This window comes from Equus przewalskii, chromosome 21, assembly GCF_037783145.1.
Source record: "Equus przewalskii isolate Varuska chromosome 21, EquPr2, whole genome shotgun sequence".
NCBI lineage: Eukaryota > Metazoa > Chordata > Mammalia > Perissodactyla > Equidae > Equus > Equus przewalskii.
This window is the reverse complement of record NC_091851.1, coordinates 43865416-43934034: the sequence shown is the minus strand read 5'-3', so window position 1 is coordinate 43934034 and position 68619 is coordinate 43865416. Positions and strand designations below refer to the sequence as shown.

General features: G+C 60.8%; 1 protein-coding gene and 3 long non-coding RNA genes across 7 annotated transcripts; 1 reads left to right on the top strand and 3 right to left on the bottom strand.

The window, feature by feature from the left end:
* Window positions 1–16384: 16384 nt before the first annotated feature.
* Window positions 16385–29934, bottom strand: LOC139078299 (uncharacterized). Of its 3 annotated transcripts, XR_011531226.1 has the most exons (6): window positions 28695–29039; window positions 28258–28496; window positions 27435–27616; window positions 20869–20956; window positions 18365–18548; window positions 16385–17106 (listed from the first exon to the last, which is right to left on the bottom strand). It is a non-coding gene; the product is annotated as an uncharacterized lncRNA (long non-coding RNA). The 3 variants fall into 3 exon arrangements; XR_011531225.1 differs by lacking the exon at window positions 18365–18548 and having other exon boundaries at window positions 28695–29934; XR_011531227.1 differs by lacking the exons at window positions 18365–18548; window positions 20869–20956.
* Window positions 29935–32468: 2534 nt separating this feature from the next.
* Window positions 32469–37424, bottom strand: LOC139078300 (uncharacterized). Of its 2 annotated transcripts, none has more exons than XR_011531228.1 (4): window positions 37265–37424; window positions 34616–34783; window positions 34129–34257; window positions 32469–33768 (listed from the first exon to the last, which is right to left on the bottom strand). It is a non-coding gene; the product is annotated as an uncharacterized lncRNA (long non-coding RNA). The 2 variants fall into 2 exon arrangements; XR_011531230.1 differs by having other exon boundaries at window positions 37031–37412.
* LOC139078301 (uncharacterized) lies at window positions 36946–44557 on the top strand. The gene is made up of 2 exons (XR_011531231.1): window positions 36946–37008; window positions 40835–44557. It is a non-coding gene; the product is annotated as an uncharacterized lncRNA (long non-coding RNA).
* Window positions 44558–50818: 6261 nt separating this feature from the next.
* On the bottom strand, window positions 50819–66898 carry RBM38 (RNA binding motif protein 38). Its single transcript, XM_070589622.1, has 4 exons — window positions 66479–66898; window positions 65555–65678; window positions 65069–65123; window positions 50819–52415 (listed from the first exon to the last, which is right to left on the bottom strand). The coding sequence occupies exons 1-4, from the start codon at window positions 66713–66715 to the stop codon at window positions 52112–52114; spliced, it is 720 nt and encodes a 239-aa protein (XP_070445723.1). The 5' UTR covers window positions 66716–66898; the 3' UTR covers window positions 50819–52111.
* Window positions 66899–68619: the final 1721 nt, after the last annotated feature.

Here is a 68619-nt window from a genome sequence, read left to right as displayed (position 1 = left end):
GGAGGGAGGGAGGGGAAGGAAGGAAGGAAGGAAGGAAAGGAGGTCGTGGCTGCAGGATTGCATTGCTCTTCGGGAGAGCAAAATAATAATAAAACAACCCAAACGGTGTGCAGGAGGGCTGCCAAGCCGAGGGTGCAGCCGGGACATCAGCTCCTTTAACCCAGCTCTGCGCTCAACCCGCCCCGGGGAAAACCTGCTGGAATCCACACAGCCACTGTGAGCTGGGTCACCACCCCCATTTTACAGATGGGGAAACTGAGGCTCACTAGAACGAAGAAGGCGAACCCAGGAGGTGGATACCAGCGCCTCTGCACGCCCGGCCAGCAAAGCAGAGAACCCCTTGGAAAACTGCTGCTGCCAGCTCGTGCCTCGCAAGGCAGGGGCGGCAGCCGGATGACGTCTGCGTTGACAGACTGGTTGTTCCTCCTGATTCTTCCAGGCCACACGACAGCTGCATATTAAACTCAGGTGAGGCAGGAAGGGCCATGCAAAACGGAGCACAGCTGAGCGGTTGTGGCCTGGTTACAGCACTCCGTTTACAAAAACGCCCTTGAATTTGCTTCTCACATTATATTTTAATGGAGAAAAAGAGAGACTTTGAGAGACTAAGATAATTGGAGGGGAAAGACCCTCCTCCAGCAACTAGGCTCCCAGAAGGGATCAAGTCCTCCCAGGGCCACAAGATCAAGTGCCTTCTGGGCCAGGCAGGCAACGAAAATGGGCAAGTTTCTCAGAGGGTGGGCAAGAGGGAGAGGTGGGGACACATTTTCAAGTGAACATTCCCCATTATTCTTCTGTATTGGCTGCTAATTTGCAATTTTTAGAAACATTTCCATTTCCCGGAAAATGCCGTCTGCAGCTGGATTTGCCTCCATCTCCCCTCTCAGCTGCTCTGGGTTCCCTCTTGCCCTCCCTCAGGATGGTCCCGGTGGCTTTCCAGGACCCAAAATAGCTGGAAGCAGGCTATCTTTACAGGACTGTGATGGCAGAGGTCTGAGGAGCCAGCCAGGTTGGGACCCCTTATCCTCCTTAATCATCTGGCATGGAGCCCTTGGACTCGGGGTGGCTGGAGGCATTCAGGCAGCCCAGGAGCATTCCCACTGGGACTGTCTGGGGAGAGCCAGTGGCCCTTGGTGACTACAAGTAAAACATCTCCTGCAGGTGGGACCCCAGCCAGCAGGCGGCTGCAGGGGGAGAGCAGGCCTCTGCTCCAGGCACACCCCTCCTCCTCGCCTCTCCCAGAGCCTGAGGGGCCCATTTCCCTGACATTTGCATGGCTGTTCCATGGTCCTCAGTCAAAATGTATGCAAATCCCCGTTCTGTGCCCCAGAGTTCACCCTGGATGGGCGGGGCTCCCGGGAGAGCCCTGCACCAGGATGCCGAGGGAGAGAGGGGGCTGGGGTGCTTTGAACCCCAAAGGCATCCTAAGCACCTACGGTGTGCAGCAGTGTGCTAGGGGCTGGGGTACCAGGGAGAACAGGACAGCCTGGGCCCCGTGGGGCTTCCGGGCTCATGGGGGAGATGGCAATCAGAGCGGTTAGCTGCTGACGTGATCACCGCCAATGTAAGGGCCAGGGCGAAAGTTAAAGCAGGGGCAAGAATGTTCTTAGCAGCTTGGTTTGTAACAGCTCCAGACTAGAAACAACCTAATGCCCATCAACAGGGGATGGGGAAACAAATGGTGGCATATCCAATGGCGGAATATTCCAGATCTCTGAGAACAGATGAGGCACCAGCCACACGGATGCATCTCCATACACAGTGTCGAGAGAAAGAAGCCAGACCACAAGAACACACTGTGTACTTCCGTGCACAGACGGCTCAAAAGCAGGAACGCCAATGTGCGGAGAAGGAGATAAGGACAGTGGCCCCCCTTGGGTGGGGGAGTCGGGGCCGGAGGGGCACGAGGGAGCTTCCAGGGTCACATTCTCTTTCTCGATCTGGATGCGGGTTACCCGGTGTGTTCACACTGAACATGCAAGCATCTGATCACTCATTTGTGCCCTTTTCTGTACGTATATTTTACACCCTAATAGAAAGTTTGCATAAATAATAAAGTAGAGAGAGGGGAGAGGAGGGGAAGTGGTCCAGGAAGTAGGGTTGCAGATAAAAAGCAGGACACCAGGTTCAATTTGAATTTCAGATAAACATGAATCTCTTCTTAGCATAAGTGTGTCCTGAATATTGCCAACCCACCAGGTGTGTCACTGGGAGCCGAAGTCACAGGGACTGGGCTCCATCCATCCCATCTCATGGCCCGCAGGTAGAGGTTCGCAAGCAGCTGCTCCCCAGAGGGGCCATATTGGGGTGCTGCCCAAGCCGTGAGCCCCAGGGATCTGGAGACCCCCTGGGGCAGCCCAGCTCTGCACCAAGACCTGGAACTTGGAGTCAGGGAGCAAGAGAACACCAGCAAATTGCCCACGGGACTTCCCTGGGTCCAGACGAAAACACAAAATGGGAACGACACGGGAGCTGGCATGACGTCGCTGGAGCCTCACGGATAACCGCCGCCACAGGTTTCCTGAGTGCCCAGCAAATATCATGTGCTTCCCTATGATCAGCAGCAGCACTTGTTAAATGTCGACTGCGTGCGAGCACCTGTGTATGTGATTCCAGCACGAAGCCCAGAGGAGATGCTTTGTAAACAATTAGCTGACGGAATGAGCTATTCCGTTGATGCAGTCACCCTGCCCAGGGGCTGGAGCGGACCCACCACACACCCCTTGGGAGTTGGCTTTGGGAGCCTCCCCCATTAAGGCTCAGTTTCCTTTGATGCAAAATGGAGCTGATGGTGGTGACTGGCTCCCCGGGCAGGGTTCTCAGACTCAGCGCTGCTGCCCTTGCGGCTGGATAATTCTTTGCTGTGGGACTGTCCTACATTTAGGGCGTTTAGCCGCATCCCTGGTCTCTACCTGCACCCCCTCCCAGTTGTGACAATCAAAACATCTCCAGACATTGCCCAGTGACCCCCTAGGGGACAAATTGCTGGTTGAGACCTCTGGGTTGTTAGGAAGAGCAATGGGACTATGTCTGCGAAGGACTTAGCAGAACCCCCAGCACTTCATAATCACCATCAAAATGAACAGCCGAAAAGTGCCGGGACGAGGATCTGAACTCATGACCATCTGGCCGCAAAGCCTGGGTCACGCCAGCACTTCTAAGCCTAACCGTGCCCACGGACACCCAGGGGTCCTGCTGAAGGGCAGATCTGATGTAACAGGGCGGGGGTGGGCCTGGGGTGTGGCCCTCCTACAGAGTGTGTGTCCCCTTGCACTCAGCGGTCACCTGGGCTGCCCGGCCCTCCAGCTGCTTGTGGTCCAGAGCAAGAGATAAAAAGGATACACCACAGGTTTTATTGGCTACATCCTTTCACCTTTTCTGCATGCTGAGATGTTTACATAATAAAAATTAGGGGCCAAGAGGGAAGCAGCACACACATGAAGCTGTGGGTTTGAAAATTCAAGCCGTGTGCTTTTGGGAAGAACTTTTGTCACCCCGGGTGGATTCAGGGCCGGAGAGCAAGGCCGCGGTCACTCTGTGTTGACATTTTCAAATTTTGTACAGCGTGGATTGTTTTGCTCTAATTTTGATTTTTAAAAAATATAGCACTAAAACAGCATGTATCTTGCTGACGGCATTTTCTGTGCCTGTGGGAGATCCTCACTTGCCTCTGCCCAGCCCCACCCTGCCGGAAGCGCACCAGGAAGGGCTCCGTGTGGCCAAGTGGAACAGAGGCCGGCTCAGAAATGACACTGCCCTGCATCCACACTCCACTCTGTCCACTCCTGGCTGTGCAGCTTTGGGAGGCGGCTCTGGGGGCCCTAGTGTCCCCCCGTGAATGAGGCCAGGAACACTCACACCTGGCCGGGGAGCTGTGTGTCTGCAGTCAGCTTCAGAGGTCCGTTCTCGCTGTGTCCCAGCCTGGTGTGGACAGCGGCGGAGAGCTGTCACCAGGCCAGAAGCAACCTTCCTGTGTGCCAGGCCCTCAGCAAGCAGGGAGGGACTTGTGCGCACAATCTCCTTTGCAACTGACCCCGCGCAGGACCAGGGAGGCCTGGAGGCAGGAAACCAAATTGCGGATGTAAAGCAGAGGATTTGGCGTTGGGTGCTGGGGAGACAAGGGCCAGTGGCGGCCCACCTTGGAAACTTCAGCTTCTGATGTGCTAAGTTTCAAGAACCACGGGGACCCCATCGGGCTCTGGCGGTCAGCAGGATGGAGACGGGCTCCGCCAAGTGGTTCTCGGGACTGGAAAGCAGCAGGGCCCTCCAGGAGAGGCAGAGACTGGTCTGGGTGATTGTCCCCCAAACTCCCCCAAAGGCGGTCCCAGGAGGCACCCCTAGCAGGTCACAGAGTAGGCGCGTCCTAGGATGCACTAACTTGGGGTGCCTTCGCTTCATGCCCAGAGCGATGGGGTGTGCCACCCTGGGGGCACCAACACACAGAGTGCCGTGGAACGCCAGCTTTGTCTCCTTGACCTGTGTTGTCAGGACATTACCACCCCCTCTTGCGGATGAGCAAGAGCGAGGCTCGGAGAGGTGATGTAACTTGCACAGTGGTCAACAGCTAGTGCACGGTGGGGGGGGGGGGGGGTGGTTCATGCCCTGCTCTGTCCCGTTCTAGAAGAAATGCTTTCTTCCTCACTGGCGTCTCCCTTAAGGACTCACTTTTAGCCAAATTCCCCTCAAAAGACACTAAATATTCTCCTGTACCCTCCAATTTCTCTGTCTATGGGAACTGGAGGCTATCCCTAGGGAAGTCCTCAGGACTGAGAGTTTCTTGGAATCTGAAGAAACTGCTTCCCCCAGGACAAGGCACCCAAGTGTTCTGCCCGTGTGTCCACCTGCACCTGTCGTCTTTCCAAAGGGTCTGTGGGGGAGGTGCAGCCTCCGGGAAGTCAGGACAGCCATGACAAAGTCTGGCCCTTGCTGATTGCAGCAAGGAAATTGGCCAAGTCAGATTGCAGTATGTCAGAGAAGGTTCCTCAAAAATCAGGCAGTGAGGGAGGGAGAAAAGAGGGCATCACACCCTCCAGGGGTGTGGCACCCTGAAGGCCTCAGGGAGAAGATGACCATAAATGCAAGAAGTTGCTCTCTGTCGTGCATCTACAGCCACGCGGAATCTGCACACAACCTAAGTGGGCTGCCCTCAGTCCACATGGGGATGTGAATTTTGGTTGGGCGACAGGTGGAGTAATAATGATCATCACGGCTGTTTGTGACGTCTGCACAAGTTTCCCGTGTCTGCTGGAAGAGTGTCCCTGTGCCCTGGGCCGCTTAAAACAACACAAATTTCTTCTCTCCGTTCTGGAGGCTGGAAGTCCACAGCAGGATCCGTTTCTTGCCTCTTCCATCTTCTGGTGGCCCCAAGTGTCCTGGGCTTGTGGCCACATCACTCCAGTCTCCGCCTCTGTCTTCACGTGGCCTCCTCCTGTGTGCGTCCTCTCCCTTCCCTTCTCTTCTCAGGACACTTGTCAGCGGATTTGGGGCCCAGGCTAATCCAGGATGGTTTCATTTCAAGACCCTTAATTACACCCACAAAGACCCTTTTCCCAAGTAAGTTTACGTTCACAGTTCCCAGGTGGACATACCTTTTTCGGGGCCACCATTCAACCCACTACTGTGCCCTTCGCGTGTGCCAGGCATGAGCGAGCAAGGGAGGGCTGTGGGAGCGCCATCTCGTCGGCCTGGCTATTTTGGAGGTGAGAACACCAGCTTCCGACGGGCCAGGAACGCTGAGTTGGCTGCGAAGTTGCACTTCCCTCGGCCAGTCACTTCCCGGGTTTCCTCTCACAAGTAAGAAGGGGCAGTCTGCAAAGCGCACATCCAGCTCCTCTCAAGACGTTTTGCAGGGAGAGGGGTGCATGAGTACCGCACGTACATACGGACGTGCACCTACATACACAAAAGTTTGAAAGCCAACCATCTGGCTCATTTTACAGATGGGGAAACTGAGGCTCAGAGGGATGGAAGCAGGATGATTTGCTCAGGGTCCCAGGGTCAAGCAGCCTGTCAGTGGCAGACAAAGGATCAGAATGAGGGCCTCCGACTCCGAGTGCAGTTTCCACCTGGCTGACCCCAGGGGAGGTCAGCTGACCCCAGGAGGTGGTTCAACCTGCCTTGAGCCTGGTCCCGAAAGCGTGTCTTCAGACACTTCTCAGAACTCAGGATGTGAGGTTTCTGGGAGGAAGCCCGGGGCTCACATGCCGGGGCGGCACCTGCACAAAGTCGCGTCAGAGCAGATCCAGACCCGCTGCTCACAGCAGAGCCGAGGCGGGTGCTGTTTGTGCTCTCCTGGGACATGCTTATCCTACAGAGAGCAAATCCGCTCTCAGCCCTGAGCCAAAGTCTGCAGAAAGATATTTCTTACTGCCTCGCTGGCCTTCCAGAGCCCCGTGGGAGACAGAGGCCTTTACAGTTTCTTCTGATGGGCCCATACCCTCCAGACTGAACAGCCACATCATACGAAACAGGGTGCACCAGAGGCGGCACGGAGAAAAACCATTTTATTCCAGTGGAAAGTTTGGCATCTCCACTTCCAGGTTAAAATTCTGCTCCTGTTTCAGACTGAGGAGCAAAGGCGATTTTCATTCATTAGCTCATTTGTTCATTCATCCAACAGATATTTATTGAGCACCTGCTTAGGGTCTGCTGCTTTCTTAGTGCTGGGCCCTCATCAGCTCCCCATCGAGAGGAAGGTGGACATTAATCTGATAATCCCTCAAATGACCACATAATCACAGCATAGGAGCTTCGAAGGACAGGCACAGGGGGCTGCAGGAGCTTGCACAGGCAGACCTGGCGGATCTCACTGGGCAGGACATGCTTCTCAGAGGAAATGGCACTTGAAATGGAACTTTAAGGATAAGTAGGACTTGGGGGAAGTGGACCTGGGGAGGAGGGGAGCCATCCCAGCAGAGGAAGAGCACGTGCAAAGGCCCTCAGGTGGGAGGACACAGGGTTAGGAGGTAAGCAGGCCAGGGTGAGTGGGTGGGGATCACAGGTGAGTGCTGGGGTGGGCCGGGCCAGAGCGTGGAGGGGCTTGGGGGCTGCAGTAGGAGTGTGGATTTGATTCTGTGCACAAGCAGAAGCCTTTGGAGCACTTATTTTAAATTAATTTTTTTATTTTGAGATAATTGTAGACTTGCATGGAGTTGTAAGAAATAAAGCAGAGACCCCACGCACCTTTACCTGGTCCCCTCAGTGGTGACAGTTTGCAAAACTGTAGAGCAGTATCAGCCAGGATATTGCCATGGATACAACCCACTCACTTCATTCAGATTTCCCCAGTTGGCTTGCACTTGTGTGTGTTTATGTGTGTGTGTGCGTGTGCACGTGTGTGTGCGCATGTGCACGTGTGTGTTTAGAGCGATGTGGTTTATCCCGTGTGCAGGCTCGTGTATCCAGCCCAGAGTCCCGTGGAGCATTTGCAGCAGGAAAGAGCCACGGGGCCTGATTGATCATCGGGGAGGTGCGGAGACAGTGTGAGAGGCCCCAGAGCACGCGAAGATGGGTGAGGAGGCAGAAGTGCTCCTCCAGGAAGGAGACGGAGGTGGACCGGGGGTTGCGACATCCATGGGAGAACCGGGCTTGAGAAGTTTTGGGCGAGAATCCAAGAGCAGACGCATAGACTTGAGGAGGGAGAGGGGCTTCAAGGACCCACCCAGGTTTCTGGTTTTTCCTGGGAGGCCCCGAGTCATGCTGGGATGGAAGAAGATGCTTACAAATGAGGCTGCAACCAGCTTGAGTGGTGGCCACATGATGTGGTCAGTCTGACAAGGGCCCACGAGCTGAAAGGGGCCCCTCACCTCCTGTCCACAGAGGTCCAGGGTGAGTCTGTCCCCAAAGTGCAACCAAGGAGACAGGAAGCCCCCCTCGACCCACTCCCACCCCAGCCCACTGGACAACGGCCTTGTGCTTGAAATGGGAGCAGAGTCAGTCCACACCCGAAACCCCGAATGCCGTGGGGTCGCGCCATCCAGACGCTGGGGCCTCTTCTGTGTCTGTGCGTGTGTCCTGGAGCCGGTATGCAGCTGGTCGCATTTTCAACTACTAGTTAAAAGAGAAAGCAAATAGTTCCTAAAAATGAAAGTGTGAGAGATAGGGCTCAAGTTCCTGCTGACCGCCCCGTTACTGGTCCCCGTCGCCCGCCCCACAGGTAACCTCGGAGATGCCTTTGGTGTGGGGACTCCGCGGCTCCGAGAGACAGAGACACCTCCACACTCAGGGCTGAGACTCACCCATCCCATAGGAAACGTGCCGTCGTGTTATTCTTCTGGAATGGCTTCAAAGTAACGACAGTGCCGTGTGGGTATCACAGAGCCCCTGACAGCATGTGACAGGCAGGGCACTTCATCTCCGGTCCTCCTTCTGAAAACCCAAACCCTGGTCTGATCATGAGAAAAACATCAGGCAGACCCAGATCGGAGGGCGTTTCACAAAACCCCTGAGCTGTATCCCCAGATGGTCCAGATCACCAAAAATAAGAAATGGTGGAGAAACTGTCAGAAACCAGAGGACCAAGGAAGCGTGAGGACTGAATGCAAGGAGGGCATCCTGGAGGGCATCCTGGAGGGGGGAACTGGGGAGCTCTAATAAGTCTAGAATCTACTGAATAAGAATGCACCAGTGTGCGTTTCTCAGTTTGGACAAGCGTCCCCTGGTCATGCAGAATGATAGCATTATGGGAAATTCAAACTGGGCGAGGGATGTGCCGGCGCTCTCCGTGCTGTCTTTGCAGCTCACCTTCAGAGTTCAGGGGTGCCCCTTGAAGTGCCCAAGGAGCCCCGGGGAGCGATACACACGGACGTAGCCAAAGGAAAACATTCAAATTTCCTTTCCAGCTCTTCTGCCCCAAACCCGCTCCTCAGTAGCTAGAATGTGATGCGATTTTTCCTCATCTTTGGGAGTTCTTTTAAAAGAATATTGAAATGCCTTATGACTCATCCTTGTGGAGGGGTCCTAAACGAGGAGTCTCTGGAAAGATCGACACTTGGTCATATTTCAAATAACATAAACCCACACGGTCTGAGCTTCTGCCAGGTGCCAGGCCCTCAGCCTCCTCACGCCACCCCGGGGAGCAGGAACTGTCAATAGCCCCACTTTCAAGAGGAGGAAAATGAGGCCCTGAGTCACAGCCTGCAGGGGTGGAGCTGGCGTTCGTGCCTAGGACCCTGGTGGCTAAGCCCACGCCAGTCACCACCACGTAGTGACAGCCCTGGGCTTCTCTTCCACTGGGGTACCTGAGTACATGCCCTTCTCTCTCTCTCCCTCTCTCCCTCTCTCTCCCTCTCTCTCTCTCTCTCTCTGTGGACCAGCAGCATCAGCATCACCTGGGAGCTGGCTGGAAAGGCAGGACCACAGGCCCGGACCTGCCAGGCCAGAATGTGCATTGCAAGGAGCACCGGTGGCAGCTGGTGGCTCACAGCCTGAGAAATCTGCTTAGACATTCTCCCCTCATAAGGGACTCCAGTGAGGGGTCCCCAGGGCCATTTGACTCCAGAAGACGGGCTGGGCTGGGACAGAGACTCGAAGAGCCTCCGTGATGGGGCTCAAGATATTTGGGTCTCCCTCCTTCCAGCCCAGGAAGTGGCTTTGCAAAGCTTCCTCAGAACCCAGCCCTGGGAACTCTGGCATGGCCAGTCCCTCACATCCCTGGGGAGGCCACTCTGCCAAGCCAGGCGAGGCCGGGGGAGAACGTATGTAGTCGTCCACACTGGCTCCTGGTACTAACCACATGTGGTCCCCACCGAGGAGTCCCATGGGTGGCCAACCCCCATCCCAGAGATGCAGCCACAGACCCAAACACTTGGAGATTTAACCTATCTCCAGCACGAAGCAAGCGCTGGGCCAGGGGTCCTGCAAAGTGGAGGGTGTGCACGCAGGCCCTCAGTGGGAACCTCTGCCCTGTGTGGGTGGGGAAGCTTCTGGTGAGGATGTGGCCCCCACAGCCTGCATTCAGGTCCTTTTCCGTCACTTACCCCGCTGTGGCCTTGGTACCCTGCCACACCAGTCTCCCAGCCCCCACTTCCCCATCTGTAAAATAGAACGCACTGCGATCATTTCCATCTCACGGGGAGTGGTGAGGACGAAATGAGATGCTGCCTGGGGAGAGATCATCCTAGCTCCCCGCTCAGACTCCATGAACGTTAGCCGGAGAAAGGTCGAAAGTGGAAGGACAAGCTGGAGAAGCAAAACTGGGGCGTGGCGGAGCGCAGCGAGGGGCTCGAAGGCGGCTCTGAGGGGCCCTCAACGGGAAGGAGGGGGCCTCCCCCAGCGGTGCCATGCCAAGGGGACACCACCCAGGAGGAAGCAGACACTCCCAATGTTTGTGGAAAACAAGCTCTCGGCCCATGGGTGGCAAGGCAACCTCAGGGCCGGGACCAGCCCCATAATCCCAAGGCAGACAATCGACAATCCCAGTGAGAAATGAAAATCAGGGCCCTTGTTCAAAAGTTGAGAATTTCAAGACCAGGACACAGAGCTTTAAATCAAGGGTGGGGTCCTTTGGCCCACCCAGGTGACATGCCCATGAAGCCAGCCTTGCTCAGGGACCTGTCTGCCTTCAGAGAGTGAAACCGGAAACCACTGTTAACAGATGCCTTTATCCAAACAGCCTGGCCCCTCCATCCTCCCCCCCGTGGCTCCCTGTGGGTCAAAGTGCAAATCGATCTAGAGGTCAGAGTGGCCCACACCATTATCAAGAGGGGCAGTGGGAGGAGGGGAGTAGGCTCTGGGAAAAGTCAAATTGTCACCAGGCAGCTACAGGAGATAAGCCAATCAGTGGCCGACAGCCAGCATGCTAGCAGACATTTGCCATAATGCCAGAAATGGTGCTTCTCTGCTTCCTGTCGTACTGGAAGAAAACCAGCGCACGCACAGGGGACGTCCGTGCTGTTCCTGGCAGCGGGCAGGCACTCTGAGCCTTCCACACTCACCCTAGGCACACTGCAGGATGGAGCCCAGCATGGGGTAGGACACCATGTGGCACCAGGGCACCTTCCCGGGATGTCCCTGGGATGCCTCTGGCCAATAACCGCCAGGAGGACAGGCTCTGAGCCTGCAGACTCAGGACACACACTGGGGACGGTTCCATGGAGGCGCACAGAGGGCAGAGGGACAGAGGCGGACCCCTCAGAACAAAGCGAAGGGACCCTGGCGTGGCTGACAGCAAGGAGGCAGCCAGGGGCCCGTGGGTGGGGAGGCCGGGTGGGAGAAGGACCGTGCGAGCACAGGGCAGGATTAACTCCTCATCTGACAGCCAAGGCAGCGCCAGCAGAGGTGGCTGCAGACAGAGACCAGACCCCATCCGCAGGGTGTCCAGACTCCAGGGCGAGCACAGATGGACAGCGCCCCCTGCCAAGTCCCCCCAACGCTGTGCAAAAGTTCTCCTAACACACGTGGTGACCAGCCACAGACCCCAGCCCCGGGCCCACGCCCGATGCTGCTCCCCGGGGGCTCTACGAACCTGTGATGTGACACTATCAATGCCTACATCCTTCAGAGGAGGAGTCTGAGGGTCAGAGAGGAACCATCTCCCTAGGTCACACAGCCGATCAATGGTAAAAGCAATATTTAACCCAGATTCGGGTCACATCCAGGTTCTTCCAGCTTTGAAATGAGGCTTTGGGCCCAGCACGTCCGTCCGTCTCCTCGCACAGGGGAGCAGACTCTGTGTCTTTCTTCTTCCTGCTGCCCAGAGAGGGCAGGGGTCCAGGGAGATCCCTGGGTGACAGGGACACAGTTGGGGGGGGGGACAGGAGTGATCACCGGACTCAGTTCTTCTAAGTCAACTGAAATTTGACTTCTAGAGGGAAATGCTGGGCTCTCTCTGCCACCGCAGGGTGGGGTCACAGGGGCCGGAGCTCAGAAGGGTTGCGCTCGGTTTAGCGCTCCGCCATCGCTGCCCTGAAACTCTGCATGGCTTCTGGACAGAGGCCTGCATCTTCGCTTTGCACCATTGCGATCTGCTGCCCGCCACCCCCCGCCCCCCCACTGACCATGAAAAGCCAGAAGCCCGCCCCCGGGGAGCTTTCCAGGGCCGCAGGTCTGTCCACACTGCTCCGTTGATGCGCTCGTTGTCAGAGCCCGCATGGCCCTAAAGGGGGCCCATTGCAGCCCCTGGAGAACTCGGCTCCCTCTGGAGCCCCCAAGACCGGGGTGGGGCCTTGCCAGGTACCCCAAGGAGACAGTCCCCCTGAGGGTCTGCCGTCTACCTGGCACTTCCAGGAATCTGCCGGGCCCCCTCCCACTCCCCATCTCGGGACGTCTCCCTCTCCAGGGCGTGGTGCTCCCCCTTTGCCCCCAAGGTCTTCCCTCTGTCCGCCTACATGGGGGAGGCCCTGACCCCCCACCCCACACACACACCCCCTACCTGGGGGAGGCCCTGACCCCCACCCCACACACACACCCCCTACCTGGGGGAGGCCCTGACCGCCCCACCCCACACACACACCCCCTACGTGGGGGAGACCCTGACCCCCCACCCCACACACACACTGGCTTTAGGATTTCCCTCCGTCGGCTTCTCACCCAAGGGTAGCATGGGATGGGGAGGTGTTCACACCACTCCGCTGGGGTCACCAAATGCGGAGACAACTGCCATCTTTGCCACCACTCTCTGCACCCCTCCCATCTCCCCGAGAGCGTTCCCACATCTTCTGGAAACAGCACTTAGAATTATCTTGCAGGATCCCCCACCCTACTTGAATCCCTGTGGTCTGGGCAGGGAAACCCCACTCCTAGCATCCAATGGTGGGCACGTGACTGAGGCCTGGCCGGTCAGCTTATTCCGTCCTCCAGGCCTCAGCGACTGGTTCAGGGAAGAGAACACGACCCACATCGGTACCATCTGAGTTAATTCCGTGAAACTGTTGAGAAGAAAGAATCTGACTTTCTGCTGGAAGGGGAGGAGGGAGGATGGAAACCTGGAGCTGCCAGGGGCTGACTGGAGAGGAAGACAGGGCCAGAGATGGAGAGAAATCAGGTCCTGATGACAACATTTGAGCCCCTGGATCCAGCTGTCCCTGAACCCAGACCCAGAGCATTTCCGTTACATAAAAATTGTTTTCTTAAATCAGTTGAGTCAAGTTCTGTGTCACTCGTGACAGAAAGAGCCACAAGCACTATGTTGTCTCCTGCTGAGAAAGACAGAGCTGCACGGGAGCAGAAGCCACACTTTGCTCCCAAACACGGTGCCCAGGACTTGGAGAAATTCTCAAAGCTGGCCAAAGCGAGGATTTGGAAAAGAGCCTGTGCTTCTCACTGACGTTTCTTTCTAAGGCAGTTTGGCCAGGAGTCCTCCCAGAGTGCTCTTACCATCCCCCAGAGCACAGAGGCCCCCTGCATAATTCCCTTATCTTGAATGTGGGCAGGACTGTGGATACGGCGGAATATCATTCCCACGGGTAAGTTCCAAATTAGCTGACTTGGAGTTCACCAAAAGGGAGATTGCCCTGGGTGGGCCTGACCAAATCAGGTGAGCTTTTAAAAGGTACCAGGCCCTCCTGAAATCAGTGACTGCAAGTGTGAGAGGCCTAAGGAGGGGCTCACGTGGTGAGGACCCGCGAGAGGCCTCTAGAAGCTGAGAGCAGTTCCTGGCCACCAGTTATCGGGACAACGGGGTCTCAGCTCAGAATTTCCCAGCAACTGGAGGGAGCTTGGAGGCAGTTCTTTCCTCGGTTGAGCCTGGGGAGGAGAACGCAGCCCAGCCAACACCTTGCCTGCAGCCTGCTCAGACCCAGAGCAGGGAAGTCAGCTAAAACATGCCAACTCTTGACCTGGGGTCACCCGCCATAATAAGAGGGCATTGCTTAAGCCACTAAGATTGTGGTAACGTGTTACGCAATATTGAAACGAATACACTCCCTCTGCCTGGCTGGCTCGTCTCCACTCAGGTCTCTGCTCCAATGTTGCCTCCCCAGAGGCCTTCCGTGTCCACCCTGACTGGGGAGGCTCCCATCCCACCAGCCTGCGGCTCCCACCTGCTCTGATGGTCTCTAGCCCCTCTGCCTGCCCCGCGGTATACACCACATCCCAGCGGGTCTATCACCAACCTCCCCTTCTGTCCTGTCTACACCGTGCGCTGGGGTGGACCCTGGAGCATGAGGAGACACCGGCTGAACAAATGAGCAAATGAGCGAGTGAGTGACGAATGAACGAATGAATCAACAAGCAGGTGAGGAAGCAGCACCCGCTTTAATTGCCCTGAGGGCTGCCAGCTGCAGCTCTTGCGGGGGGCAGATAGGAGTGTGGTTTCCGAAGTTCCGGTTCCTCCCGAGAGAGCAGCGAGCGGCGGAGCCCGCCCCGCGACCTCGGCGACCTCGGCGACCTCTGCGGGGCGCCACATCCCCTCCGGGCGCGTGCGAGGAGGGCCGGCGGGCGGCACCAGCACAGACCCCGGCCTGGGCTCCCGCCTCCCCCGCTGGTCTAGAGACGCCGCGGGCGTGCACGGCTGGCTCCAACCGTTTGGGGTTCGAGCTCAGACGGGTCCTCAGCACGTGTTCTCCGGAAACAAGCTCTGGAGCAGGGTGGTCTTCCATCGAGACGCCCCCCCCCCTCCTTCCTGGGTCGAGCTGCCGGGTAGAGTGGGCCCCGTCGGGGGCGTGGCCAAGCCGGAGCAGGTGGCACCTGGCGACCCAGGGCCGCGGGCGGAGGGCGGTGTCAGCGGTCCAGGGGGCGTTTTGCACGGTGATGCTGCACCGCTGGGGGTGCCCGGGAGGAGCCGCGGGCCCCCCTCCCCGCCCCGAGCAGACCCTGAGTCTCCCCACCCCCACCGCCGGCCGCACTGTGGAGGAAGCAGAAAGAGCCTAACGCGGGCCACCCCGCAGGGGACACGCAGCCCTATGAGCAGGCCAGAGCCAGGGCGAGGGGCCAGCGCCGGGGCTGCGGTGGGGGGGCCCCGGGCTGGCTGGCTGGGGGGTCCTGGGGAAGGCACACCCCTGCCAGGCCCATCGCTGGGCTCGTGTCCACAGGCCAGGCATGGCCCAGGGGCCACGACGTCGCGCCGGGACGGAGAGGGGCCGGAGTCTTGCTCGCCATCGTGAAAGCGCCAGCCGCGGTCCCATCCCTGCGGCTCCCGCCCGGCCCTGCGCGCCGCCGCCGCCCTTCCTCCTGCACCGGGGCGCGCACAGCGGGTGTCGGGGCAGCGCGCGGTCTTATCTAGCCCCGGCCGCCTGGCGGCTGGCGCCTTTCGTCACCTGCCCCCGGGCCGCGAAGCCGCGCGCGCCGCCCTCGGAGGAGAAAATCCCAACCCACGTGCCAGCAAACTGGCCGCAGCCAAGGAAAACTTAAGCTCCGGCGGGCGGCGCTCAGTGATGCCCAGGCGAGGGACTGGGCCGGTGACGCGCTCCTCCGGGGAGCCCGCGCCCTCGGCCCACCCGGCCGGCCTGCCTCACTCTAACCCGTTTGTCACCCACGGGAGACCGTCCCCACTCCGGATGGAGCAGGGTTGATGGACAAGAGCCGTCCGTGTCCACTGACCTCCAGATGTTGGCCGGTCATAAGTCAGCCCTAACGCCATGAGGGCAGCTGCCCGGTGCAAGCGGTTCATTGGCGGCAGCCAGAGAGTGAAGAAATGGGGGAGAGGAAGGCACGGGTGTCACCCGCAGATGCTGGACCTCGGTTTCACAAAGTTAGCAGAGTGCCCCCCCGACGCCCCCCCCCCTTAGGTAGCTCTCTGACTCTCTGACTCTGCTGGAGGAAGGCACCTCCTCAGCCCAACCCAGGAATCACCTGGGGAGCCTTAAAAATGCAGGTGCCTGGACCCAGTCCAGAGATTCTGAAGCAAGTGGTCTGGGGGCATGGCCTAGGCATTAGGATTATAAAAGTTTTGGATGACTCTAAGGGCAGTCAAGGTTGAGAACGCAGGTTCCAAGGTTCCAGGTTCAGGAACAGAGCCATGGCCCATGGGCCTAAAGTCTGGACTCTACCCAACTGCAAGGACCACAGAGTTTGAGGTGTGAGCTGAGGCCTGGAGTCCACAACCAGTTGTGCAGTGCACAACCTGTGCAACTGGACACAGTAGCCCTGATAGTGGCAGGGGAGGAACTGAGCATCCAGCCCCCTTCGTTGATAAATAAGGACACAGAGGTGCAGGTTCAAACTCTGGTCCTGCTGTTTGTTCAGGGAATTTGTACTCAGTCCCTCCAACCCCCTGGTCTTGGGAAGGGCACAGACAGAAAACAGAGAATCTCACAAATGAATATATAACGTCATTTGGTAAGTGCGTGTGATGGAAAAGATCAAAAAAGCAAGCGTGGAAAGCAGAATAACAGTCCGCCAAAGACGTCCACGCCCCGGTCCCCAGAACCTGGGACCGTGTTGGTTACACGGCTCAGAGGCCTTAGGCCGCAGCTCGAGTCGAGGTTAGTAAACAGCTGACCTTTGGTTTCCACAGATCACACTAGATTTTATTTTTTTTCCTAATTTTAAACATTAGGAAAGTTGGTATATGTGACAGTTTCATATGCATGGATTGGAGGGTCATAGGGCTGTGGCGTCACGTGGGCAGGAAAGAAGATAAAGAAACCCGTGAGAAATCATAGAATAAGTGAAATGCAAAGCAAATTGGAGTGACCCACGTTTAAGGAACATTTAAAGATGGTGGGGTTTTTTTTCGATTTCTACTCATTTGATGTTTCGAGTGTTTTTTTTCCTTCTTCTTCTCTCCCCAAAGGCCCCCAGTGCGTAGTTGTAAATTTTAGTTGCAGGTCCTTCTAGTTGTGGACGTTTCAGTTTTTATCGAGGAAATCTTTGTTTATTTTGACTGATCCATTCCTTATTTCCATTGAGGTATAACTGACACATGACGTTGTGTTAGTTTCAGGTGTGGGACATCACGGTTCGCTGTTTGTGTGCGCTGTGAAGCGATCACCACAGTAAGTCTGAAAGCTGACATCCCTCACGGACACGGTTATAACACGTTCTGCTTTTTCCCTGTGGTGAGGACTTCAGGCTCTGCCCTCAGCTGCTTTTCCACATGCGCTGCGGTGCTGTTCCCTGCAGCCACCGCGCTGGGCGTGACGCCCGGGACTCAGCGACCCAAGCAGCTGACCTCATGGAGAGATCACCCCGGACTCTCCAGGTGGGGCCAGTGTCATCAGAAAGAGCCTGAAAAGCGGAAGAGGACGAATATCTGATGTTACCCGTCGGTCACACCTCAGGAGGAAAAGCGGACGAGAACGGAGAGAGCCAGCGAGATGAAGACGGCCGGGTGACAAGGGAGGCCAGGGGCCCCGGGCCGCGTGCTGCACTCTCAACAACCCCAGTGAGCAGGAGTCGGTGCCCCGGAGCCTTGGGACGGGAGCGCAGCCTGTGGCACCTCGGGCTAAGCTTTCGGGGACCCTGAGCAGAGAGGTGCCGAGCCCCCCGCACCTCCCACCCTTGGAAACTGTGCTGATAGCTGACTGCCATGTTAGTACCACATTGTGCTTGTTACACAGCAGCACGTTACAGCGGCAGATGGAAAGCCCACAGCCAGTTCCCCAGGGCCAGTGGAGTCTGGTCTGGGTCACAGTGGGCTTCCTGCAAAAGCAGCCTTTGAGGTGAGACCCGTAGGATGAACCTCACCGACTTGGCAAAGGGCAGAGGCAGAGGGAACAGAAGGTGCAAGGGCCCTGAGGCAGGAGGAAATCAGCTCAAGTGAGAAAAGGAAGGAAGCCCAGTGCGACTGGGAGGCAGACCCCGGGCACGTCGCTGCGCTCTCTGAGCCTCAGTTTCCTCCCCCGCGAGGTGGGATTATAGGAGCTTTCCCTCACTATGAGGGTGAGACGGGCCTGCAAGCTGTGTAGCAAAGCAGCTGGAGACGTGGGCCCCACAGCCAGCCCAGACCGGGGCTCGAGCTCCAGGTCTTCTGCTTACTGCCTGGGTGACCGTGGGAGGCTGCATCCCCTCTCTGAGCCTCAGTTTCCCCATCTGCCAGGCTGCTGTCAGTCTTAGATAAGAGCATGTCAGTGGTGCTCAACAAATGCTGGCTATCATTGTCATCGTTTTCGTTAGGAGACGGGGACCCAAAGTCGGACAGGAACGTGCTCAGGGTCCCCCAGAGACTGGTGGGCGCACTGGGTAGAAACGAGTCTCCCGATCCGGCCGTGGACCCCCCAGCTTCTCCGTCTGAAGGCCGCACCAACCGAGGCGGCGGGACTCAGCCAGGAAGGCTGTGTGCGTGTGAGTGTGAGCGTGCACACACGTGCATGCAAGAGCGTGAGGGGGAGCCAGAGTGTGTGTGTAAAGGTACATGTGTGAGTGTGCATGGGTGTGTGAATGTGCTTGGTGGTGTTGATGAGACAACATGGCCTGGGGGACAGACGGACGGTCATCAGTGAGTCCTTGTCAGCCCGGCCCCCGGGGAGGGGGGGACAATACTCACCAAGAGGCTCCTGGCCCTGGTGGGCTCCTTACAGCCACAGGCCGTCATTTCAGACGGTGTCTGTCCAGGGAGCAGCTGACCCTCTGGGGCGCGTTTCACGGGGATGGCGGGGCGGGGCAGGAAGTGACCCTTCTCCTCAGGGAGTCGCGACCCGGCTCTGTGCTCGTGGCTTCACGTACATCTCCTTATGTAGTCAGCACAACAGCCGTATTATTCACATTACAAATGAGGAAACTGAGGCTCTGGGAGCCCGGGAGACCCCAGTTCTGCATCTCCGCTGTGCTCAGAGCCCTTGCAGCATTGGCTGCGGCTGCAGCCATCAACAGGCCGTGTGCCCCTCCCACCTCTTGGATCTGAGCTGGTCCTGTAATTCGCTTTGGCCAACAGAATTGCCGGCAGCGATGTTGTGCCAAATCTAAGCTCATGCCCCTGACAGCCTTGCGTGCTTCTGCCCTCTCTCGGACTCCTGTCCCCATCAGGAGAATAAGCCTGGCAGAGAAGGAGCGACAGGTCACCCAGCCGTGCCCTCACCTAGATGATCGTTAGCCACGCCCCAGAACAGAGCCTCCAGCTGGCCCAGCAGGCAACTGCAGAGCGTGAGGGACCCCAGCTGAGCGCAGGGCCTGAGGGACCCCAGCTCAGACCAGAAGAACCATCGAGCTGATGGTTCAGGCTAAATTAACTCACTGAATCATGTTGTTTTAAACTTTGGGGTCATTTGTCACCCGGTGGTAGCTAACTGATACCCATAATCATACAGCTGTTGAGTAGAGTAAGTTTCAAACCCAGGTTTGTCTGACTCCAGAATTCATGCTCAACCCTATATTCTGCCATCCCCCAGTGGGGAAATGAGCGTAAGGGTCCAAAGCCGCTGATGGTCCCGCTCTGGCCTCACACGCTTCAGTCTTCGTCTTCGGGGAGCACGCCCAGTGCCTGCTCTCTCCACCTGGGAGCTCCTGCCTGGCTCGGGCCCTTTCACCCCCTTCTCTTACCACAGTCCAGGCAGGGACCGAGCGCTGGCCGCAGCCTCGGGTGCCCCCAGCCTCCACCTAGATCAGCACCATCCCCCCTCATTTGCGAAGTCCGTGCAGAGAGCTGGCAGAACGAACCCACGGTTTCGACACGTACACATCAGCGGCCACGATAAAAACCAGCTGGAAGGTTTAAAAATAGCCTCCCAGGCTGCCGGAGATGCCAGGTCCCTGGCCGGGAGGAGCAGCAGCCCCGCGGTGGGGGCACCATCTGCGGGGCAACAGCTGCCGCCGCACACCCAGGAGACTCCCGGCCGGGCCCAAGACGCCCGAGAGCGTGGCCGAGCCTGAGCCCCTGGGAGCACAAGCCCCCAGACAGGGGAGGACGGAGAGGAAGATGACGCCGGGCCCAGGAGGAGGCGCTTCCTCCTCCCCCTTGTCAAACCTCTCTCTCCTTTCCCTCCTATCCCCCATCTCTCTCCTCCTTCATCACCCCTGTAATTAATGCTCGGGCGGGCCGTGGAGGGACAGGACCCACGCCCTACCCTCCCAGGCTGTGCGATCTTAAGCAGGTGACTCCACCCCATGAGCCTCAGTTTCCTCATCTGTCAGATGGGGCCCCTGCCTTGCTGGATGGTGCTGTGTCCGCAGGACAGCGCCAGTGAAGAGCTCAGCGGAGCCACCGGTAAGTCCGCGAGAGCCCCGTCTCCCCTCTTCCGAGAAGGCTGACGGTGATGGTGAGGACCCCCCGCCAGCCCCGCGCTCGTCCTCTCCCTGGCCCCTCTCCCTGCTTCTGGCCCTAGGCCTCTCCTTCCCCCCTCAGACCCCGACCTGGCCCCCGCAGGCTGAAGACAGACGATGAGCTGGGGCCTGTTGCGCTGAATTCCACCTCGGTGCGGCCTGCTGCCCTGCTCCAGCCGCACCTGGCTCGCAGAGGGAGCCTGGCCGGGCACCCTCCAGCTCCCCAGTCAACCCCTCACCCGCGGGCTTCTGGTTCACGCTGCGTCCCAGCACCAAGCCTGGCGCGTCACACAGTGCTGCTCGATGAGCATCGCTGAGGGACTGAAGGAACGAGCGGGACTCCTGTTGTTCCCACTTTACAGATGAGAAACTGAGGCTCTGAGAGGTGGGCCGGCATGTGGCAGAATACAACCCTTGCAGGTTGAGGGAAGCCAGGCTTGGGGGAGTGACAGGTCCCACCAAGGTCCCAGTGGTGGGATTTGAACCATTTCACTGGCACCGAAGCCTGAGTCTTAACCACCAGCGACGCCTCATTCTCACATCTCTTCTAGCCGACTTCCACAGTCAGCATCCTTGCAGGTCAAAGCCTGTCATGCATGTGCTGTGTGGCCTTAGGCAACTCACATAACCTCTCTGAGCCTTGGTTTCCGCACTGGTAAAACAAAAAACAGACCTCAGGCAGAATTTCCCTCAGCTCATTTTTCCCTGCTTTCTCAGCATCTAGCGCTGGCTCTGGCATGCAGTCTGTGCCAAATAAATCTGTTGATTAATTAATCAAAAGGACAAGTTTACCTTAGAGCATTGAAGTCTGCCCAGGAGCTCTCCAGTTGGGTGTCTCTGGGAACATATTCCTTCTCTCCCCACTTTAAAGAAACAGAAACTGCAAAAGGCAAGAGATGCACTGGGCATGTGGTTCATGCAAGAGAGACCGGGGAAGCCCATCACAGACTCCCAGGCCCTCGGAGAAAAGACCTTTTTCCCACATCGAAACATGGGCGGGCAGACGTGCATCACCAGGCTGCCCGTTAATACGCAGCGTCGAAACCAGACGGTGCACTGGTTGCCATCTTGGCAGCCCCAGCAGAGGCATCTGGCGACACGGACGCGTGGTCTGATGGCATCGGCTGGACGTGTCCATTTTCTCCAGCCCCACAGGAAGGCTGTGTGTCCCTGCTGTGCCGGCGCTGTGCCAGGCTCTGGGAGACCCCTCCGCGTGAGCCAGGCCCACCCCACCCTGAGGGCGCTCAGAGCTCGGGACCAGGTGGGGTCCCCAAGCTTCGGACCCAGTCCCTGAGGTTCCAGCAAAACAGCCCCAAGTTCCCGCGGGCACGTTCCCACGCCTGGGTGGGTGCTTCTGGAGACCACAGAGAACTTTCCAGCAGAGTGCACCCCTGGGGCCAGGGTCCAAGGCCGCAGCTGTCGGGGGAGCCCCAAGCCCCTTGCAGGAACCCCAGGGGGCAGCCTCCTGTTCCTGCCCTGAGGAGAGGCCCTGGGGCCCTCAGCCGTCCTGCCGTCCACCCCCAGGCTCCCCAGCTCTGCCCAGGCCCCCCGCCCACAGCGTCCTGCCAGGCTGGCTACAAGCAGGCGCTGCGCCAGCTTGCCAGCCTCCGGTCCGCAGGGACGACCCTGACCCTGGGCTTCAACAGAGAGGCTGGGAGACACTTGCCTTAGGCTGTGTGTCCTGTCCCCACGTGGCTCCCGGCTGCTCCCAAGATGGGAACCAGGGTGTCTCTTTCATAGACTTTCCAGACCCTTCCTGCGGGTCCTACCACCGCTGCGGGCTGGAGTGTCCACGGGCCCGGCCAGGTCACACACACCCCCACGCCCCAGGGAGCGGGAAGGGCCCGGGGGCTCGCACTGGGCCCCCACACTCAGGAGGCCCCAACCTCGGTTTAATGCCCTGCTGTGGCCGTCTTCACAGTCTTGGTACGTTTTGAACGTGGGGTCACACATTCCCCTTTTGCACGGGGGCCCTAATTCTGCCCCACCCCTGAGATCCTAGAACTCCTGAAAAGCCTTCAGAAACGGGCAGCAGCAGAAACCGCAAATAGCCCCACGTCCCAACTCCCACACCAGGGCCCAGGCACTCACTCCTGCACGTGCTCACCTCGCACGGCTGTGCTCACGGGGCCTCACGGGTGCCCCTGCACATGCACACACATGCATGTTTACATGTCTGACAGCTGTCACCCTGACCACAAGCTTCCTGCTGTGCGGGTGGGTCGGGAGACCTCGAAATGCCACCCCAGCACCGCTAGGCTGAGGAGAAAGCAGGGAGGGCCGAGAAAAGCCTGGAGGGGGTGTTGGGGCCAAGGGAGCACCCCTACCTCCCCCAGTCTCCCTGGAAACCAGGGGTGCCCCCCTCGCCCGGGATCCCGCTTAGTCCTCCCATAGCTCTCTGCAGGGCCCTCCGCACTGTACCCGCGGGGTCCCCGCAGCCGTCCCCGAGCTCAGGTCTGTGTTACGCCTATTTTAAGGATGGCAAAACTGAGGCTCCAGGAAGCAAAGTCGCCCGCTGGAACCAAAGCACGAAGGCAGGCAGACCCGGGAGCTCCAAGCCCCTCAGAGGCTCCTGACATGTGACAAGCCTCAGCCCACCTCGCCCTGGCCCCCCGTGGGCTTGCCCCCTCCTGTTCCTCACCTGCAGGGGTTTGCTCCCCAGGTGGGGCTCCAGCTGGTTCAGAGGGGCACGTCCTCCCTCCAGGGCTCACACTGGCCCTCACAGGCACAGGTGGGGACAGGTCACTGCCCAGGGGCCCCCAGTGATCTCGAGAGCCCAGGGCCCCTCCCTCGGCCAGCCTTGCCCTCGACCCCACAGCCCAGGCGCCGGCAAGGGTCTGACCAGTGTGCCTGGGACCTGCCAACGGAGTCCAAGAGCAGAACCCCCCGGGGCATGGGGACTGGGGTGGGTGTGCTCACAGCGGGGATGGATGCGGCTGGTGCCCTGGGGCTGGCTGGGGCTCCCGTGGGGCTGTGGGAGTTCCCGGAATCTGTCTGCACCTGGCCTTCTCTCAAGATTGTAGATGGAGCCTTCTGAAGGTTCCAAATGGAACATTCCACAAGTTCTAAACGGAGGCTCCTCTCCTGGGGGTGCTTCTCAGGGGGACTCCCCTTCGAGCCACAGGGCCAGCGTCCAGGCGGCTGGCTGGGCTGGGAGGAGGGGAGGCCGCAGGCCCGTGGGCCAGGCCTTATTTGGTCAGAGCCCGCGCCCGCTGCCTGGCCGGAGCTCCTGGGACCGGGAGGCCCACGCCGCCGAGCCCCCGCCGCCCACAGCTCGCCTGTCCCCAGCCTCCTCGCCAGCCCTGCCCTACGGCCAAGGCTGCGGCCCCAGGGAGCCCGAGATGCCGGGTCAGCCGAGGTGGCGGCAGCCCTGATCGCCACCGGGCTGCAGGGTCCCGGCTCCTGTCCATATATGGCCGAGGAGAGGCGGTGGCCACCTGCCCGCCCTCCTGGAGGGGTTGTCCCCAGCGGGGGGCTGGGCACTGGCGCTGAGGCCCCACGTTCCTGTAGGAGCCTGGCAGGGGCCTATCTGACGGTGCTGAGAGTGTGCTGGAGCCTCCAGCGCGGGGAGTCACCCACCCGCCCTACCCCAGGGCATGTGACTGGCAGCTCTGCGGGAGCGAGCGGAGGGCGCGCGGGCACTGGGCCTGGGAGAGGGACGCAGGTCCTGGTCTGAAGCTCGGGGCTACCGGGCTGGGACCGCCCCTCCCGGGCCTCAGCTTCCTGATCTGGTACCCACCACACCCAGGGAGGGCCCGAGGGTGCAGGGAGGACGAGGGGCATGGAGGGGCGCCCGGGGGGGTCACCATCGGCAGGGCCGCCAGTCTCCGAGTCCTGCTAGTGTCCTGACTCATCCGTCTTTGTCACTTCATCCAACCTCACAAACACCAACCTACTTGGGTCTGCCTGGGCCTCTCCTGGTTTTAGCCCCGAGGGTCCTGCCTCCGGGCGACCAGGACAGTTAGTGGCTGGCCCTGCAGGTGGCCCAGCGCCACCAGGAGCTGGGAGAGGGGAGTGGCTGGCCGGAGCCCTTCCTTGACCCATACCCCCTCCACCCCACCCAGGAGAGGCCGGTGGGGAAAGCACAGGGCAGCCCCCTCTGTCACTGCCAATGACCGCTGGCAGGACCGAGGGAGGGTGGGGCTGCCGCTGGGGGGTGGGGCGAGGGAGTGGCCGGACCTGCCCTCCAATCCGGAGGCCTGTGACCTCAAGCATCTTCTGGGCCCCAGTCGCCCCGCCTCCTAAATGGGAGAGCCACGATAGGCAGCCATAGCCCAGCTTCGCGGATGCCAAGCTCTGTTCAGAGCTGTGCACCCTCGGCAGGAAGGGCTGCTCACTCTGTGCAGACAAGGAGCAGAGCCCAGAGAGTTTGAGACAGCTGCCCCAGGTCACACAGCTGGGAACTGTAGAGCAAGGATTTGAGCCCAGAACCACCTGCTTCAGGCCCATGCGTAACACAGGAGACAGCGCCCTGCAGGGGTGGCATGCAAGGGCTCTGGGGTCAGCCCCTGAGGGCCCAACTCTAGGCTCCCTGGCCTGAAGGTCCCTTGGCCCTGGGCAAGTTGCCGGACCTGTCTGGGTCTGTTCTGCACCTACCACGTGGGGATGACAACAGTACCCACCTCGCAGGTTGGTCGTTTACCTAAGAAATTTCTGTTAGGCTCCTACACTGGGCAGACACTGATCTAGACGCTGAAGATACGGCAGAGAACAGAACCCACAGAAATCCCTGCCTGGAGTCTATATTCTGGGTGGGAGCACGAAGACCCAAAACATAGCCCTCTGTTGGGGGAGGGAACAGAGCGTGAGGGGGGCGGTCCCCTTTAACGAGGAGGGAGCCTGCTACCTTCGAGGAGAGGGCATTTGAGCAGAACCCGAATGAAAAGAGGGAGCAAGCTGTTCTGATTTCAGGGAGAAGAGCACTTTGGGCCCGAGGGAACAGCCTGTTCGAGGGAACAGCCAGTGCAAAGGCCCTGAGGCAGGATGAGGTTGGAAAGGCTGGAGCAGAAGAAGTGGTAGGAGGCAGGCATGCAGAGGTGGGCAGGGCTCTGGTTGTGCAGGGGATGAGAAGCCGCTGGAGGGTTTCAAGCAGAGTGAGGACAGGATCGCACTGAAGTTTTTAAAGGATCTGTCTCACTGTGTGAGGGAGGACGCAATGATCCGACAGGAGGCGAGCGTGGCTGGGCCCAGGCTGGGAGCAGGGCAGGAGGGGAAGGTCTGATTCTGGAGATATTTTCCAAGTCAAGCTGACGGATGGGATATGGCGGGGGCAGAGGGGGAAGGGAGCGGGGAGTTGGAGAGGGTTCTGGGCTCTTGCGAGCACTAAGCGAGTTCACACCCCAGGAGTTCTTCCCCAGGGCCCGGACGGGGTGACTCCCGGTGACCATGACACTGGCTCCCTAAGCCGCATCCCACAGTCGTCATGGCGACTGAAGGATGACGCACGGCGAGTTCAGCCCAGTGCCTGGCCGGCTGGCAAGGACCATCGTCACCGCAGGGTCATCCTCTCACCCCTGGCTCCCTGCTAAGCTCCAGACAGAGGGACGGGTCCCCTCGCCTGTCCTCAAATCCCGCAGCGTTGGCTCGTCTGGCCAGTCCTGGGACCTGGGCCCCCGTGAGGACACGGGATCCCTGCAGGAGGGAGGCGTGTCTGGTGGCTCCCGCCTCGGCCCAGGCATGGAGACAGGTCTCTGCCGCCAGAGGCCTGGCTTGGATGGTTTCCTGGAGTCTCCGAGGTCTGGGGTTAGGCTCCATCATCAGGAGCTTCCTTTGTGAAGCCATTCGGGGCGCGGGCAGCCCCCTCAGAGGACTCAGGACCACCATCCGAGTCACTTCTCTTGGACACACAAATCCTCTCATGCTACCTGCGTTGGCCCCAAACTCTTCAATGGCTCCCCATTGCCCTTGAGATACAAACAACCCTAGGATGGTCCGTGAGGCCCCGTGGGGCCTGGCCTCCAGCCTCTCCACCACCATGATTCCCTCACACTCTGCTCTCCAACCTCTCTGGCCCCTGTCACACTCACTCTGGGCTGCCCTCTCGAAAGCCACTCCCCATTTCTTCCTTGCTAGCAAAACATCAGTTTGGTTGGACCAGCAACATCCCCTGCACCTGGGGACGAATCACGACTGGTCTAGTCACAGCCGCCCCATTGCCCTCTGCCAGATTCTTGCCTTCTCAGCCTCCTTTGCAGCTAGTAGCAGCGACGTGACCCAGTTCTAGTCAATAAGATGTAAGCTTTCTCCCTGCTGTCCTGCTTGTGCTGCTGCTGTGAGGTCAAGAGGCTGGAGCAGTGGCAGCCATTTTGTGATCAGGAAGCAACTGGTAAAAAGGACTAAAAACTAACACACTAAGGTGACTGAACAGAAGCATGGGGGGGACCAGGGTCCTTCGTGAACACAAAAAAGAGTTATAGTCAGGGGACAGGAGCATGGCTTCCGTGCTCTCCAACGCCTGTCCAGCCACGCCAAAATGACCCCCAGAGTGACAGAGATGCCAGGCTCCCTGCAGGAGAGTGTTGTCAGGAGGGCCTAGGCGGAGCTGACAAACGCCGACCTGAGACTGAAAGTGCGTGCAGTCAGACCAGGGGATCGGGGGGAAGCAGGCTGTGTCCAGGGGAGAGCCCTGGCCAGGACGACGGGAGCCAGACCCCCAGAGGGAGGCAGGAAGGCACCCTGCACCTGCTCAGGAGGCCTCCTTCGGGGGGCCCTGGAGAATTACGAGGAAGGCCAGGACCCGCAGGCCCCATGGGAGGCCTCTGTCTAGTTCCCTTTCCTGTCACCATCTCAGCAAGCAAACTAACACTCACTGAATGAATGAAAAACCTCCTAGCACTTGTGTGCCAATCACTACCGTATTTAACCTCCCACTGACCCTGGGAGGCAGTGACTGCTGCAGAGAGAGTCTGAAGAGTGCCTTCTCGAGACAGCCTGTGGGGAAACTGAGGCTCAAAGGGCTTTGGTGACTCGCTGTGGCCAGGCCATACGGGCTTTGCAACCAGAAGAGCTGGGTTTCAGTCCCAACTTTGGCACTTGCTGGCTGTGTGACCTGGGACAAATGGCTGACCCTCTCTGAGCCTCAGCCCACTCCTCGGCGGCACAGAGAGGAAGATAACGGTCTGCCGCAGAGGGCTCCTGAGGGGTGAGCGGTGGTGTCCACCAAGGCCGACCACAGAGAACATGGTCTACACCAGGGGTCGGCAAACTAGCGCCAAACCCGCCCAACACCTGAATTCGTAAATGAAGCTTCGTGGACGCCCAGCCGTGTGTGTACAGTTGAGGGCTGCTTCGGTGCCATGACCACAGAGCTGAGTCATTTCAACAGAGACGGGATGGCCCACAAAACTGAGGGTACTTACCGTGTGTCCAGACAGAAAGTTTCGTCTACACCCCGACCGATCCGAGCATGAGATCCTGGCAGCGTCAGCACCGTGGGTTGGAGATGCAGGACCTCAGGCCCCCTGACTGGCACCAGAGCCTGCATTTTAACCAGACGGCCCAGGCGGGGAAGATCTGGCTGGAGAACGACAGGTCTGCGCCACTGGGCAGGGTCGGGGGGCGGCCAAGTTGACGGGGAGAGGGACGAATGAGTTTGAGGGAGGAGGCTGCAGGCCAGGTTCCCGCCCCAACGCTCACCGGAGTCACCCAGGGAGCCCTCAGACGCACAGGTGCCCGCCAGGCCCGTCGGCGAGGCTCATTTCATTGGCCGGGTGGGGTCAGCCAGGGCACCTTGTGGAAACTGGTGCATTGATTGGACGAACAAAGGAGAGGAGAACGGGGCAGTGAGAGCTGACACCCGGGGCACCCCCCTCCCCAAAAGGAAGCCCTCAGACCAAGAGGGCAGCCAAAGGGTTGCGCTGGATCTGTAGGATGCTTCCCCGGACGTGACTTGGGGACACGGAGAAGGAGGGAAGAAGAGAGAGAGGGGAGAAAGGGAGAGGAGGCCAAAGGTCCCAGAGACTAAGAATCAGCTACCGGGACGTGGGGACAGAGGAGCGCCGGGCGAGGGGCTGGTGAGACCCGCACCTCCGGGCGTTTGCCTGCCCAGCCCGTCTTGCCAGGGACCCAGGAAGGCCCTTGTCTGCGAATCCCAAACTCCAGACCCTTGGGGGCCACCTCTATGACTCCGACCATCTCCATCCATCTACCATTTGCTTCATATTTTTATTCAAAATGACTCACCTTATTTTTTTTTACTTAAGTTTATTTTAAAAGAAAATTCTCTGTGATCCATGTAAATGGAAAAGGAGTGTCACTGCCACCAAGAGAAGACGACTCCGAAAACGAGCACGTGGGAGATAAGTCACGCAGTAAACGCCGCTGCCTGCCCGCGGCTCGGAGCCGGAGCCCTGCCCTCGCTCTGCTAAGCAGGGGCTGAGCAGCTGGGGGACCGGCTGTAAAGACGCAGGCACCAGGCTAAACTGAGAAGAGGAGAAAAATTGTCAAAGAGGAAGGGCCTTCTCCCCGTGCCCCGCGCCGAGCCTCCTGTCGGCCACAGAGTCTGGGTCCCGCATTTCCCACACCCCCATCCCACAAACCCCTTCTTCAGAGATGGGGAGCCAGGGCCCCAAGCACAGAAGCCACCGTTCCCTCAGAGCTCGTGACACATCGACACTCACACCAGCCTCGGACGTGCCACCAGGATGTGTCCCCTCCCGTCCCCTTCTCAGGAGGCAGAGCATCTCCACAGTCTCAGCCTCCTTGAAGCCGCAGCTGCCTGGAGCTGTCGCCATCCTTCCAGCACTTCCACCCTCGAGGCCACCGGTGCTTCTGCCCAGAGCGGACACTGGGGTTCTGGGCATCACTTCAACTGCTCAGCGTCCATCGAGGCGGTGTGAAGGGCTGGGCTCCTTCCTCGGGCACACACAGAGCGCGGGCGGCTGGGTCTGCAGGCCGGGCCTGGCCACCTCGAGACCAGCCACCAGTGGCCGGTCGTCAGGATGGTGGCTCGCCCACATTCCAGAGCCGCAGGCTGGGGCATGCCTGCCGGGCAGTGGCTGGTGTTTACCGCCAGGCAGAAGCACAAAGGAGCCCTTTTGTCTCCAGGCCGCACCCTGGTGACCGCACACCCCACGGAGCTGCAGGTCACCCTCTCTCTGGTGGGCAATTCTGCCTTCATGTTACCGAGCAACTGCGTGGGGCGGAGACCCCCCACTGCCATCGAGTTTGAGGTGGTGCCGCCTGGGTTCAGCCCTCAGCCCTGCCGCTCACCTCCTGAGGGACCTCGGGGGAAGGGCTGACTCAGGGCCTCATAAACACACAGATGCAGAGCGGCTGTAAGGATTAAAGAGTAATCACGTTCAGCATTTCAAACAGTGTGAGCGCTCCACAAATGTTAGCACAGGGCATCTGAGTTTTTCTTTTTTTTGTTTTTTCCATCTCCCACTTTCAAATAACTCCACTATGCATGTTTCTGTCCCTGAGGACAAAAATGTTTTGCCAAAAGATGAAACGCTGGGTTGGAGGGTATGTGCAGTGTCACAGCCCTTGTTTCATGCAGACACAGTGATCTTCAGCATCTGAATCTGTTTACAGCGAAGCTGATGTGTCATTTTCCCCACATCCCTGCCAACACTGGGTTTTATCATTTTATACTTGTTTTCTAACTTCATCGGCCTGTAGAGCAGCTCTCGTGTGCACCTGTTGCTCTGCCTGCCAGACTGTGCATTCTCCCAGGTAACAGTTAACTGTTGACGTTTCCTCAGGGATAAACGTTTTGTTCCGCTCCTTTGAAGGTTTCTCAGACGGCATCTGCAACAGTTCCTGGCAGGTGCACGCTGGAAGCATCTTCCGAGCAGGAAGAGGGGACGAGAGAGGCTGCAGCTTGGGAAGGCAGTGACAGTCTCTGCCCCCACCCCCCATTGCCTGCCTTCCATTCCCCTGAGCGTCCTCAGAGCACCCCCCATGGAGGAAACCCTTCCGGGGCTGGGGTTGCAGGCACCGAGGCGGGGAGGGGGGGGGGGGGGAAGAACGGAGGGACCAGAGGAATGGGCTGCATTTCCTGGAGCAAGAAGCCAGCCAGTGAGGCCGAGGTGCAGCAGGTGCAGTCCCGCAGCAACTCTCCCCGGAGCCCTGGGGGCCAGGAACCTCTCCTTCCAAACTGACGGGTCAGAATAAACGCCTCCACAAGTTAGGATTCCAGGCGACGGTCCCTCCTTGCTCCTTCCTCACTGAGGCTCCCAGGCGCTGTGTCGGCAAGATGCCAGCACCTCTTTCTCAGGTCATCCCTCACCCGGAACCTGCGAGGACCCCAAAGTCGTCGTCAACCACAGGGGGCGGGGCCGGTTCCCAACCAAACATCCCTGCCGCTGTGGGGTCTTGCCACCACACGGGCTTGCTGTGGAAGACGGGTCTGGAACAGCCTAGCAGACGGGAGTTCACTGTGCAGCGGCGCCCGGGCTGGCTGAACTGGCCGCCCGCATCTTGAATGTCGCCCACACTTCGAACTTGAGTTTCCAGCTCTCGAGGGTCACTCAACACTCAGAACAGAATGACAAGTCACTTCCCCATCCAACACACCTCCTGGGTCCCCACCCCCAGCACAGAAGCCCCCTGGGCAGCCCAGATGGTGGCACTGCCCCTACTTTGACAGAGAGGCACCTGGAGCCTCAAAGAGTAACATTTCCGGAGTCACCCGGCTAGAGTCACCACCCTGGGCACTGAAGGGTGTTTAGCAGCATCCCTGGTCCCCACCCACGGGACTCCAGGAGCATCCCCACCCCAGCCGTGACAACCAAAAATGTCCCCGGACATTGCCCAGTGTCCCCGAGGGGCAGACTCGCCCCCACTGGAGAACCACTGCTTTGGACGTGGCTGAACACATCTGCTGTCTGGGGACCAGTGTCCAGCAGATTCTCCTGATCTTTGGGATCCACACCATCTCGGTGGCCTGTGGGGGCCCTGTAGGACCTCACCACCCCTCTCCAGCTTGCCCTAATGCGGTCGCCTGCTGTTTCCTCTGCCCTCAGCTCTCTCTGTGTCTCTGGTCCCCTTCCAGGCCCTTCCACGCCCTCAGGGGCCAGCAGAGGCAGGCCCTGACTACACTCCCTGAGCGCCCCAGCTTCACCATCCCCCTCCAGCCATCCCCCTGATTTAGTGTCCTCACGGCCTTTTCTTAAATTGCCCTGTTTCTGTATCTCCTTATTGACGTGTTTGTTTCCGTCTCAGCTCCACGGGGCTCGTCCATCCCGTTCTCTGCTGTCCCCAGAGCACAGCAGAGCACACGGCGCACGGAACATGCTCAGGACGCTCCACGAATGAGCCGGGAGACGGGCGGGCTCCTTGGGTCCTAGAAATGGACCTCATCCGCCCCCAGGCCGCGGAGGTGAGCAGAGCCTGCCAGGCCGCCTCACCCGAGCACCCCCCAAGCGTGCCCACCACCCCTTGGGCTCCTCGGGGCTCTTGGGAAACAGCACGGCAAGCCCCCTCGACCCTCCCCGGGGCCAGAAGCCACCGCCGGCCAGTGCAGGAGGCAGCGGCTCTAATTATAGAAGGCAGGTTGTGAGGGGCCCGGCTCCTCTCTGGTGACAGGAAGTGGCTGCTCTGATTAATACCCTGGGGTGTGTTCACCTCTCGTTGAGACAGTTCCCCGGGGAGAGGAAATGTGGCTGAAGGAAAAGTGGTGCAATGAATTCAGCCGTCCGGCCAGGCGGCAGCACCAGGATGGAGCCTCTGGCTCCCGGCCGTGGGGATGGCCCAGAACCTGGCTCTGCGTCCCCCGGGCCGTGTCTGCTGAGCTGCCGGAACCGGTCTGCACCTCGGTGGTAAAAGAAAGGAGCTTGGACCGGATTCGATTTTCACAGTGGGTGTCATGTGGTGGTTCAGCAAGGGCTCCCAAGCCAGGAGCTCTCTGAGCCTCAGTTTCCCCACCTGCAGAAAGCTGATGGGAGCGGGCCTCTCACAGAGCCTTTGGGAAGATTCCTCGAGACGGTTCATGCAGCCGGCTGGCCTAGCCCATGGCCTGGCACAGGCGAGGGCTCGGTAGTGTCCACGTTGTCAGAACCGCTACACGGTTGGTGTGGCCGAGGGCAAAAGGAAAACGCTGGGCCCCGTTAAGAATTTCCAGCCGGAGACAGCAGAGGATCACACGTGCTGGGGCAACTGCCCGGCCGCACCAGGAGGTGGTGGACGCACAGGGGTGGGCGGGGGGCAGGGGCTCCACCTACAAGGATAGATCCCTGTCCATGACTGCCATCAGCGATCCTAAACGTTGTCACCAGAAAACACACAATCAGAGCCGTTCACACAGGATGAGGCGCTCGCCTGTGAGGTGTCGACAAGGCCGCAGACTGACCCTGCCCATGCGTACAGAGGGGGACCCCAGGGCGGGAGGCGGCGCCCCACCCACCGAGCTTGGCTCTGGGGGAGGTGGGAGTTACAGCAGAATTTAGCTGCATCTGTAACACTTTATTTCTTAAAGCAAGAAAGGATCAGCGGCCAATGTGACTGACTCTGAACGTCTCGTTCTGGGTAACGGTTAATTCTGGGCAGTGGCAGGAGGGGGTCATTGTATTATTCTATGAAGTTTTCTAATTTCATTACTAAAACGTAGACTTGATTGCTTTAAAAAGCTAGAAAGCATTGGATTAGAGAGCGCTGTTTTTTGGCTGACACCCAGTGAGTAAGGTGTCTTGGAAACTCATGAGCATTAATTGAGCACCAACTAAGTGCCTAGTTCAGGGCTGGTTCCAGGGAAATAAAAATTAGCATTTTCCCCCCAGGAGCCCAGAGTCCAGCAAGGGAGACAGAAAATAGACCTGCATGTCCTGTGCTGGGCTCCCTGGGAAGTGGCCCCAGTCCCAGCGTGGGGCTGCTGCTTTGCTCTTTTCACAGCCAAGCGGGCTCTTGGTGTCTCCCTCCCTGCGGGACGCTGGGAGCCTTGCAAGTTGGCGGCCAGCACTGAGGGCTGCAGTGTCAGGGGTCGGGGCATCAGCGGACGTGTTGGGGCACAGTCATGGGTGGAGGGGAGCCCCCGGGCTGCCCTGGCCACCGCTGGGCCCCTTAGATGAGCAACGAGAGGCACTGCCCTGAATTTTCCACAGCCGCTACTGGCAGGCCCCGGGGTTCGTGGCCGTGGAGCCGGAGGTGTCGCCCTCCCCAGGGGCTCCAGGAGCCTCTTTGGCAGTAGCGGGCAGAGGACTAGGACCCCAGGCTCCCCCCAGCCCAGGGCTGGATCCTGCTGGGGCCTGGGCAGCTTTTCCACCCCTGGGTCGCTCTCTTGTCATTTCTGTCTCCTGTGTTTGTTTGTTTAACTTTGTATTTTGAAATAATTTTAGACTTACAGAAAATGTGCAAAGATAGTATGAGTTCTCGCATCTCTCACCCAGCTTCCCCTGATATCAATCGTACATGACAGTAATTCATCAAAACTAAGAAATTCACTTCGGTGCAAGACCACGAACTAAACTACAGACTTGGTTCATTCGTTCCCCAATGTCCTTTTTCTGTTCGGGGACCCACATGGCCCTCGGTCATCTTGGTCTCCTGCAACCCGTGCGGTCCTCCCGCCTTCCCCAGCCTGGCCGGATTCGAGGAGCATGAGTCACCGGGTTTGCAGAGCGGGCATCAACTTGGGTTTGTCTGACGACCTCTCAGGTTTTAAAATGCGACGTAATCCGCATTGCATGAATGCACCCGTGTAAAGCGTGCAATTCCGCGGCCTTCAGTGCAGAGTTGTGCAACCATCACCGCCATCTAACACCAGACACTCCTGTCACGCCAGAGGGAAGCCCAGCCTGGCCCGCTGTGTCCACCTCCAGGCCACTTTCTCCTGCCCCCTCCCTCCCCTCCTCCAGCGCCCTGCGGCTCCACTCTCGTTTTCCTTTCAGTTTCTGTTTGTGTCCCTCTGAGTCACTGTTCTGTTTCTCTCTCTGTCAGTCTCGCTCTCGCTCTGACTCTCTCCCTCTATTTCCTCCCTTCGCGTTCTACTTTGCTGCATCTCTCTTCCTCTTTTGCTCTGAATAGAACAGGGGAAAAACCTGAGGAAACAAGTAAAATGTCCCAAGGACACAAGCTCAGAGCTCTGGAGGCTGACAGGCTGGGGAAGGAGAGTACCTGAGGGCTGCAGCTCGATGCGGCCGCCAGGGGCCTCTCTGAGGAGGTGATGGGGAAGCCAAGGCCCTGGAAGAAAAGCGGCCAGCCTGGAAGAGATGTCCAGGCAGGAGGGCAGCACTCGCAAAGGCCCTGGGGCAGGAAAGAAGTCCCGGAGTGAGCCGGGGAGAGAGGAGGAGCTAGACAGCGCCTCACTCTGCACCAGACTCGCCTAGAGGGGGCCCTGAACGCCTCCCCAGGTGGGCTCGTGGCTCTGAGGCAGGAGCCCCAGCCAGCTTAGGGCGAGGCTTGTGAATAAGTCATGGCTGAACCTCAGAGAACTTTCCAGCACACCCACTGGGAGCCAGGCCACGTGCTCAGCACTAGGGACACTGAGCTGCAGGTGCCCCCACCCTTGCCAAGGAAGGAGCCTGTAGCAGAGAAGCACAAGCCGGGCCCAAGAGAAGTTTGTGAATTGACTGATCCAGTTATTTACTCCAGAAACACTTACCGAGCACCTGCTGCATACCAGGACACAGACGGGCATGGGCAGCACACTGGCCTCCGGGGCACAGAGTCCAGAAAGAGAAGCAGCTGCCCACTCGCCCGGCCCGTGCAGGGGAGAGAAGCTCGAGCTCAGACGGCCATTTATTTGTCCAGCACACAGCTATGCGTGCCCCTGCGTGGTGGACAAACACGGATGGCCTCAGGGGGCAGCCCATGGTCACAGCGCAGCTTCTAGAGCAGAATGACATGGGCTCAAGTCCCAGCTCTGCTGGGCATTAGCTGAGCGGCCTCAGGCATGTCACTCACCCTCTCTGAGCCTCAGTTTCCTCCTCTGCAAGGCGGGCACTGTGAGAGCTAAAGGAGAGACCGTCAAGGGCTGAGCCCCCACAGTCAGAGAGCCCCCTTGACCAGAGCAGTTTATTAGCCACACGACTGTCGTTCTTCCCGGCTGTGGGGCGAGCTGGCTGGGTCAGGAGCACGCCACAGGCTGGGGACCCAGGCACCCTCCCCAGGGGCACAGTCCAGGCAGCTGGGGGAGGGGCTGCATGTACAGCAACTGGAAAATGGCTCGTGTCCTCAAGTCACCGAGGGCAGCACCAGGCTGGCTGGCCCCAGCCCAAAAGCCAGGCCGAGCCTCGTTTGTGATGCAAACGGCTGGCAGTGGCTGCGGGCCAGGCCCCAGTCCCTGGCCAGGGCCCAGAGGGAGGGACAGCCGGGATCCTCCCAGCCAGCCTCGGGGGACCTTTCTGGGTGGGTGGGGGTGAGCAGGGCCCCCAGGCAGGGGAGACACATTCCTGGAGGCCGACGGGGAGCGCTGGGGCTGGTCCCCTGCTTGGCCAGCGGCACAAGTGGGAAAGTGTCGGCTGGCATAGGGGTTGGTCCTGCTGGAACCAGAGGTCATCTCTCAGAGCTTCTCCCCATGATCCAGCAGAAATCAGGGCCCCCGAGTCACCGCCCGTCATGTCCTGGCCGGTCCCCACTGGCTCTCCAGCCCCTCCTGGACCCCCTGCAAAGCTGCGGCTGCACAGATCTCTCCTTCTTCCCCCGCTCCCGGCCACCTCCAGGCTGGTTCACAAGCTGTTCCCCCTGCCTGGGACGCCCTTCCTGTCACCAAGGCCCGTCTCTATTTGCGTCTTTGGCCTTAACTCTGTACACGTAACTGTAGATTCTTTTTCTTAAAGATGGTGCCCAGAACTATATACACTTTGGGCCCCACAAAACCTGTGTCAGCCCCCAGTGGCCGGAAGATGTCCCCTGACACCCTCCTCCCCAACCCCTGAATGGCTGAGGAGGTCACGTCCTGTGTTGAACAGGACAGACAGAAGTGCCTGCCCTACAGACTTCCCTTCCACTGGGCTACAGGTACTTGACAGACAGATAAGTGCCATTCCAGGAATAACAATCGCTGCTCGAGATAAATGCAGGTCTGAGGTGTGAAAGAGCTACAGAGACAAATGAAGCGGGGCAGGGAGGGGGGCTCGGGCTGGGGAGGGGGCTGCGATTTTGAATGGAGCAAAGTAAGAGGTAAGGCGTGTGGATACCTGGGCAATGACTTGTCCAGGGAACGGGAACAGCACATGCAAAGGCCCTGAGGCAGAGGCACGCGTGGGAGGGCTCCACACTTCCTTGTGGAATTTATCAGACTGGAATCAAATAATTATTCCAGGGAGGACTAAGTATTTTCTGTCCTCACTACTAGGACCTTGTATGTGGTAGATGTTCAATAAGTAACCGGAGAATTTGTTTGTTCATTTGGAGCAAGGGAGGGACAGAGGGGTTGGGGCTGGTGAGGTTGTAATGGAGCCCCTCACTCCGTGGCTCTCGGGCAGCTCACAGGCTGGAGGTCTGTGGGCACCTGCAGGCAGACACCTGGGCCTGGCACCAGGGACCGCTGATGGGGGCACCGGGCAGCTTCCCTAGGGCCCTGGGTGAGGATGGGGCATCAGCAGGTGAGAGGGAAGCCGGAAGAGGACCGGGACGACGCCCGATGACCTCCGAGCTCGGTCGGAGGCATACGTGACCCCTTTAGATTAGGACTCCCCAGAAAGAACTGTGAAACCCTGTCAGGGGCGAGTTCCTGCCGGGCCACTGATGTTGGAACAAGAATCAGTCAAGCGTGGCCTTAGGCCCCGAATAGTGACCTGGGCTGCGCCTCCGGCAGGGCCAGGGCCGTGGAGGGGCACAGGGTGGGACCCCAGCACGCCGTGGGGCCCTCCGACGGACGAGGGCAGCCGCAGCGCACTGCACGGGGGCCTTGCCCCGGGTGACTCCGTGTTCGTCCCCACCGCCGGCCACGCCTCCGCCTCCGCCCGGCCGCGCAGAGCACGCCCCGCCCCGCCCCCCACCCGCGGGATCCCGCGCGGCCGGCGCCCAGGCGGGGGCACCTGCGCGGACCAGGTGGGAAACCTTCAGGACGCACCTGCGGGGAGGGAGCCGGGCGCCGGGCGGAGCGGAGGCAGCGCGCAGACCGGCACGTGTGCGAGGTGCCGCGTGTGGCAGACGCGGCCGGGCCCAGGGCGGCGGGTGGGGGGGGGGAACCCCACGACGAGCCCCGCGGCCACGTCGGAAGAGGGAAGATGCGCCCTGTCAAGCGGCTGGGGGGGCGGCTGCCGGCGGGAGGTGGGGCGCGCAGGAGGCGGGGCGCCGGGCTCACCTCCAGGGGGCCTGTCCCTCCGGCTCGCTTCTCACGAGCATCCCGGCGCCCCGTCTCCACCGCAGAACCAGGGCGCGTCCCTGTGCGGAGAGGAGGGCGGCAGGGGAAACCTCAACGAGGTGCCAAACGCTGTTCTGGGAGGCCCGGCGGAAGCAGGGGCGGAAGTCACGCGGGCGACCGTCTCTGGCTGAACTCCTGCAGACGCTGAGGGGTTGGGGGCGGGGAGAAGGGTGCCAGGGAGCGCCCCCCACCAGGCCCCGTGCTCCACCCCCCAGGGAGCTGCCAGTCCAAAGCCAAGCCAGTGTGTGCTTTGCAGGGGGTGGTGGGTGGGTGCATTCATCCCCACCCGGTTCCTTGTCCACTCTGGCGGCCTCCACCTCCTCTCCCTGCCCACACTCTTGCTTTCCTGACCCACCTGCCGTTCCTCAACCTGGCGGAGCACACCCAACCTCAGGACATTTGCACATGCCGTGACGTCCTCTGCGATGCTCTTCCCACTGCTGCTTCCTTATACGGCTTCTCCCCAGTGAGGCTTTTGCTGGACCCCCCTCCCACTTGGACCTGCTCGTTCTTCTCCATCACCTCACCTGCTTGTTCCTTCACACATTTGTGGCTCGATGATTTCTTTGCTTGTGTTCCTGAACAGCGAGCTCCTGGCAGGGCAGTGGCCACAGCCACCTTTTTCCCCACTGCAGCCCGGTGCCTGGCACAGAGGAGAAGCTCAGGCATTTGTAGAAGGTACAAAAGGAGAATCGTTGGGGTGCAATGTGCTGTCAGTTAGGGGGAAAATATTCAGTGGTTCTGAGGCTGATATAAGGGAGAGCCAGCGTCTAACCCGGGTGGGGAATTTTAGAGGAAAAACTCCAACTGCCTGCATGATAGAGGAGGCTGACTTTGTGATGGGTTAGGGCCCAGCGGGAGGGGGGCACATCTCTCCTGTGGAATAACCTGGAGGTGGGAGCCAGGGCCGCCCCCTGGACCCAGAGCATGAAACCAACATAGGCTGAGAAATGGAGAGAACCTGAGTCCTTACGACAGTGCTTGAGCTACTAGATCCAGCCATTCCTGAATCCAGCAGAAATTTTCAGCTGCATGAGCCAATCATGTCCAACTAACCTTTCACTAGAAGGAGGGCAAATCAATCAAGATTCTTTCCTTTGCAAATGACAGAAGACCCAAGTCAGACTGCTGCGGTGGGCAGAGCAATGTCTCTGCTCCCGAGACATTTATGTTCTAATGCCCAGAATTGGTGCCTGTGTTAAATCACACGGCAAAAGGCACTTTGCAGATGTGACTCAGGGAAGGGACCTTAGAACAGGGAGATGATCCCGGCTCCTCCACGTGAGTTCAGTCTAATCGCATGAGCCCTCGAGAGGAGAGGACTTCCTCCAGATGAAGGCAGAGAGAGGCAGCAGAAGGGGAAACTGGAGACATTAGAAGCATGAGAGCGACTCGACCCACGGTTGCTGGAGGGGCCACGTGGCAGGCACGAGAAGGAACTCGGGCAGCCTCGAGGAGCACAGACCTGCCCCCAGCCGTCAGCCATCGGGGAATGGGGACCGCGGTCCTACAGCCACAAGGAGCTGAATTCAGCCAGCAACCGGGACAAGGCTGGAAGCAGATTCTTCCCTGGAGCCTCCAGTAAGAATCACAGCCCTGCGGATCCTTGATTTCCGCCACTCCAAGCCGAGGACCCATCTGGATCCCAGTGTATCTGGAGAACTGACCTACAAAAGTAGGGCATAATGCATTAACGTTATTTTAAGCCACGAAATTTTTCATGATTTGGTACTACAGCAATAGACAACTAAGACGCTGGCTTAAGAATCAAGAGAATTGACTGGCTCTCACAGCCGGGCTTCAGGAATGGCAGGATCCAGCAGTTTAAACACTGTCTGTCATCAGGACTAGATTTCTTTGCTTCCTCCATCCTGCTGCCTCCTAAGCTGGTTTCATGTTCAGGCTCCGTGGGGTCGTCCTGGCAGCTTCAGGCTCTTACCCCCAGGTTAAACCCACGGGAAAGGGGGCCTGCCTCTCTGCCAGCTGGCCCAGCGTAAGCATCACTGTATCTCGTTGGCAGGAACTGGATCTTGTGCCCATTCCTGTACCAATCACTAAGGCCGGTGGGGTGCAATGTTCTTGTTGGCCAGGTCTGGGTCACATGCCCACCCCCTGACCGTGGGACTAGGGGTGGATCTGGAGCCCCCTGAGCCCCAGGGACAGGAGGAGGGAAGGGCTGGGTCCCCAGGGGAACACTGGGCACAGTTACGGGGAGTCAGTCAGCAAAGGGCCGCGGAAGCCCAGGCACAAGGGGGCAGTGGGCAGTCTGAGGTCCTGGAGAATCTGCTTTATTCTACTTTCTGGGGACGAAGCCCTGGGCAGGGGGGCCGGGCGGGGAGCCCCGAGCGTCTGCAGCCAGTGTGACTCCAAACCTCCAGAAAACTCCCGCGGCCACCAGGGAAGTGCCCGTTACTCGGGGCGGCTCTACCGCAACACAGAGTAAATAAGCCGGGTATTTACACCAGGCCCACAGGCTGTCCGCTGGCTCTGAGGCAAATATGGTCAGAACTGAATTCCGCGGCCCTTGCCGGAGAGCGCGGCTGTCCCAAGAGGGGCCGCAGGCGGCATCCCCAGCCACACGCCCACGGGCGTCCTCAATGATCCCAGAGGACCCGGCCACTCACTTCTGCTCAGCCTGGGCACCCAGATGACGCGCCCTCTTTCCCAGGGCCCGGACTCCTGGGGGCTTTCCCAGCTCAGCTCCTGGCGTCCAGGGTCCCCAGCCCACCCCCACACCTTCTCTCAAGAAGACTTATTTTAAGTCCCCCTACTATGTGCCTGGCCCTGGGCACAGCGGCTGGGTGCCCATGGGTGGGTCTGACACACTCCCGCCCCCTCCCAGCTCACAGTCCGGGATGGGAGACAGATGGGAAATGAGCGAACACATAAATGCACTGAGGAGAGCAACCCTGACCAGTGCTCCAAAGGAGGCAGGCGGGCCAGGTGCCAAGCGAGGGAGGGTGACAGGGAGTCAGCCAAGGATGGGCACGGCTGGTGTGAACATCTGCAGGGAGGGCAGGCCAGGCAGAGGGAACGCTCATGCAAAGGCCCTGTGGTCACCTGCTGAGCTCTGTCCTGCCTCCCCCAACCCCCGCTCCTATGGCTTCTGTAATTGTCTAGGTTGTTTCCTTGTTTCTTGTCCCTCTCTCCCTGTACACGGAAAGCCCCACTAGGGCAGGAATTTGTCTGCTTTCTGTCCTGCTCTATCGCAGGGCTGGACCAGCCTGTACACGCTGGTGCTAATATGTATTAGCAGAGTTCACTGAATGCGCAGACGACCAGTGGGCCGTGAGCCACGCAGGCAAGTGCAAAAGCTAGGTGAGGGCCCATCACGAACTGTTGGTGCCCAGGCCGCGCCGGCGCTGGAGGGAAATCTGGAGGAGCACAGACGTCCTGTCGTGCGTAGGCCTGGAGGGCGTGTCCCTGTGCCCACGACAGAAGGCTGTAGCCTTCCAGCGTTTTCCTGCGATTGTACTTCTCTTTAATCTTTCTCGTTTTTCACAATTACAGAAGCGATACACCTTGGTGGTGCCGCGTTCAAACAAAGAGAGTATGAAGGAAAAAGTGTGATCCACATCCGCCAGCCACACCGCTCCACCGCCCTCGATTCCCTGAAACCCTCTCACCGGGGGCCCTGCCCCGGGGCCACTCGATGGTGGGGGAGGAGTTCGTCCCACAGCCACGTGCCCCCACGGGCCACAGAGCCAGAGGCCCAGGGTGAGGGAGCCTGGTGGATGGCCGGTCCCCCGGCCCCCAGCCCCTGGCAACCACTGTCTACCTCCTGTCTCCATGGATTCATGTATTCTGGACATTTCATTTGATGAATCATACGAGACGTGGTCTTGGTGACTGGCTCCCCTCACTCAGCATCATGGTGTCATGTGTTGTGGCCTAGATCAGAATTTCATTCCTTTTTATGGCCCAATAATATTCATTGTACGGATACACCATCGTTTGTCTATCCATTTTTCAATCGATGGACAGTTAGGAGGCTTCCGCTCTGTGGCCACTGTGAACAGGGCCGCTGAGAACATTCATGGACAAGCTTTCGTGTGGATGGACGTTTCCATTTGTCTCGGGCGCATTCCTAGGAGCGGAATTTCTGGGTCACACGACAGCTCTGTGTTTCATCCTCGGAGGAGCTGCCGGGCTGCCCCGCGTCCTCGCATCCTGCTCCGTGTGCGGTGCGCAGGGCGCTCCCCTTTCTGCTCGGATGTGCATCTGTGCCACCCTTTGAACCCAATCTCGGGTCTAACGGGCGTAGCCCGCGCTGCCCTGTGGAGGGTCTCGGAGCCTCGCGAAGGGAAGCGACGCCCCTCCCCTGCTCTCCGCGCCGCCCTCCAAGGTCAACAAAACTATCTTTTAAGCTGAACCACGCAAACCCCAGAAAGAAACGAACCTGACTTCTTCCTCCAGCTACAGATGGCAGAGGCTTTTTTGACTTCTGAAGAAAGTAAAGAGAAAAACGAAGGGAAAATGCATAGGTGGAAACATAAATTAAAAATTTAAAGGAACAAAAAATTAAAAGGAACTAAGCACAGTGGTCCTTAGGCCAAGCTTCACATTAGAATCATCTAGAAACTCTTTAAAAAGTGCGCCTGCCCAGGCCCTTCTCTCAGGCCTGGGGTTCAGCTGGTCGGCCGTGCGGGGCCTCCTGGAAGCTCCTCGGAGGCGGGCTCTGACGGCCGCAGGGCCGATGGGGAGCCCTGCTGGCAGGGACAGCCTGGGCGCGCTGCGGGGACCCTGTAGTTCACAGCAGACCGTCTGTTGGGCGGGTTATACCTGGCTGGCTGGGGTTCGAGCCGGTGCTACCAGCGTTGGCAGTGGTCCACTGAGATCCCGAGATCCTCAGAACTGGTGGGGCAGGGAGTCTCCTCAGGGACTGACCTGCCTTCTCAGGACAGGGCAGCACTGGCCGTAATAAAGGGCTGGCGCTCCTTGAGCCCCTCCCTCAAACGTGTCCCTAAGTGCTCTTCCCACCTGCCTCCTTTAAGGCTCTATGAAGTGTTATTACCCTTTTTTTACTGATGAGGAAACTGAGGATCAGAGAGGGTGGGAGAATTGCCTAAGGTCACATCACTTATAAAGAAAGGAACCCAGCTTCAAACTGAAGTCTGTCTGATTCCAAACCCTTGAATTATTAACCCTTGCACTGGACCATCTCCTGAGGCAAAGCTGACTTTGCTGGGGTGGGGATGGGGCCTGGTGGTCTATCCATCCCTCCCTCCATCCATCCCTTCATCTGTCTGTCTCTCCATCCATCCCTCCATCCTTCCATCCCTCCATACATCCATCCCTTCATCCGTCTGTCTCTCCATCCACTCCTCCAGCCCTCCCTCCATCCACCTCTCCCTCTATCCTTCGTTCATATCCTTCCATCCTTCCAGGCATCTCTCTACCCTCCGTCCACCAGTCCTTCCGTCCGTCCGTCCCTCCATCCCTCTCTCTGTCTGTCCATGCATCCTATCTTCTCCTCTTCCACCCCTCCCCCCACCCCTCCCTCCGCTCCAGGCTTACCTGCATGAACGTCCTCTAGTCAGACGTCGAGGGGGATAAAACCTACGTGTATCTGATGCGGCCGCTGCTCTTCCTGCCCCCCTTGACTGTCCCCCGTGACTCCTAACTGGCAGTAAAATCCCCATCAGGGCTTGGTGAGAGGCACAGCAAGGACTGGTGGGGACTGTGGCAGACGGGAGAGCACATTGAGTCATTGCTGTGATGGAACGTGGGCCCGGTGTTGCCAGCACAGCTTCCGCCTGTGGCTGCTTTTTCCTTTCCACGCTCCTCCATGAACATCTCTCCACACTGATGAACATCCTTCTCCCTCACGGTTCCTCCTGGCGGCACCATATTTCCTGCCACCATTCCCTCAGTGGAGAGCCCAGCAGCAGGTTAGGGGGCCAGCTTTGGCGCCAGACTCTCTGGGGTTTGGACCTCAGCTCTGCCAGCTACTTGCTGTGTGACCTTGGGCAAGCTCCCGAACTACTCTGGGCCTCAGTTTCTGCATCTGTAAAATGGGGACAGTGTGCACATCCCTCACACAAGGGTGTCATGTGGATTCGATGAGCCAACAGAGCGAGAGGTGGCACAGGGCCGGGCCCAGTGAGCAGCTCCGTAAGTATAGGCTGCTGTCCTGTGGGCCCCTGAGGAGGAGCAGCTGCCCCAGCCCTCGTGACCCTGCAGCTTTCATTAAACCTCAGCTCAAGCTTCAGGACTGTGGCCTTTGCAGGCCGTTCTCTCAACCCGGGCCTGCGGGAGCTGAGTGGCTTCTTGCAGCATCCAATCTCCCTGGGCCAGGAGAGTGCATGCGTGCAAACCGGGCGGACAGCGTCCACACCTGCCCTGGGGTGGACTGTCCCGAGCATGCTGACCGCTGGTGGGCAGGGATGCTGGGAGCCCCAATGTCAGGCAGGGGCGAGGCCTCCCCTCCAGGAGCGGGGTTGTCAGGTGGGTGCAGCTCCAAGGAGGAGGGGGAGGAGGAAGAGGCAGCCCCCACTCACACCGACGAGGTCCTGAGGCCCGGCCCAGGCCCTCGTCCCAGATGATGGCGACGGAGAGAGACAGCTGGTCAGAAAGAAAAGAAAAATCAGAGAACACCAGGGTGGGGGTAGGGGAAGCAGTTTAGACGAGGGGGTCCAGGGATGCATCTGGGAGGTGGGGGGTGAGGTGACATCTGAGCTGAGACCTGGTAACTTTTGAGCTGGGGGTAGGGGACAAGAAGGAGCCAGCGCAGGACGTCTGTGGGGAGAGGGGCTCTTGCGAGAGGCATCTGCGGGGCGGCAGGACCGGGTCACACTGGCCGTGGAAGGAGCTGGGAGTTTGCTCCGGGGCACTGGGGAGCCACAGAGGCTTCTATGCCAGGAACCAGCACGTCCTGAGTTTGCTTTTTAGAAGATCAAGTGGGTTACCGTAGACAGGAGAGGGGAGGCAGTGAGAACAGCGGCAGGACCCCACGCAGCTCAGGCTCAGACACCCAGACCCACACGGGCGAGCCGGTGGATGCAGACATCCCCCAGCCTGTAGTGTGTGGAGTGTGTGTACACAAATGTGACAACCAAACGCCAAGCTCTGTCTTCCAATTCTTGCTGCTCAGCTGTACACAACAGAGGTCTCTGTTAAGGAAAAAGCAAAACTCTCCTGTGGTCCCACCACCGTTAACATCTGGTCTGCTTCCTTCCTCCCGTTTTTATACATATATGCAGGTTATTTTAATAAATCTCCTTTATGTTAGAATTTTTTTCCCAACAAGTGTTAATTTTCTAACTTAGAAAAAAACCCTGATTTTTAATTTCTCTAAAAGCGCCCCCGCCGCAGGGCCGGGGCAGCCAGCAGGCGGCACTGGGGACTCGAGTCGTCTTTGATGCACCAAGTGGGGCTGTCAGATAGGCCGAGCTGGGCTTGGGGTCTCCGGGGCTCAGGGGCGCACCCCATCGTTGATCTCCAGGCTGCTGTGCACCCCAGTGTGGACACACGCTTGGGGCAGGGCGGGTGGGGAGGGGCTGATAAGCAGAGCCGGGCACTTATCAGCTCCAGCAGGAGGCCCGGGAGGGAGTGGAGCCAGGTGCCAGCCCAGCCGTGCCCCGTGCAGACACCCAGCCCTGGGGTCGCTGCCCCTGTTATTCTCGCTGTATCTGGACGGTCCGCAACCTCAGACGGCTCCCGGCTTGGTGTTTACGTCTCTGGGGCACAAACACGAGTGTGACTCAGCAGGCGGGGCAGGCACATGACGGAGCACGCCTGGCTGGCTTTGAGGTGAGGAAGGTGGAGGAGCAAACGGCGGGGGTGGGGGGACCAGAGCCCGGGCCTCAAAGCAGGGCGGCCTGTGGCCTCCAGATTCCAGATTCTCGGCTGCAGTCCGCTCGGCCACACACAGCTCTCTGGCCTTGAGCTGACGGCTGTACGTCCCCAGCTCTCGTTGTCCCGTCTGCGACCTGGGCCCAGCGGGCTTCCACAGCGAGACAGAAACTGCAAGCGTCCTGCATGATGGACCTCCTGCCTTCGTCCATGGAACAGAAGGCTTTCTGTATTCCAGGGAGCTACACACCCATAGAGCCCACCCTCTCTCACAGTTAGGGACAGCCATGTGACTAAGTTCTGGCCACTGAGATGGAAAGAGAATGTGGTGTAATTTCTGAGAAGTCTCCTTGGGAAGTCTCAGCTGATGGTACTCTTTTTGCCTTCCCCCTTCTTCCTTCTGCTGCCTGGAACTCACACATGATGGCTGGAGCTCCAGCAGCCATCTTGTTTCATGAGATGGTCTTGGGGAAGTAAGCCATGCAATAAAGTAGTGCAATGGGAAGTTAGAGGGAGCCTGAGATCCTGACAACCGTGGAGCTCTCATTCAAGCCCTGGACTGCCTGCTTTGGATTTCTTTTACAGGAAAAAAAAATTAATTCATAACTAGCTAAGAACCACTGTTATTTTGAGTTTTCTATCGTACGTTATTTGACTTAATTCTAAGTAAAGTAGGTGCTTTGAGACTGTATATATCCAGAGTCTTGGTTGCAAGGGATAGAAAAAAACAAATTAAATAGGCTTATGCAAAAAGGAGAATTTATTAGCTCTTGTAATGGAAAAGTCCAGGGTCTGGCTCAGGCATAGCTGGATCAAGGGGCCCCAAAGGTGTCACCAAGACCCTATCTCTTCCCTACGCCTCAGCTCTACTTCCCCTGGTGCTGCTTCCTTCCCGGGCAGTCTCTCCATAAGCACAAACGGTCCCCCCCCAGAAGCTCCAGGCTCGTCTGCTGCCAGGTGGCCTCCCCAGCAGAAAGCCAGCCTCCTTCCCTAAGAGTTCCAGAAGAAGGCCAGGACTGACACGAACTGACCCGAACTGGGCCACACGCCTATCCCTGAGCCAGTCACTGGGGCCTGGGGAGCAGAACAGCAGACTGTCGGAGCAGAGGAGCCGGGGGGGTGGCCCGAGGGTGCAGCAAGTGGCTCCCCTGAGGAAAACCCAGGTGCCGTCCTAGAGGAAGAGGGTGGACGCAGCAGGGAGGACCTGCAGGTGCCACCCAGGGATCACCTCATCCGTGCAAGAAAGAGACTGAGGCTCCAAGAGGACCGGGCTGGACGTGCCCCCCAGGTCGGGGGCAAGCAGGCCTGGGAGCAGCGGCACGCGGGTGACATCATGTGGCCCCCTCTCGTGGGCTGGCGTGGCCGCAGCTCCCACACCCACCCCAGCCCAGTCCCTTCACAATTCCACCCCCAGGGGGGAGTGCCAACCCAGTGGCCTCAGAGCAGCCCCTTGTCTCTGGGCCTCGGTTTGCTCGTCTGGAAAGTGGGATGGTAACGAGGCTCCAACCAGCAAGCGAGGCGGCTCCATGCGGGCTTCTCACCTGCCAGTGCCCCCCAGGGTGGGAGTCCCCAGTCAATGCCAGGGGCACGGGGACGAGGTCTCGGGCCCCTCTGGGCCCTGCGTGCCTCCCCCGAGCTGGACACCAGGAGGACTGACGCCCTGCATCCACGGCCACAGCCCAGGCTGCTGGGACCGGGGTGGGGGGCAGCCACCGCCCTCCCTCTCCCTTCTTCCCTCTGCGAGGCTGGGTGGGACCTGCCCCCTCACAGGCTGTCACACCTCACAGCTCGGCCCCTGCCGCCTCCTCACCCCACCGGCCACCTCCAGCTCCCACCAAACCCTCCCTGGCCACCCGCTGGCTCACGTCCCCCCACTTTCTCCCCACAGCGGGTCAAAGCGATGACCTTTTTGAAACCAGGGCTCCTGCTGACACACGAGGCCCTCACTGAGCACAGAGCCCAGAGCAGCGGCACTCTGGGCTTGTCACTTAACACGCGTGTGAGGGAACGTGTTGCGGGAGTGTGTATGTATGTGTCTGGGGTGAATATATTTGCGTGCATCTGTGTGTACACATATGGGTGTGTGTGCACATGTATTTCTGTGTCTGTGTCTCTGCACGTATGCATGTGTGTGTCTGGTATATTTAAACGTAATGTGTGTGTCTGTGTGCACACATACTGTATGTGAGTCTGGGTGTGTATATGGACACGTCTGTGCCCCTGTGCATGGGGCTGTGTTTCTGTGTGTGTTCTTGTATATACATGGATGTGAGTGTCCACACATAGAATACAGGCGTATGTGGGTGTGTGTGTCCGTGTGTGGGTGCATTTCTGTGTGTGTCTATGCATCTGTGAGTGCGCGCATGAGGGTGAGTGTGCATGTTTCCATGTGTCTCTCTGCCTCCATGAGTATGTGTGTGTCTGCGTGTGTGCATGTGTGTGTGCCTGGCTCCCTGGGTGTGTGGGACCCAGGCTCACACACAGGACCAGGGACGAGGGGACTGATGACATGGGAAGGAGCTGGTGGCCCCCTGGTCCCCTCCCTGTGCAATCTCACTGAGCTGGCTCTAGGGACCTTTTGGAGAAGGGATGGGAAGTCCTCGCCCTCAGAGGACGGTCACAGCCCCGTCACAGTGAGGCTCAGGGTGGTGGCGGCTGGCCAAGCTCACCCTCCTGGCTGGGTGGGATGCCCCTGCATCAGGCCATGCCCTCACCTCCGTGGCAGGCCACCTCCCCCCGCCTCTCCCCGGGGCCCAGGCAACGGTGGCCCCAGTCCTCAGCGTCTCGGTTTCCCCATCTGTGCAGTGGGGACACTGAATGGGCACCTCATGGGTACAGAGACCACCCCTGAGGAGCGGGGTCAGCAGCCCGGACGTCAGCAGTTGTGGTCATTATTGTCACTTGCACTTACTGCTGCTGTGACCGGGAGCTGCCTCCTGTGTGCAGGGACGCTGGCCCTGCGTCCCCGGCTGCCCCTGAGCTCCACGCGGCCCGGCGACTTTGGAAACCCTCTCCCGGGTCTGCCACCATCCAGAGCCCTCAACACTGGGACCCAGGAGGATGTTTATGAGGCCATAGGCCTGTCCCAGAGGCTGCCACCAGCCGATAGTGACAGGAAGCGGGCTGGCCGCCAGTGGCCCTGCAGATAACCCCGCCAGCGCCCGCACCCCCCAGCCCCGCCGTTATCAGCACTGGGAGCCCCATGCTGACCTCGCCGACCCTAGCCACTGTTTGCATACAAAGATCCAGCGGAGGGGGCGGGTGGGGGTCCCGGTAAGAAAGGCCACCCCTGCCCCGCAGTCCGCCCCTGCCCTGGCCAGGAACCCCTATCCCTCCCTGTGCAGAGGCCGGGGGTCCAGACCACAGAAAGGGGGCCTGTAAATCCCAAAGCCAGAGCGACTGGGACAGGCCTGAGGAACCCCCCTGGGGACCCCTGGGGGCGGTGCAGGGAAGGTGGCCCCAGGTCCACCCTGAGCCCCCTCGCCCCATCAGGGTGACCCCATCTCACTGCGAAGTCAAGGCCGACCACGTGGAGCAGTCGGTGGACGCTGGGTCAGACCCCGCTGCCCAGCTCTGCACAGCTGCTTGGCTTCCCCACGCCCTCCTGCCCTGCTCCACCGGATGCTACAGGGACCGGCCTGTCCCCTCTCTGTTCCCCCAGCCCAGTCCTCCCGGCTCAGCCCGCCCAGCACACTCCAAGCTGGACGGATGATCCCCACCCCAACTGGGTCCTCCGCCAGAAATCTCTGATGTTCATTCGCCGTCAGTGGAATCAGGCTCAGACTGCGTGCTGGCCTCAGTTTCCCTGCCGTTCCTGGCACAGCACCAGCTGCAGGGGACACCACAGGAGAAAGGCAGGAAGCCCCTGCCTCCTGGAGTCGGTGTGGGCATGGGACAGGGACAGACGAGGATGCAGATGAAGGGGGACATGGTTCTGCCTGCGACCAGGGTCAGAGGAGGCTTCTGGGACAAAGAAAGTTTTGAGCTGAGTGCTAAAGGAGGAGCTCAGCCGGGAAAAGCTAGAGGCTTCAACAGCGAGTGCAAAGGCCCTGGGGTGGGCTCTGCCCAAGGAACATTGAGGAGGCCAGTGTGCATCGGGGGCAACGAGGCCAGGACCTCATAGGCCAGAGTGAGAACTTTGGCTTTTCCTTCGAGGACGATGGGGAGCCATGGAGGGCTCTGAGCTGGGGGACGTGACCTCACTTATGGTGAAGAGGACCCCTCTGGTTGTGTGTGGAGCATGGACTGTAGTAGAACAAGGGGCCACTGCGAGGGTACAGGAGACTAGGCTGGTGCCCAGACTGTGGTTGGGAGCAGAGAACAGGGTGAAGAAGGGGCAGATCCCAGACAGGCTTGGCAGGTGGAACCTTCTGGACCTGCCAAGTTGGACGTGAGGGTGAGGGAGAGGCGTTCAGAGCCACCTGGACCTGCATGTCTGGCTCGGCAGCTGTGTGGGAGGGGAGGGCGGGAGGAAGGGACAGACCGCGTGTGTGGGGCCAAGCCCTGCTCTGCAGGTCAGGGGAGGACGGGCGGGCGCCTGGAGAGCCACGGCCTCCAAGCCTTTGCTCAGACTGGCCTCCCCACCAGGAGCGCCGGCTCCAGCCCTTCCTCCGGTCACTAGGAGCCCTTCCGTCCGTCTGCCACTCGGTGCCTCCTTCCCCTGGTGGCGTCCTCTCCTCCCCTGGGGCAGGGGCCTCCCCCATGACAGCATGAGTCACACTGTGCTGAGCTTGCTGGGCGGTGTCTGGGTACCGCTCTCCCTCTGCAGCCTGCACTCACAGCAGGATCATCCTCTGGGTCTCTGCTGTCTCCCCAGCTCCAGCCCTGTCACCTCCCTAAGCTCATCTCCTACCTACTTCCCCCTCACTGTCCCTTCTCCAGCCACACTGGCCTTCTTGCCCCATGCCCCCCGCCCCAGGGCCTTTGCACTTGCTGTTCCCTCTGCCTGAACCCAGTCATTCTCCATCAGCCTGTAGTATTTCCTTCACAGTGCTGATCGGTATCTGAAATTACAGTGTCTCCCTGACCAGATCATACACCCCAACGGGCAGGACCCTATCTGTTTGCGATGACTATCCCCAGTGCTTTGCATGTGACCTGGCACACGACATCGCACAGGATGAACAAATGACTGAGCACCTGGAGGAATGAATGAATTCAGACCTCTCCAGCCTTAACACCCCCTCTGTCAGGCCTCCGTGATGTCCCCAGTGCTGAGGAGTGGCTCCAGTTGAACTCTGGAGACGCTGGGACCATCCCCGGATTGCGGCCCCTCAGCCTCAAACCGAGAACTTCCTTCCTGTGACGCTGCGCCCCCAACGCCAGGGCGCACCCCCTGCCGCTCTGTGCTCTGGGTAGTGCCCGCGCAGGCTCTGCGGCAGCACCCCCTTCTCTTTGGGAGCTGCCCCCTTTCCGCGGGGGCTGATGGAGCTGCCATCTCCCCGCCACGCCCTGCCCCGTGCGCATCCTGGGCCCACGCTGAGTTGCCGTCCTGTGGGTTCTCAGCCCCGCTGGGGGGGACGTACCCAGGGCAGGATGTCCCCTCCCTCCCTCCTTTGTGGCCGTCCACTCGATGCCCGAGGCGGCGCGGGCCGGCACTGGGGGAGCAGCTGTCCATCACCACTGGCTGCCCGCAGGAGGGCCCGAGGCTGGGTGACCGTGGTGCCCACTGTCCCTCTGAGAGAAAAACTACAGACGAACTTTTTCTTTAAAGAAAACAGGTTTTATTTTTATAATCAGAACATCCTAATAAAAATATTATTATAACATTAGCTACCTTTATCTCCCGGACCCTGAGCCTGTGCCGGGGGCACCGCCAGGCGCTCGCCGGGCCGCAGCCAGAGGCCCCGCTTCCCTGAGGTAGGTCCGGAGGGACAGCCCCAGTGCCCCGCTCCCGGCCAGGCCACCCCTCATCTCACCCTCCCCGCCTCCTCCAAGCAGGGCCGGCCCTCCTGGAGACTCCCCAGGCCCCACCACCCCCTCCAGGAGCCCCCCGGCCTCGCCTCTCCACCGAGCCCCAGGTCTGGCAGCTCGGGGTGGCACCCAACAGGCGGCACCAAGACGGAGGGCAGCACACCATCACGCTCCGAGCCTCCCCACCCAGCTGGCCTGGACGCCGTGGTCCTGCCCACAGCTGCATGCCCTGGGGCCCCATGCCCTCCTGCCCTGGGAGGCGCCGGGTGGCGGGAAGAGGGGCGGGGACAAGCTTCCAAGACAACTTACTGTCGCTGAGCGGGACCTCCTGCTCGGTCCGGAGACGCCCACCCTCCCAGGGCGCCTGCAGGGAGCCAACAGATGCGTGAAATACGGAAACACTGTCACCGTCTCCTGGGGCGGAGCCGTCGACAAAAGGGGATTCCTCAAAGTTACAAATGGGCTCGGGATTCTTGATGGCGGCAATCTCCGTTGAAAAAATAGACTGAAATTCTGAAATCACCTTAGTAGCAAAACTATGATGGTAAGAAAAGAGTTGCGGGGCTTCCCCGGCAGGCAAGGGCGTGGCGGGCTCCTCACGGTTCTGGGCCCTCGGGTCTGGGGGGCCGCCACGCAGAAATGACACACCTCCCGCCGCCTTCACAGCTTGTGCGGATGGAGCTACAATAAATAGGCAACTCCCTTCACTGGTCCTGGGTTCCCTGGAGTAAGGCATCGCTGAGGGGCAGTTTCTGAGCCACCCAAAGGGTGGCCGGGGTCAGTGGCGGTGGAGGAGGCCCCACCGGGCTGCGGGCGACAGGCCCGTGGGCAGCTCAGTGCAGGGATGGCCGGGAAGCTGGAGGAAGCAGGCTGGTGACGAGCGCGAGCTGGGGCGCGTTTTCAGGTAGCCCTCGGGCATTCCTTTCTCTCTAAGTCCACCCTCAAGTCACATCGGGTCCTGGACTCAAGGAGGCGCGGACTACAGGCTGTCCCCGGGGTGCAGCGGGGTCCCGCGGGGTCTCCAGAGGCACAGGTACGGGCACACCCAGAGCACAGTGGCCGCGACGTGGGCCAGCGGCCTCACTGCATCCGGTCGGGCTGCAGCTGCGGGGGCTGGTACTGCACGAAGGCAGTGGCTGTGGGCGCGGCGGCCGACAGGGCCTGGGGCATGGCAGCCGGGTAGCTGTAGCCCACGAAGCTGGCGGCTGTGGCGGGGGATGCGGCGTACGGGTACTGGTCGTAGGCGGCCGGCGGGTACTGGGCGTAGGCGGGGCTGGCTGGCGTGTACTCGATGTAGGGCGAGGACAGTGGTGGCACCGGGGCGGCCGGGATCACCACGCTGGGCTGGACGATGGCTTGCGGGTAGATGTAGTGGGGGGTCAGCCTGTGGGGCAAGCAGAGGGTCAGGGTCGGCAGGCAGAATGGGGCACTTGCGGGCTGCAGGCTGGAGGGGAGCGGCAGGAAGCCAGGCGAGGCCACGCCCCATCCCCAGTCTCCATTCTTCATCTGCAAAATGGGGGCAAGAACGCAACCAGGCTCCCACGCGCACCCGACGGGCCCCTGCACGCACCACACACACCAACGGGGCCCCTGCACGCACCACACACACCAACGGGGCTCCTGCACGCACCAGCCGGGCCCCCACGCACCACACACACCAACGGGGCTCCTGCATGCACCACACACACCAACGGGGCCCCTGCACGCACCACACACACCAACGGGGCTCCTGCACGCACCAGCCGGGCCCCCACGCACCACACACACCAACGGGGCTCCTGCATGCACCACACACACCAACGGGGCCCCTGCACGCACCAGCCGGGCCCCCACGCGGCCTCTGCTCTGGCTGGTCCGCCACCCACAGGGCTCCCTCCTCCCCTCCTTCTAGTCTGTCCTTGAAGGTCTCCTCCGGGAGAGCCGGCCCCACATCCATCCACCCACCTCGGGCCGGCTCCATGATCTGCGGCCCACGTTTGAAACAATTAAGCATTTTAAGACGGCGAGAGTGGAGTAGCACACCCAGCAGGGCCCACCGAGCACGGTCCGTGGAGGCTGCCCAGGCCGTGCGGCCGGGAGGCCCGTATGTCGTCCCCACCCCCCCACCATCCCCACATCCGCCACCCACCAAGTGACACCCTACATGCTTTCTCATCCAGCGTCTGTCTCCCCAGCCAGAGCCCCGGCCTCTCACCACCGCCCAGCGCGCAGCCGCAGCTCCGTGGCTGCGAGGGCCCGGGAAGCAGGTGGCCACGAGGCCAGGCCCGAGCCACGGGAGGGATGCCTTCCGCGTACAGATGGGTCCACGTGCCCTCAGGTCGGCCTTCGCACTGTCATCACATCTCACAACAGAAAACAGGCTCAGGGGTCAGCAGCTTCCCCAAGTCCCCACAGCGACGAGGCAGCGGGCCTGGACTCCAGGACCTCTCTGCCCCCACGCTGGTCCCAGGCTGCAGACTAACGCGCAATACCATCACCGAAGCACCGCTTACAGCGCACCGGCCCTCCACAGTGGGGATGGACGCCCCCATGTCAAAGATGGGGAAACTGAGGCTCAGGAAGGCAGTATTGGTGTGTGTCTGCTCTGCTAACCAACTGCTGGGTGGCCCCGGGCAAGTGGCTGAGCCTCTCGGAGCCTCACACCCGTCTATAACAGCAGCGCCCACGGCACAGAAGACACTGCTCAGTGTCGGGCCCAGAGCACCGTCCTCGGGCAGACGCCACACCCGTCAGCACCAGCATCGCCTCCTCCTCCCCTTCTCCCACCAGCACAAGTCGCACAGGACGGGGCTGCCTGGGGGCGACATGGAGACCCCGCTTCCTTCTGCCCCTAGAAGATGGGCCCAGGCTCCTGGCCCTGCCCCTGCTCCCAAGAGAAGCTGCTTTGAAAGAAAAAGGCAAGCTCTCCGTCCAGGCTCCCCTACACTGGCAGGGGCAGAAGCTGGGGCAGCTTTGGGGAGCAACTGGGCAGCCAGCTGGCCACTGGGAGTGTGTGCTCCCTTCCCCCAGCCAGGTCCCCTTAGCATGCGAGGAGCCCTCGCTCCGGAACAGAGACAGACGAGCTCAGGGGACCACAGCAGCACCTATAGGAACGGTGAAAAACCAGACACCTCGAGCGCCATCCACAGGGGACAGGGCAGCATCCAGTGTCCCTCCAGACCGGGCCACCCCCGGCAGCGAGCAGGGGAGGCCCGAGCTCAGCCCCAAGCTTCTCCCCTCCACACCAACAGGGGAGAAAACCCAGAGGAACGGAGATGCTGTTATGCAGAATTGAGATATTTATGGGAAATGGTGATACGGCTCATGCTAAGAAAACCAAATGTGTTACGCCCATGCTAGGGATGCGTGGAGCTGAATTGTGTGAAACTGCCATTTTCAGAGGTCTGAGAGTCAACTCATGGCAAGTTCGCAGCATGCGCTGTTCTGGATGCACAGAAAAGGCAGAGGGGGCGGAGAGAGCACCACACGTGGGGCTGAACATCTTTGCCAGGCAAATGGGTTCATGCGCATAATCAGGAAGGAAGAGCACTATTTGCAACAGCCGAGAGTTCACACAACCCAAGTGTCCCTCCACTGAGGAATGGAAGAACCAAGCGTGGTGTGTCCACACTTGGGAATATTACGCAGCCACGAAAAGGGATGAGGCTCTGACATCAACATGGACGAACCAGGAGGACATCACGCTGCGTGGAAGAAGCAGAAAGGGCCACACAAGGGATGCTCCCCTGATACGAAAAGTCTGCAGGAGGCAGATCCAGGAGGCAGCAAGTGGTTAGCCCATCGGGGCTTCCGGGAGGGGAAGGAGAGTGAGTGCTGGTGGGTCTCCTTTTGGGGCGATGAAAAGGTTCTGAACTAGATGGCGGGGATGGCTGCACAACTTCGTGAATATACTTAAGGCCTTAAAATGGTAGGTTTTAGGTTATGTGCACTTTACCACAACAAAAGCACACACATAAGGAACACCTCCTGAGCTGGGGGAACCCCCATGGGGCAGAGCCGGCCGGACAACTGGCACTGGGGCCCCAGGGATCTGGCAGCAAACCCCTGGGGCATGAGAGTCTGGGGCACACCAGGCCCCGTGCCTGAGGGGTCCTGGTTCCCCAGACCGCATCCCCCTGACCACAGCTGGCGGCTGGCCCTCCTAGACAGCACAGCCCAGCAGTTGCCATGACAACACACCCACGCTGGCCACAGGCGGCGCCCCACACCCACACGGCTGACCTTTCGCCTGTCTGTCAGGAGGTCCAGGCGGCTTCCGCCAGGGACCCCACGCCCTGGCTTGGCCACGGCACCCTCGCTCCTACTCCCCCTCCAGGAGCCCCTGCTGTCCAGCCGTCTCCTCCCCCCCGCACCGTGGGAACAGGGCCTCGAACAGAGCCAGGCCTGGGATGAATCCCGCTCGGCCCCCCATGCTGTGACAGCCTTCTCAGCTGCCGGCAGGTCTCAGAGCCAGGAGACCACACAACCCCTGGCCTCCCAGAGCCTGGATTCTAGGAGAGGGACAGGCACCCAAACACACCAACCCATGAGCCAGAGCCAGGACTCCTGGGGGGGGGGGCGCCAAGGAACCGGGGGAGGGGGGCTGCCCGGAGGAGGTGGCAACTTGATGGAGCTGGAGTTCCTGGCCGTCTCCCCTGCTGGATCTCCCGTGAGCGGGGAGGGCTCTGCTCTGACGCCCACGCCTCGCCCACGGCCTGGCTGTGGAAGGTGCTGGGCACAGGGCCCTCGCAGAAAGATGAGGGCCTTCCCCACCGGGACGCGAGTGAGGAGACACGACGAAGCACGCATGCATGCCTTGGCGCAGCGTCCACAATGCCACGGCGTCACCGGGCCCCGCGAGCCACACTCGGCTCCTTCAACCTCAGCAACAGTCCTTATTTGGAGACCACGGGCAGGGTGGCCTGCCTGAGACGCCCCGACACATCCGCTAACGACGTGGGGCCCCGCAGACGCATGTCAGCCGGTCCGGGACCCGTGTGACAGGCCCCGGGTCCTGACACGCCCGCACTCGAGAGCCCTGGTCAGGCCGGGGCCCCGCTGTCCACGGCAGGACCTGCGCTTTACAAACGACCCGCTTGAGGCCCCGCCAGGCAGCCAGCGCTCCCCAGGCCAGGTCAGGACCACCTGGAGCCGCCCTGCTTGGACGTCGGACACAGCAAGGGCGAATACTTTGTCAGTTGGGGAGGAAGGGGGACTCCCCTGTCCCCCGACCTGTGGGGACACTGTGTCTACATCTATTCACCTGTCACCGAGGGCTCTGACCCCCATTCTGTGTGTGGAAAGCCCGGAAGAACTTAGGGAGCTTTCCACAGCCCAAAACAGGGGCTGTTGTTACCCTGTTTCCCAGAGAGAGAAACTGAGGCTCAGAGAGGCCCAAGTGACTTGCACCATCACACAGCCAGGGAGTGGCAAAGCAGAGTCTGACCCCTGTCCATCTGCTGCCCGGGACCTGTGGCCACAAGGACTGGCTGCGGGCTGGGGCCTGTGACCCCAGGCCCAACTCAGGGTCAGCGTGGGCCCCCAGGAGGCCGCCCAGATGGCAGAGCGGCCCCCGTACCATGCGCACCCGTCCAAGAGCCAGCAGCCCCCGGTGATTCCGCCCCCACCAAGGGGCCCAGTGCGTGTACAGAGACTGGCCCCAGACAGGTGCGCGCCCAGACCTGGGTCAGGACGGAAGGAAGGGGCGGCGGACGCTGGGTTCTGCCACACGTGAGGCCCGAGGACAGGGGAGGGGAAGGAAGTCAGGGCCCCGGCAGGCGGGGGACCGAGCCCCAGGCAGTTGCCCCCGTCCGCCCCTCCGCTCTGCACTCAGACGGTGACAGAGCCCCTGCGTCTCAGTCCCCTCGGCTGCACATGGGTCTCGCAGAGGCTGACCGCCGGCTTGCTGTGAGAACCGAAACCCTGCACTGGAACAGCCTTCTCAGCCAGGGCGGCTGTGCCCCCAGGGGACCCTGGGTCACGTCTTGGGCACTTCCGGTTGTCACACTGGGGGCGGGGTGGGGAGTGCCACTGGCTCGGGGGGTGGAGAGCAGGGACCCCGCTCACATCCTCCTTCGCACAGGCCGGCCCCCTGGGGAGCACCGTCCAGCACCGTGCTGAAGCCCAGACCCCACCTCAAACCCCCAGGAGAAGGGCAAGGACGAGGACTTCTCACTGCTCTCGTGACCACAGAGCTGGGGGCGTGCACACACACACACACGTGCACACACACATCACACACGGGAACCCGCTGAGCTCCTCGGTGAGAAAGCAAACCAAGCCAAACTCTGGCAGCCCCTCGCCCCGCCCACCGCCAGTCCCACTTCCTCCTCCCAGCCCCAAACCGCCCTGTCACTTCCCTTCTGCTCTGCTGTCCTCCCTCCGAGGATGTAAGCCACACGAGGGCAGGGACCTGGCCTTGACCGCTGGGTCCCGAGGGCCCAGCACAGCATCAGTCGAGTGCCGAGGGCCTCGGGCAGGCCCCAGCCTTGCCAGCACCTGGTGGCAAAGGAGCCCCCCCAGGGTCACCGCTGCTTCCTGGGCCAGGAGTCGCAGCCCCTCAGAAGGCGGAGGAAGAGGCCCAGCCTGGAACGGCCGATGCCCGGCACAGCTCTGCTCGGCAGGGCACAGCCGGGACCCCTGGAGGCAGAACCTGCCGGCCTCAGTCCAAGGCTGGCTCTGCTGCCTGTTAGGTGCCTGGCAGCCTCGCACTGCCGCGTGGGCCGGGACCACCCGGGGGGCTGCCGTGTGGATTTAATGCTCGGCACACTCCAGAGAACTCGGCAGCACCAGTGACCCCGTCCTGGGGCCCGAGGGAGGGGAAGCACAGCTCCCCCACTGCCAGGACAGACGGAAGGCCGTGCCTCTCATCGGGCCCTCAGCCCCAGCCCCAGGGAGGGCAGCCCGGGAGCCCGGGAGGGAAAACGGACCAGCCAGCCGGACAGTCAGGTTCAGGGGTCGCAGCTCAGTGGCTGGGTGACCCAAGGCCCCCCAGCGTGGCTCCTGCCTGGCCCGGCGTTGCTGGGACTTGCAGGGTTGGGGTCTCGCACCCTTGTCTCGGCATAGTCCCCCACAGGCCCATCTCTGCCCCGGGGACACAGAGCCGTGGCAACTGGACCCAGCGCCTCCCTCCTTTGCAGCGTCTCCAGAAGCCCCAGAGCCACAAGGGCCTGGTTTCCGTGCTTCCTGTCCCTCCTCAGAAAGCCTCCACCCCTCCGCTGGGACCCCAGGGCGTCCACACGAGATGCTCCTGTTTCCCAGAACTAACCCCACTGCACCGCAAAGCCCAGGCAGAGGGACGGAAGGAGGTGGAGCCAGGCAGACGGGCGCACAGGCCCGAGGGACGGCTCGGGGAGCAAAGCAAGCCCCAAGCCCCCAGATCATGGTGGGGGCTGCAGCTGGCCAGGCTAAAAGGGCCAGACCACCCCAGAGGGACATCAGCTCAGGCTGAGCCCACCTGGACCAGCTCCCGGGGGGCCAGGGCAGCCCAGGCCGCCGTCCAGCACCCTCTGCTCAAAGGGGAATGGGCCAACGTCTCCGCTCGGACCCCTCACCCCCAGGGTTAGCAAGGACACCCAGGGGCACCCCAGCTGACATGCCCAAAGGAGACCAGGGGTCCAGGGCGAGAACCCAGAGTTCAGATCCTGGCCATGCCTGTCCACGTCCCTCAGCCCTCTCTGGCCTCAGTTTCCCCATCTGTAAACGAAGGATGCCATAGAGCCTGGAAGAGCCTCACTGGGTCCCTGGATGTCCCTTTGGAAGGCAGAGGTCTCAGGGCTCCGAGCAGCAGGGTCTACGAGCTCCCTGGCAGGCAAGGGGTTGCTGACAACAGCCAAGGGCAGCCGGCGTCCCAGAGACAGACGCCCGCACTCCGCACACTCGAAGCAGAACTCCCAGCGAAAAAGGAGTCAGCTGCCGCCCGGGAGGACTCGTTCTGAACGCAAGGCCACCCCCGAAAATAAAAATAAAAAAGGCAAATGAGCCCCTTTCACTTTTTCTCCTCTCTGGAGGTTTTGCCCACTGTGCTGCAGACGCCCGTGGCTGATGGGGGCAGGACTTCAGGCCTCTGGGCTGGGGGAGGAGCCTGCACGTGGGCCACCAGCGCAGGCAGGAAACCAGGCCACCGCGGGCCTCCCGGGAATCCCCAGAGGTGGGGACATCCAGGCTCTGTGGGGCCATGAGCTAACAGGCAAGTGAGGGGCAGCGGGACGCAGCAGGTGAAACCTCTGCCATGGGACGTGGACGAGGCCAGTCCTGGCCCAGAATCTCCACTGCAGCCTGTCCACGCCCCAACTGCTGCTCCTCCCCCAGGGCTGCACCCAACACTGGCCGCCCTCACCGCCAGGACCAGCCCGACCTTCCGCTGCACAGGCCCAGAGCTCTGGAACCTTCTTGGACTCCTCTTTCTTTCAAACCTTCCTTAAGACATATTCAGAATCCCACCCTTCCTAGCACAGCGCTGGTCTCGGCAGCCACCATAGCCTTGCCCAGATCACCTCTGGGTCCCCTCCTGGGGCCTCCATCCTGGCCTCAGTGGTCCAGGCCCACCCAGCAGGCAGACGATGCTCCAAAGGCACCAGCGACAGAGCCCTCCTCCACTCACAGCCCCACGTCACTCACAGTAACGTCCGAATGCCACCCGGGACCACCAGGTCCCACACGAGGCAAGGGCCCCTGCTGGGCCCTGACCCCCCATCTCCCACTTCCCCCCATCTCTCCTGTCGGCCTCCCCCGTGGCCAGCTCCTCTCCCTGCACAGCCCCTGCTGCCCTCTATGGCCTGATCGTTCCCTTTTTTGTTTGTCCCCTGCTGCTGCAGGATGCTCTGTAACTGTCAACTGGGACCGGGTCTCCCTTCATCCCCACAGCGTCCCCAGCTTGGCACAAAGCAAGCAAATATTTGTCAAACCAACTGACTGAATGAACGCACAGCTTCCTCCTTCCACCACGTGGGAGGGGCTGGGAAAGGATCCGGACGCCCCTCAGTGCTCTGCAGGGCACTCATCGCATCCACACAGCAGATGGGGAAACTGAGGCTCAATGAGGAAAGTCATGAGATAAAGGGGGCACAGAGACAAAGCGCGAGAGGGGCCTCCAGACTCCTCCCCTGGTGCTCTCTCCACTGCAGCGTGAAGGGGGCCCAGCGGCCCGCATGCCCTGCTCCGCGTCCCCCAGGGGCTGATGGAAACACTGTGCCAGCCCCAGGTCAGGCCTCTCGCCTGCACCCAGGGCTTCCGGTCGAGGCTCTCCAGCCCAGCAGAAGGGCCCCTCCTGAGGGCCAGTAGCGACGGGGTGAGGAACTCGTCCTTGGGGAGGGACCCAAGACGCCCCAAGGGCTGGTTTCTGTCATAGCAGACGGGGACAAACAACAGGTGTGCAAGGGCGCCTGCCGGGGCCACACGCCGGCCCCCGCCTCACTCCAGTGAGCTGCCAAACAGGAAGCTACGGTGTGGGGGCAGGCAGGGCCACCCCAGACAGCCTGAAAGTAAAAACAGGCCACGGCACGTGACACCACCGGGGGAGAGGGCACCGGCTTCCGCCCACCCCACAGCCTCTGCTCTGACCTCACTTCCTGCCGTGCACCCACGGTGCTGACCCCCTGACGGCACTGACTCCCCATGATGCTGACCTCCCCACCCTGCTGACCGCCCCCACAGCACTGATCTCCCCATAGCACTGACCCCTTGACAGTGCTGACCCCCCACGGCGCTGACCCCCCATGGTGCTGACCCCTCACTGACCTCCCTAAAGCTCCGACTGCCCCCATGATGCCAACTCCCCCCAGGGCACTGCAAATCCCCGGGCTTGATTTTTATTACTTCATGTCATGAAATAATGATAAAAATTTCAGAAAGTTACAGCAACAGTAGAGAGGTCGTGTGCACCCTCCCGCAGCGCCCAGCACATCACCACAACCAGGAGCCTGACGCGCGGCACGTGGCGACCAACGAGGCACCAGGCCTTGTCAGATGTCCCCGTTCCTCACGCGGGCTAACTTGGGGACGCCCTGGCGCGTCGGTCTCCAAGACTCTCACGCACAGATCATCTCCCCAGTGTTACGACCACAAGGCGCACCGCTCGGCCTCGGCCAGGGCGCCATCACCACGGCGCCCCACGGTGCAGACCGCTCCTAATGGTGGGCTCCCCTGCTGGAAAGTGCCCTGAGGTGGGAGCCGACCGTGTCTTCCTTATTCCGAGTACCTTGGGCACAGGGCTGGCACACAGCAGGCGCTCAATAAATGCTCTATAGGTCCTGCCTGGCCTCGTGTGCTCCGCCCTTGCAGAACATGGACATCTTCCTGCCACTCCCTGTCCCCTCCCGCCCTGGTGACCCAGGGGCTCGGCTCAGACCCTCCGTGAGCACACGACCATGGCCTGGTGATGGCGAGGGTGGCAGGTCTCAACCTGGGCACCGAGGACCTTCCCACGGAGGGGACAGGGGTCCCGGAAGCTACAGGTCAAGCGGGGTGCACACATGCCCGGGAGGTGGTCCCATGGCCTTGTTAGTCCCGAGGGCTGGCTCTGATTTGCCCAGGAGCTGACCAGAGGGAGGGGCTGGGCCTCGTGAAGGAACCAGGGCGCTGGAGCCCCAGCTCAGGCCTCTGCCCCGTGCCGTGTGTGCTCAGGCAAGCTTCTCCTCCCCCGGGGCCACACAGGCAGCCACGCAACAGACCCCATCACGGGACTGCACAGACGCGTCACCGACAAATCCCGGGCCTTCCCGTGAGCCCGCCCCGACTGATGGGCTCCACATATGGCCACTCCCTCAGTGCGCATCAGCCCTGCGAGGGGCACCATCCCCGACACGGACCAGGGATGAGCCCAGAGAGGAGGGTCTGGGCCTGGCCTTGAGCCCAGCACGGAGGGTGGGGACCACCTGGCAGCCCTGAGGACCCTGTCCTGTGGTCTGGGCCCACAGGGCCTGACCCCACGCCCGGCACGGAGCGGGCTCACAGCGAACAGGCATGGAGCCCAGACCAAGGCCCCCTTAAGAACATGGGAGGGCTATGCCCAGAGGAGCAGCTGGCCCTTCAAAAATAACCCAAGAAGTGGCTCCAAGTGCAGCCAGCCCCGGGACAAACCTTGGATCCTGGCAGGCCTCCGGCTCAGGCGAGGACAGACGCCCCCTGACGCCACGAGGCCCCTTCCAGGAGGCTCTGCCTGGACACGGGCCCTCTCCCCACGGCCGTGACCTTGCCTGCAGCCCACAGCGGCTGCCCGGCCCCCAGCTGGCAGAGAGCCGCTCAGCTGGGCGGCCTAGGCTGCAGCTGTCTCCTACCGCAATGGAGCCGCTTGTCCCCTGGCCTCCCCAAACCCCAGGCCTCGGCCCACACACAGTTACATGACAGAAACACACAGGCCGAGGCAGGTCCTACAAGACCCCGTCCAACTTAAAACAAGGACAACTGAGGGAAGAGGATCCAAGCGAGAGGCATAAGTGTGACAGTCCCCTACAAATCTTCCCACGCTGACGTCCACTACCCGGCGGGCGAGGGCTGCGTGGGGCCGCAACCAAAAGTGGAGTTGCCTAGGCGTACGAGGGCAGCGGCTCCAGGAGAGGGGCCGGGCAGGAGGGGGGCTAACGGGCTCCCAGACCCGGGCTGCCTGCCGCCACCGGCCTGACGTTCCGGGCGCTGAGTCAGGCCCGTGCCCTGGCTGATTGTTTGCAGAGACAAAAGGGACGCTGACGGCCCAGCTCTGTGGCCAGCAGCCTGGCCCAGGCCCCTCCGGGCAGGACCCCCAGGAGCCCCTCCCGTGTCTGGGCCCAGGCAGGCCTGTGGGGAGGGGGCGACTGGGAGCAGCCTCGGTGCCCTGGCCACGGAGACTTGAGCTGGCCGGCCCTCCTGACCCCACGGCCATCTGGGTCTCCGCCCCTTGGCAACCAGCAGCCAGAGTGAGGCTCGTCCCAGGGATTAAACGCCAGCCGGCGGACTTAGTTACACAACATTGTCGCCTGAAGTCGGGAGCACACAGCTGTAAAATGTGTGACCGACTCTGACGACCTGCACATGGTGGCACTCTGGGGACCAGCAGGGGAAAGGCCGGGGCGCCCCTCCTGCCCACCCGCCCCAGGGAGCAGTGGCCGAGAGCCTGGGCTCTGGGGCCAGCCCATCCGGGTTCCAATCCCATCACCTCGGCCACCCTGGACAGGGTGTTAATCTCTCTTTAACCTTTCTTTGCCTCAGTTTCCCCATCTGTGAAGCAAGGACAGTATCAGTCCTGACCCCTGAGGGCTGCCGGGAGGACAGAGAGAACGTGGAGAGCACAGAGTACCCAGCCCTGCACAGACCCTCGGTTAGGAAGTTATCAGTCCTATTTTCCAGGGGACGAAACCAGAGGCTCAGGAAGAGGATGTCACTTGCCAAACGGACCCAGCTGGTAAGCAGCAGAATCAGAACTCACACCCAGGCCCACAGGCTCCAGTGGCCAAGCACGGACAGTGACGCTGGCGTCCCAGAGGCAGCACCGCAGGTCAAACCGGGCCCAGCGGTGGGCAGGGAAGGTGCTGCCGCATTTTACACCTGAAAGAGCCGCTGGCACTGGAGGCGGATGGCCCAACCTCTGTGCAGCTGGCCTCTGCCCCTGGCAGCTGGTGTAGACCCGAGGAACAGCGCCAGGGCTACGAAAAACAAGGCTCACTCTCCTGGGGCGGCCTGAGTCCCAAAGAGGAAGAGCCTGGGGTGACGATTGGAGACCGGGGTATCCCCAAACACCTTCCAAGACAGCTCCAGACATCTCTGAAGCAGGTCCCAGGGCGAGAGGGAAACCCAGAACCACCTGCTCCCCGCGCCCTGGGGGCTCCCTCCCAGGTGGACAGACTGGGAGCTGAGCTCGCACATATCCACCAAGCCATGCGGAAGCCACTGTGCCGCCACAGACGCTGCCTGTCGGGCCAGCACCCGGGACGGCGGGCACACTGCAGCTCCTCGGTCACCTGGCCGACCAGCCCAGTCCACCCGAGCCCGGCTACCCACCCTGCTCCTGCCCCTGGTCCACGTGCCCCAGAAAGCGAGCTGCTCCTTAAACTGCGCCTCTCGAGGGCAGGTGCACGCACACACACACACACACACACACACACCTGCCACACAAAATCGAGGCCTGGGACTTGGTCTCTGCTAGCTTCAGAAGTGCTAACATTCTACAAGAGGGGCCTGTTCCCTAACTGCCTCTCCACCCCCAGAACGACCTCTACCCCCATCAACCGCTCCTGCACTGGGGCACACAGCCGACGTCAGCCACGGGGCTGGGAAGCCGAGCACACGCAGGCTCCCTGGGCCCCTGAAGCGTGTGTCTGTCCTGCCCAAGCAGCTGCCAGGCCTTATTAGATGTTAAAAAAATAAGAGGCGGGAGAGGAGGCCTTTTTCGGATGGGGAGAGTGGGACACGCTGCCCCAGAGCACGTCAGACAAAAGGCTGCAGGCCCCGCCCACTGGGGCCCGGGACATCTGGGCCTGATCCTGCCTCACCTGCCGCCCCTTTCACAGACATGGAACCCCGGTCAGCAGTGACCTGCTGCCGCCATCTGTCGGGCACCGGAGCAGGCCAGGGGGGGCGTCCCAAGAAGAGCCTAGGCCAGCTCTAAGAAGGTCACAATCACTTCCAGAGTGCCCATCCTAAGACCTCCACTCCTAGAACTCCAGGAGCAGCAACCATCCCCATTTCACAGGGGAGGAACTGAGGCACAGTAAGCTGCTGGGGGTCACACAACTAGGAAGGGGAAGCTGGGATACGAACCCAGGCAGCAGGCCCCAGAGCCCAGGTTCCCCGTCTCTGCAGTGTGGCCTCTGCCAGGGGGAACATGGGATCCTCCTTCCCCAGTCCTCTCAGCTCGCCCCCTCGCCACCCCTACAAGGCAATCACGTTTCTGGAAGCTTGGAGATCGTGCCGGTTCTCAGACACGGAAAGGTGGCTGCAGACAGCACAGCGAGGCTGCTGGGTTGGTTGGCGGTCCTGCAGTGAAGGACGCCCTCGCACCCATGGGTGCCCACGGTGGGAGACCCAGGAAGGTCACAGCCCACTCGGCCTGGTCTGCCCCCACCCCCACCAGCCACGTCCACTCACCCGTACGTGCGCTGGACCAAGGTGGGGTGCAGCTGCTGGACGCCGATGGCAAAGCCTAAAACGAGAGACAGCGGGGGGCTCGGCCTCACTCAGGGAAGCGAAACCACCCATCCCCACACCTTGAATCAAAGAGAAGCAGCTTCCCCTCCCCTCCCAGACCACCCCCACGTGAACCCCAAGCTCAGCCGAAGCAGGCCTGGGGCCCCGGGTGTTCGTCCTCCGGGGGCCAACTTCCTCTCTCGAGGACAGCTGACAACTGCTCGAGGCACCCCCCCACACCCTGTCCCACCAGCGCACGCGGCTGGAAGAAGGGGTCCAGCCCTGAGCTGGGGAATGACTGCCCTGTGACGGCTCTGCGAGCACATGATAGCCGACTGCCACTCCTGGGCCAGGGCGCGGGGGGAGCTTTTTCCACCCCACAGACACCGAGATACCGACGCTGAATATAGCAACCGAGAAGAGCCAGGAAGGGAAACACAGACTCACCCGGCTGGAGGCTCCGCGGCTTGGCACCCAGATAGGCCAGGTTCACGTTGGCCTTGCGGCCGTCGATGTTGGGGTTGGGGTCTTTGCAAGCCCTCTCAGCTGCCGCCCGGTCGGCCATAGTCACCTGGAGGAACAAGGAGGCATCAGGGGCTTCCCTTGCGGGTAGGGGGAGCAGAGGGCGCTGCCCTGGGACAGGGTGCTCACTTCCCTCCACCGGGGGTGCCAGCTACCCAGGGCGCTGGGCCAAGGCCCCTCTGACCGGGCCTGGGGCCCTCCCACAAAGCTGCCGCCGGGGTTCCAGCTCCTCCCTCCAAGTTGAAGCGCTGGGAAACCTTGCCTTCAAGGACAGACACAGTCCCCAGGGGAGAGGGGCACCCCAAAAGGGAGGCAGGGGCCCGAGCCGGGCCTGCCCGCCAGCGGGGCGTGCATTTCCTCATGGGAGGGGTTTGGGGACACCGTAGTTAGAAGGGAAGTAGGAGGCTGTCTTCGAGCCGCTTTTTACTTAAGTTGACGTTTATCTGGGGCGCGCGAGGGGGCTGCTGGAATATACGGGGCGGCTTGCTGAAGGGCTCCGAAGCGGCCTAGGGTGAAGCCTCCGCTCCTCGCCCTCTTGCTGCTCCAGGAAGTCCCGAGAGTAGTCACCTGTCCCCAAAGCCTCTCCACAAACTTAGGAGTCCTCCTTGAGCATAGCGGCTCCGCTTTTTAACCCGGCGCGGGGTGGGGGCAGGGAGGCAGGCCAGGGGAGGCGCGGGCGGCACCGGCTGGAGCTCGAGCCGCCGCCCCGGAGCCGGAGCCCAAGAGGGGGCAGCAGGTGCCGGCGCGGCGGAGGCGCCCCGGGCGCTGGGCGTGCGCCCGCCGTTGACTCAGCGCCCCGGGCCGCGATAAGCGCGGGGCGGGTGCGCGCCCGGCCGCGGGGCCACTTACGAAGCCGTAGCCGCGGGACTTGCCCGTCTGGCGGTCGGTGATGACCACGGCCTCCTCGATGTCCCCGAAGCCCTCGAAGTACTTCCTGAGCGAGGCGTCGGTGGTGTGGTAGGGCAGGCCGCCCACGAAGATCTTGGTGAATGTGGTGTCCTTCTGCGAGCCGTGCATGGCGCCGGGGGCGGCCGGGGGCCGCGGGAAGCCCGCGCTCGGGGCGCACGGCGCGGGCTGCAGCAGCATGGGGGGCGCCCCGCCGCCTAGGGACCCGGGCCGCGCGGGGCTGCGCTCATGGGGGGCGGCGGGGAGCGAGCGGGCAGCAGGGGCGCCGGGCCAGCCGCCGGGCCCGTCCACTCGCGGGCCGCTCCCGCCGTGCGCACCGCGCGCTGCGCTGCGCTGCGCTCCGGCCGGCGCTGCGGGCACTCTGCGCCCCGGCGCCCGCCCCCCGGCTTTGTAGCCGGCCCCGCCCCCGGCCCGCCCCGGCCCCGCCCCCGGCCCGCTCGGCCCGCCCCGCCCCGCGCGCGGGGGCCGCCGGGAAGCGTAGTCCGGCCCGCGCGCCCCGGGGAGCCCGGGGGCTGGGTGCGAGCGCGGGTAGGGGCGCGTCCGGGCCGGTGGTAGCCGCTGCGCGAACGTTCTTTGCCGAGCAGCGATTCCGTGCCCAGCCGGTCCCCGGCGCCTGCCCTCGTGGAGCGCACAGTCTAGCGAATCAGGTGTAAACGATTCTTAACGTCGTAGTCATTGAGTCAACATTTGTCCGGGTGCTAGCTGGGGTGCAGCAACACGTCACCCTAAGAGGTGAAATGATTTGGGTTTTATATATAAATATAATTCTTTCGACGAATATTTATAGGGCCTCTTACGCGCCAGGCCCTCCAGGGTGGGGGCTGCAGCGATGCGGAGAACACTCCCCAGCCCCCAGAGCTTCAGAGACAATTCAACACACAGTTAAATGCACATTATACAATCAGGAAGGAAAGGAATCGGGTGCTGCCGTCCAGGAGGGCCCACGAACGGCCCAAGGCCCTTCTGAGGGGGGTGACTGGGCAAGGGGACTAGTTTTGGCCTTTTCAAAAGTCCATCCCTGTCAACGGCTGGTGTCAGGGTTCCCTCCATCTGCGTGGGCGACCCTTGGGGAAAAGCAAGCAGAGGGAGTCCGGTTCCCTCTGTCCTTGTCCCCACCCACAGAAACAGGCCCACCCCGGGGCCTCTGCAGACGTCACACCAGGCAAGACTGGCTGCAGAATTTTCAGGGCCCCTTGTTCAAATGTATTAGGAATTTCGCATCTGACAGTAGAGCATTGACACAAGCGTGGGACCTTTCTGATCGCTGGGATGCTTGTGCAGGTCACCACCCTTGAAGCCGGCCCTGGCACCAGCATGCCCCATCCATGGGTCACACCACAGTGCCAAGCCCGGCTCTGGGGTCTCAGATCCTCCCCATGTCCAGGCACCAGCGCAGTGACGGCCAGTTCAGTGGGGGAACAGCAGCTCTGAGTGGGGTCACTCCTGGCCCCGCCCTATGGCCTCCTCTCTGACCGTGGGACCCGGTCTGAGGTCTGCAGGGACTGGAAGTAGCGCCCAGCGGGCTGAGGGGGACGGGAGGCAGGCAAAGTGGTTGCTGTCTTTCAGGTGTTGATCCAGTACCTTCTTTGCCAGGCGGCCCCTGACTCCAGGCCCACACGACCCTGTTTCAAGCCCTGGACCCCCTGACCCCACTCTCCCCCCGGCGGCCCTGTAAGTCTGAGCCTTCCTTCCCCCAGGCCCCCTCCCTAGCCCCTCACACTGGGAATGGAACCCCGAGTCTTCAGAGAGCCTCCTGGGGACACACTTTCCTGTTCCACCTCATTTCCCCCTTTTCTTGTCACTCACTGTTCCTCCAGCTCCCCAGGCACACTGCCTCGGGGTCTTTGCCCCCTCGCGGGACCTTTGTCCTGCATTTCTCTGACCTTCAGCGAACTTTCCATGTCACCAAGCCCCATGCCCCTACTTGCCGGTTGAGGTCTCTCTCCCCTGCTAGGAGGGACCTAGAATGCTTTGCTCAAGCTGTAGGGCCTGGCAAGCAGAGGGCCCTCGGGAAACGTTTGTTGAATGAATGCACGATGGAACAAAGGAGGCCGGGAGAGCTGTCCACCAGACAAAGGACCCTC

Coding starts and splice junctions, on each gene's coding strand:
- RBM38 (XM_070589622.1), bottom strand. CDS start 66,715: ATGCTGCTGCAGCCCGCGCCGTGCGCCCCGAGCGCGGGCTTCCCGCGG. Junction 65,679..66,478: donor AGTCCCGCGGCTACGGCTTC/GTAAGTGGCCCC, acceptor TTGTTCCTCCAG/GTGACTATGGCCGACCGGGC. Junction 65,124..65,554: donor GCCGCGGAGCCTCCAGCCGG/GTGAGTCTGTGT, acceptor CTCTCGTTTTAG/GCTTTGCCATCGGCGTCCAG.